The following is a 72,089-nucleotide window of genomic DNA, read 5'->3' as shown; positions in this document are numbered from 1 at the left end:
CCTGGCCTCTGGCCTGAAAATACACATCCCGCACCACAACTCCCAGCAACCCTTCCCCTGTAGTGGAATGGAGGCGGTGGTGCAGAATGCTGACCCAGGGCTGCGCTGCGGCCATAGAGCGGTACCCGCTACCACTGCCACCGCACCCCGCCGTAACTTCTACAAATGGCATAGTCGGCAGGATAAGCTTCAGTTTCCTGGCCCTACTCACAGGGCGAAGATAAAGCGGTGTGCAAGAAGATATGGCCAGCCCCCGGGATGTAAGAAGCCGCCAGTGCAACCCCCGGGGGTGGGGCTGAAAAAGAGATCCTGCCAGTCACTGTTCCGGGGAGTACTGCGGGCGGAGGCTGAATGCAAGTGGGCGTGGTGGCCGGAAGAGTCCCCAACCCTGAAGATGCGGCTGGGAAGAAGTCCCCTCCTGGGGCATAGGAAGCCAGCGCCATTGTGGAGACAAATGCCAAGGAGTATGGAGGGAGAATTGAAGAAGATGCACAGTGAGCTGAGGATGGACGCAAGCGGAGAGGAGTCGCAACCCTGTGGCTGGGCCTGGATACGATCTGTGCAGTGAGCCGCGGCCCATCCGGGAGGTCTGGAGGAACTGCTGAGGCGCCAGGCCGGTGCGATGAGCCCATCGTGGCCTGGTTCGGTGGTCCCTGTGAGACTTGCGACAGCCGAGCCGGCCGCTGAAGCCATGGAGGAGGATGCGCTGGAGCTGTGCAGGAGAAACACCCAGCCGGTGGTGGTACAACCCCTATGGAACCCCCGGTCGTGGCAGAAACCGAGATCCCTGGGATGAAGAAAGTGGAATCAGGCGGCTGGGCTAAGAAAGGGCTCCCTGGATCATCTCTGACCCCACTCCGCCAAACCCGTAAAGTGACCCCGGTTCCCAAAAGTCCCCCAAGAGTGGAAGAGAAAAGGAAGACCCCAAGCCACCATGTGTGACCTCAGGCATGTTAGTGCAACCACCACCCACTTCTCCTACCCCACAACAGGCTCTGTGGAGAGCGGAGGTGATCCGGGGCAAGAAGCTGCAGGAGCGCTGGGTCAGGGAGCAGCTGGCCTGACCAGAAGGGGTCTGTCGCGGACCAGATCACCTTCGGGGTGGTCCACTACCTGGAGACCGAAAAGGGGTATGGGCTCATCAGAGATAAAATCTACGTCATCCGGGGGTTGGTGCGGGATGGACCTGGACTGGTATATTTGGACCCAGTCAGATTTGTGAAAGAACATGGCCCCCAGGGATGGTTTGCCGTGGTGAGGGCCCATCCGGGCGATGAAGTAACCCCTGGGGTAGGACCCGGCCAGTTCCAGCGGCCGGTTGTCTCGCCCAGAACACTCCCGGACACCAATGTCTGGAGCAATAACGTGGAGAGTGTGGCTAGTGCTGCAGCCCCCCCCAGGCCAGTGGCAGTGAAGATGTCCAGGTGCCACAGTCAGTGAGGGTGGAGCTGCAAGACCACTCCACCACAATGTTCAACGTCAATGAGGGAAAGGAGCAGCTCCCTGAAGCCAACCACCGTTGTTGTGTAGGGCCACTGAGAACATCAGGGCACTACAGGGAACTGCACCCTCTCATAGGATGCAGGACCTACCCCCAGGTTCCTGGGAATCCAGTCCCATCAACACCTAACACACAACAAATCCTAGTTACCACTCCACACCAGGGGCCACTGTTAGTCGGGAACCCATAGGGATGGTCACCCGCAGGGTGGGGCCAGTCCAGGGAACTAGACAGCCTGGTGGGAGAGGACAATGAGTCGAGCCTGAGGAGTGAAAGTGGAAGGAAGGCTGTTAGCTGGGTCGTGTGAGCAGTGACCCATGGGCACAGGCGAACGGTTGCCAGGCTAGGGGCGAGCTGACATCTGAGGCAAGAGAGAAATAGCCAAGAGGGTGGCAGTAAGCTCTACTGGAACCAGGCACGCACGGGGCACAGGGCCCTAGGTCAGGAGAAGTTTTAAGCAGCCTGATAACCAACCTGCACACTTAGGGTACCTGCACGGACCCCACTGACCCACTAGATCCAGTGGTGACTGCAGCAACGTATTTCGGACCAGGACTCGGGGACTTCAGGTACTGGCTCTACCGGGTCTAAGCTGCCAGCCGAACGGACAGACTGCTGTATCACAGCCGGGGGACCCCCAAAGTTTCAAGCTTCCGATCCCACCATACACACAGAGTGCTAAAGGAAGAGCTGCTGGATCACCAGGGTGGCACTGACAGTCCCGGGGACTGAAACCAGCTGTCCCCCCCAGAGCTACTGTAAGTAGAGAACTTTGCTTTACCATTCCTGTGTCGTCTCCTCTTTCAGCGCTGTTCACCTCATCCAGCACCACGAGGGCCACGGTTATCTCTACCTGCGGAGGGATTTCCATCACAGCTACCTTATCCATCAACCCCAGTCCCTTCTGATCAGCAGTGGCAGCACCTATTCCCTTGCCGCAACACCGCAGGTGGCGTCACGAACATTAACCTCCCTTGTACACATCCCCTGCTATGCGGGTGCAAAGCTAAGGGGCCTGTATTATGTTAGGGCCAGAGAAGCGGCCGAAATCTGATATAGTTTTATAGTTTTCTCCCTCCAAGTTGCCTTGCTCCCCCCTGCTGGATTATTGGGACTGTCTGAGCATCGAAGTCCCAAGGACTGACTTCTTTATCCGGCGCCCATGGAATTGTGACTTTGCCCGCCGGGCGACCCTGGGCTAATGAGGGGACTGCTGAGGAAAAAGGAGGGAGAACTTGGAAGGTGGAAGGGTTAGTCGGGCCCGGGGTGCTGCTGGAGAAAGGAGTTCTGACAACTCTGAAAGCCCGCATAAGCTACTTTGCCCATTTCGGTTACGGCTGATTTTTCTGGGGTTTTTTTGCAGTCACCGTACTTGTTTGCAACGTTTTAAGGACTGTACCCGGGAGAAGTGGACTCGATGTGATCGGAGCCTCCTGCGTCTGTTTTATTGTATTTGCTCAGGTAAATGGACTCCTGAGTGTGAGCCCCTGAAAACTCGGGCTCTTAAAGGGCCACGGGTCAGAGGTGTTGCTGGGTGGGCCCTCGGGTCACGGCAGCAGCTGGACTGTTAGGAAATGAAAAAGTTTTAGAGAAAAAGTTTTTATGGAAAGTGCAAAGTTGAAAATCAGTTTTATTGCAGGTATTGTGAAGAGAGTGTAATTGTATCATTGTGGAGAATGGATTTCTGTTTTCGGTGTCTTGCAGGTTTGGAGCATGCTTGTTCGGGAGGCCAAGCTCCAAGGAGGGCGGAATGTAAGGGGGTGCAGGGCTCAGCCCATCCTAGACATGCAGATGAACTGTATATCCAGTGTGCTGTATTTTGTATTAATATGTGTGTTATGATAAACGGTCACAAGATGGCCACGGTGTGCTCAGCCCAACGTTTTTTTTGAGCAGCGGAATCCTTAGTATTTCACTGCGCATGCTCTCACTGGCTCCCTGCATCTGTAACCAAAGTAAATATCGGGTAACCAAGCAAAGTGCTTTGCCTAGTTACCCGATATTTACCCTGGCTACGTGTGCAAGGAGCCCAATAAATCCCCGCTTGGCTCTGCCCCCTCCCGCACTCCACTCCGCATGTATACACGCACACACTCGCCTGTCCTCAGCGCCATGGCCCCGCTGTGCTCCACCCACCCCGCACTCCGTCCCCCGCACACATTCTCGGCGGCCGAGCGATCGGCTGATGACCCGGCGGCCGGCTGCTGTGAGCGATCGGCTGATGACCCGGCGGCCGGCTGCTGTGAGCGATCGGCTGATGACCCGGCGGCCGGCTGCTGTGAGCGATCGGCTGATGACCTGGCTGCTGTGAGCGATCGGCTGATGACCCGGCGGCCGGCTGCTGTGAGCGATCGGCTGATGACCCGGCGGCCGGCTGCTGTGAGCGATCGGCTGATCGTTCACAATAGTCTGCCGCCGGTAAAACTGTGTTAAAAAAAAAACAGATTTCCGTTGTTTTGCAGCATCCGTTGTGCCACTAAATGTAACACATCCGTTGCATCCATCACACAACGCAATGCAACGGATGCTGTTCAACGCAAGTGCGAAACTAGCCTTAGTGGTATAAAAAAGGAAAATGCATGTGCTCCCGCTGCATTTTCTATTGGTAAGGCTACTTTCACACATCAGTTTTTTTCCATCAGGTACAATCCGGAAAAAAACGGGTAAAACAGATCCGGTACCGCATCCGTTTTATCCCCATAGATTTGCATTGTTACCGGATTGTACCTGATGGCTTTGCGTTGTATCCGTTTTTTTTTCCGGATGCGGCAAAATTAGTTAAAGCGGCGGCCGGAGGCAACGTAGCTTGCAACATTTTTTGTCCGGCAAAAAAAACGCATCGCGCCGCATCCGGCCGCTGCGGCGCATTTTTCAATGCATGCCTATGGATGCCGGATGCGGCGCAATGCGAAAAAAAACGCATCCGGCCGCCGCATGCGTTTTTTTCCACTGCGCATGCTCAGTAGCGTGCCGCAACCGGAAAAAAAACCGGACGGGCCGTATGTAAAAACTTATGCAAAGGATGCGGTGTTTTCGCCGCATCCGTTGCATAGGTTTCACAGCCGGATTGAGCCGCACTGCTCAAACCGGATGTGTGAAAGTAGCCTAACTCAAGCAGCTACTGTCTGCAAACCCCACTGCTTCGTGTTACCTTCACTGGAAATGGAAAATCCAGGGAAGAAACCCCACCCCCCCCCCCCCCCTTTTTTTTTTTTTTTTTTTTTTTTTAATTTTGCCAAAAAACGGGCTTTGCCATATTTTTGTATGCTAGCCAGGCGCAGCAGGCAGGTACGGGCTGCCTCCAACCCCCAGCTGCCTATCTTTACCCGGATAGGAACCAAAAAATATAGGGTAGTTCTTTTTTTAATTATTTCATGAAATAATTAAAAAAAAAACAAAAAAAAAACCTGAAGTGGGCTTCGCCCAATTTTTGTGTCCAGCCAGGTACAACTATGCAGCGGGAGATTGGAATCCGCAGTGCAGGGTGGCCCAAGCTTTTGGGGCCCCCGCTGCGAATTGCAGTCTGCAGCCACACCAGAAAATGGCGCATTCATAAAAGCACCATTTTCTGGCGCTGTATCCAACTCTTCAGCGGCTCTGGTGCCAGGTAGCACTCTGGGTAATACGGGGTTAATACCAGCTTTGTTTTACTAGCTGGTATTAAGCCAGAGATTCTTAATGTCAGGCAAGTTTGACCCGGCCATTAAGAATCTCCAATAAAGGGTTAAAAAAAGACCTCACACAGAGAAAAAATACTTTATCAGAGATAAATACACACACACTTAGGAACTCCATCTTTATTCCTACCTCTCACCCCTCCACGATCCTAGTCGTCTTTCTTCTTTCTTCTGTCTTCTTCAACCTGGCGCTGGCAGGTGTCTTGGAGCTGCACGGAGTCCTCTGATCAGCTGTTCTCCTCTTCTGTTGTGACCGCGCAAGAGCAGATAATGCGAGATTTCTGTACTGACCATGCCAGACTGCTTTCTGGGCATGCTCAGTACAGACAAGAGGATCCTGTGGCTATCAGGATACGGCGACTTCCGGTGCAGACTGCAGAAGGATCCGGCGCCCATTGAAAGACATTGCAGGTACCGCCGCAATACACCGGATCCATTGACATGCAGTATTTTGCTGGAGGACAAAAACGCTGCAAGTAGCGTTTTTGAAAAAAGGTAAAATACCGTAAAGCAACGGATCCAGTGTATGCCGCATGCAACCGCATATCGCCACGATTCCATTGCAAATGCAATGAACTGACAATGCATTTGTAAAGGATCCGGTCATAATGTGGTTTGCGTTTTTTTGCAGATCGGCAAAAAAATGCTGGTGTGAAAGTAGCCTTAGTGGGCTGGAGCACTGGGTACAAAAAGGGGAAGCTTACAGGAAAGTGTAGAGGAGTCCCAGAGAGCAGCGTAGAGGTACCACACCTATGGGATGTGTGAGGAGAAGCCCCCAGGAGAAGTAATTCAGACCCGCTGGGTCATGTCCCGACACTGGACACGTGGGGCCCTGGTGAGAGGTGGGCTGACCGAACCACGTCCCAAAAGGGTGAAGTCTGGATGGTGGCTACCTCCTGGCGCATACCCAAAGAACCCCCTCACCAGGTTGAAGGTCAGTGGGCTCCGCAGAGGGAGTAGGTCCTGACAACTGGGACAGAAGTGCTGTCACCAGGGACCCCCCCCCCCCCCCCCCCCGCCGTCAAGACTTAATCCCTGTGGGTGGGACACGGACCCCTGAGGGACTATATGAATCTTCCCAATGGATGAAGATGAATGAGGGGATGAGGGGCTTGGAGGCTCAAGTACCATGGAAATTGGTGGCCGGTAAATTATGTGACTCCAGTTGCTATGGACAACCCCGATGGGGTACCGGAGTGGATGGTTGACGTAAGAATACCAGATGTAATTGTGACCCCTGTAACATTTAAGAAGCATGGAAAGTGTCCCAGAAGAAACGAAAACTGGTCCTGGCATGAAAATACACGTCCCACACCACAACTTCCAGCAACCCTTCTTCTGTAGTGGGATGGAGGCGGTGGTGCAGAATGCTGACCCAGGGCTGTGCTGCGGCCATATTGTGTACCCGCTATGGCTACTATGACTACCACCGCACCCCGCCATCCCTTCTACAAAGGGACTGTGTTTTATATGCCACCCCCGCGACAGCCGACGGTCTGCTCGGATCCGCAGTGGCTCGAGGGGTCTCCGGACCCGAGGCGGGGTCGCGCGGCTGCTCGAAATGGAAAAGAGGGGAAAAGATTTTTTACAAAAGGGGGGTGAAAAGGGTTGGATAGTGTTCGTGACGCCACCCACGGGTCGTGGTAAGGCGGGATACCACCGCTGCTGCGTTTGGGGAGAGATGGGATGGCAGCTTGTGATGTTAACCCCTCCGTGGGCAGGGGGAATGTGTCCCGGGGCTCGGTGATGGCTGATTGGGGACCCGTCGGAAGAAGAGGGGCACAACGTAATCACACAGTCCAGAGATGCTGATGTGGCGCCCCTGACCTGGTCAGGCACCACTGAGTACTGCACCCATGCTGGGGGCAGTACAATACAGGTAATCCAGAAGGCTGACCTAGGTGTGACTACACAGGCGCATAGTTATCAGGTCTCACACATGTACCTTTTTGGAGGACTCCTGAGAGCTTCCAGGAGGGGGTGTGGCCTCCATGTCCACTCAAGGGGTGTGGTAGAGAGCCTGGTTGCTAGGTGGCGTAGGCAGGCACGAGTTGGGAAAGGAACAGAGGAGTGAGCTGAGGTAGTTAGTGTGGAGCTCAGAGAGAGCAGAAGTGCAGAACCCACGAGTGAGCCGGTTTAGTGCGCAGCTCGGGGAGAGCAGAAGCAGATCCTGGAGCTGTTGCAGTCTAACAGCGTCCGCGCAGTGACTACTGACGGGGGAGATCGGTCACCTGGTAGTGCCGCCCGAAATCCACCCAAGGCTAGAGAGAGCAACGGGGTGGCAAAGTAAGGGGACTGCCAGGGAGTAACCAGGCCCAAACTGGTAACAGGTCCCAGTGTAGATAGATCCACCTTTCTTCTGGCAAACTTGCCTGAGGGGGCACTTCAAACCCTCAAGACAACACCACAGAGTCAGCAGCCACGTAGCAGAGTGAGGGCCCATAGCTCACAGGAGGCAAGCAGCCGGAGTGACCTGGTCCAGGCTACAAGCAAACGGGCCGAAACGAGGGGAGCAGTAACTTCCCTGGGTGACCCCCGTAGGGACTGCAAGTCGGGGTTGCCACAAACCACCAAAGGGCTAAGGAGGGCGAGTCAGTAGCCATCCTCACTAGTCAGCCTGAAGGACGCCTGGTTCCAGCCTGGTTCATCCCAGCTATGCCCGGGTTACTCACCACTGCCACCAACAGTGAGTAAAACCCCTGAAAGACATTCTGCTTGTGTTGAGTTATTCTGCGCCTTGTGGTTCCACATACCTACACAGGGTCCTGGGGCTTGCCTCACTCTCAAGAGGCTATTACAACTGACTGCACCCACCATCAGCCCCAGGCATCCCTTAATCTGCAGTGGCGGTCTCCACTGACCGCAATTCTGAAAGTGGCGTCACGATAATCCCAAAACGAAGGTTCCCTACCTGTGACCAGACCGTCCCATCACGTGAAGTCCCTAAAGGGAATGCACCGCTACACCGCACCTGTGGGGCTTCACACTGACACAGACACCGGGTAAACCAAAATCCTGAATGCCCTGTAACCTTTGGTTGAACATGCTAGGTCTGTGCCCTTTTGGCGTTGCTCGTTGGTCTGAAGCCTTGTCCCTTGGCACAGTGTTTACTCTGTGTGTACCCCTTTTGCCTGAAACTACTCAGGTCCCGCTCATCTGCGTGGCTAGCAGGGTGAGCTTGCTCTCAGGGTTCACGCTTGGGATTTTCTGGACGGTTTTGGGAAGTCCTATCCCCCTCGTTGCGCTAGTACCCCGATTTTGGTGTGGGTGGAGAACGGTTCGTGAAGATTCCGTCCTCGTCGTGTGAATTACTGGGCTGCATAAAGTTCCTTTCCAGCCTAGGGTCTGCGTACCCTGCTGTGCCCTGGCCCCTGCCCGGTTGTAGCACAAGGCCGCCGGTCTGCCCTCCATTGCAGTACCATGCTCCCTGTCACTACCCCCTGCGACCGGGGTTCCAGCTCCTTCCAGGCCAGGCCAACATCTGGCACCTGGGACGGGTACAGGAGCCCAGCTCCGCAGCGTGACCTTTGCCTGTCACGGCTCACTGACTACTCTGACTGCTCCTGACACTTCTGGCCCTCGTTCTAAGATCCCTCCATCTGGTCGGCCCTATTCCCCTCAGGTCGCCCAATGGGTTTCTGGTGGGTGTGGTGCAGAGTGTTCCTCAGGATTTGTGTATACCTGTTTTTAGCAACACCAAAGCGACAGGACCCGTAACCAAGGAAGAGCGAGTACCATGCAGAAGGGCAGATTGCACGGCACCCTTGTGACGACCTGATAGGCCAGGGCGTCACAGTTATATAGGCAGGGTTTATTGTGTTCACAGTCCTTGGTGCTGCCATGTACAACCAAAAGTCCTTTCAGGGCCAATTTAAATATATTATGTTCCTTAATAATACCACGGTTACCAGTTTACATAATTTAAAATGCTCAAAGTATGCAGTAAGGGACATGGAAGTGGATGTGCCAGTGATGGTAGTCCATGCAGAAGCTGTGGGCCAGGGCAAATTGTGCCTTCTGTGGGAACACACGAAACACATGCATCATCTAGACTTGGCGTCCTGTCCCAATTTTCAGGGGGTCTGGGAACCCACTATTGAAGCCAGAACAGTGTGAGCAGGTTGTGGCTGGATAGCCATTAATGCTTCCAGTCTGTTTCCCAGCACCACCATGTCTTCCACACAGTCCAGTCTAACTAGTCAAGAGTCAGGACCACATAATCCTCACTGTGATCCTCCGTCCTCCCACCATGATGAGTCAACAAGTGACCCCCACACTTGGATACTCCGAGGAGCTCTTTACCTTCCATTTATGATTTCTTCTAGCCTCTCACTGTGCATGTTTCAAGAGAGACATGAGGTGATTTGTGTGTGGTGATGCCCAAATATTTGAGCAGACACGGTTAGAAGCCGATGGTGGGGAACAGCAATTACTGTCTCAAGAGGTGAATGATGAGACACAGTTGCCAAAAAGTCATATTAAGTCTACAAGTCAGGAGAAGTTCCAGACGGCATAAGTGGAAGATGAGTTGGTGGATGATGAAGTTAATGACCTAACATGACAAGGTGGCATGCAGAGAGAGTACAGCACCGCAGAGAGCAGTGTAACAGGCAGGAAGAGGCAGTGAGGTGGCCAGAGGAAGAAGGCAAGCATCTGTTCTCGAGAGCACCCACACATGGTCAGATCCCAGGCCAAGGGTTAGGTGTTCCCCAGTTTGGCACTTTTTTTTACAGAAACTGCAGAAGACAAGAAAGTGGTGATTTGCAACTTGTGCCGTACCAAGTTAGTAGGGGCCAGACCATTATCAGCCTGACCACCACCAGCATGCTCAGGCAGGTGGGTCGAACGCCTGTGTTCACAATCAGTGTGTGTGTGGGTGATACTGTACCGCCCCCATGGAAGCAGCCGAGCTGCTCGGATCCGGGTTCGCTGTGGCTCGAGGGTCTCCGGACCCATGGGTCATGCGGCCACTCGAGTGAAAGGGGGAATTTACAGGGGAGTTATAGTTGATGACGCCACCCTTGGTGTGTGGTAATTGGGAGTACCATCGCTTCCGGTGGGAGTACCTGGGAGTAATGGTGCGGGGGCAGCAAGGTGTTGTAACCCTCCACGGGTAGGGGGTGCTAGGGACTCGGTGAGGGGGTGTCGTGGGAATGCAGGGGTCACTCTTGTACTCAGTTCATAGGCAGACACTGACAACCAGGTAAACCAAGTCTCTGGGTTCCGCTGCCGCTGAGGGGAGCTCGTCCGGGTCCCGTCCCCAAGTAGTGCTGCCTGGTGATCCGTGACCTGCCTCCTGGCACTTAGTTTTGACTTCAACTTGATGGCCCGGTAGAATGGAACTAGCCGGGCCCCGCTCCCTACTATGGCTAAGTATGGGAGCTTGCTCTCAGGGCTAAGACTTAGGAATTTCTGGACCGGTTTGGTTGGAAAGTCCTATCCCCCTCGTTGTGCTAATGCCCCGATTCTGGAGCAGGTGGGAACGGCTCGTAAAGGCTCTGTTCTCTGTCAGGTTGCCTGAAGCTACTCCCCGACCTAGGGTCCATGTACCCCGTCGTTCCTTCGGACCCGGACCGGTGATAGGGCTAGGCTGCTGGCCGTTTTCCTTGACAGGTCCGAGCACCTCTCCACAATCCCCTGCAACCAGGGGTCCGACTCTTCTAGGCCCAGACCACACCGTCTGTAACCTAGGCAGCTACTTCAGTTGTCACCACTCCCGACTTCCTCTGAGCTCCCCTCAGCTTGAGGGCTACTTCCAACTCTCTCTCCACTCACAGACAGACTATCTACTCTCCTCACCTCCCCTCCCTGACCCCCCAGATGGACGACTCTATTCCACTCAAGCAGTCCACTGGTGTCAGGTGGGTGTGGTGCAGAGTGTTTCTAGGATTTGATTTGCCGTTAGAGGCAACACCACTTAAATAGGGACCCAGAACCAAGAGGGAGGCAGAATACTGCACGGAAGAGCAGATTGTGCAGTACCCTGTGACGACCTGATACTCCAGGGGCGTCACGTTCCCCCTTGGTTAAACTTAGCTCGTCCCCGAGCTACAGGACATCCAGAGATGTATTTGCAAAACTTTAAGAAAAAAGGAAACCTTTTATTTACAAGATTTTCATCCCACATTAGGGAGGCACATTCCTTAAACGTTACTAAACAGTTAGAGTTCATCATTTGAACTATGGAACGCTACCGGATTCGTTAGTAGCGGAGGCTCAACCTACTCTGTTGCAGCCTCTTCCTGTGACAGTCCAGTCCCAACATCCTGGATCCCATCAACCCGCCTCGTAGACGGGGACTGGAGGTTCCGCTGCCGGTGTTAGGGGTAGCGGCTCGGTGTCCGCCGAGGGTGAGGGTGATGGTGGCTGGATGCTTGCAACGGGCGGGGGCAGACCTGATCCCGTGGTCGGGTAGGCCGGATCAACCAGGACTGGGTAACTGCTTACCCGCTCCTCGCATGGGAGTTATATCTCACGGGCTTGCACCGCCACTGCCAGGCTCCTCATCTCTTCCCTCCAATGGTCCAGGATATAGAGGCATTGCGTCTGCATCCTCCTGCAGAGTTGCTCTGTTTCCTGTTCTATCCAGGCCGCGGTCCCAGGAGCAGCACGCTCTGGTGACCAGTCTCGTGCTGCCGCCATCTTGATTCAGTCCTGGCATCCCTGCTCCACTTCCGCTGCTGCTACATGCCATCACACCCCCTTAGTTTTCGCCGGCCACTCACGCTGGGGAACCGTGGGAACTTCCGGTTCTGGCCACACTCTCAGGATGAAGGGCGGTGCTCCAGCTTTGCGCACTTTTTGTCTGGAAAATGGCGTTTTGGCACCAAAGATGGCGGGAACGCGATTTTTAACACCACAGCTTGGATTTTCAAGGCACACGTCACCCAGGTTAGTGGGTCCAGTCTGTATCCTGTTCGTGACGCCAGAAATTTTAGAGGTGTACCGCCCCAGCAGCGGTCGAACCGTTCGGATCCGGGTGTTGCTACTTGTGGATCGAGGGTCTCCGGACCCGGGGGCTCAGGGTCACTCTAAAATGTAATGGATTATTTACAGGGGATTAAATGGTTTGTGACGCCACACTGGGAGTACTGCCAGTGGGAGTACCTGGGGTGATTGAATGGGGCAGCCAGATGACATTACCCTCCACGGGTAGGGGAAGGCCCTGGGACTCTCGATGATGGGGGGGGGATTGCAGGGGAGCGCAGGTTCGCATGGAGCAGGGGGTGAAAAGGTACTCGCTCAGAAGGAAAGCAGATGCTGACAACAGGGTAAACCAAGTCTCTGGGTGCCGCTGCCCTCTTGGGGGAGCTAGGCTGGGTCTCCGTTACCTGCAGTACTGCCTGATGGTCCGGAGCATGCCTCCGTGCACAAATTTTAGTAGTGTCCAAGTGTCCCTTAAGCCTGAAGCTGTCCGGGCCTGGCTCCCCACTTTTTGTGTGAAGGAGCTGTGCTCTCAGGAGCTCACGCTTGGGATTTCAGTGGGCTGGTTTGGTTGCAAAGCCCTATCCCCCTCGTTGCGCTAGTGCCCCCGATCTCTCTCTGAGCTTCATGGGGACAGTCCATAAAGGCCCTATCCTCCGCAGGTTAATTGCCGGGTCGCTTGAAGCCTCTGCTGAACTTAGAGTCCAGTACCCAGGCGTGCTTTCGGTCCCAGACCGGCTATTGTACTTTCTGCTGACCATCCTCTGAGACTAAGCCAGGCACCCAGTCCCAATATCCCGCGATCAGGTCTCCTACTCCTCCGGGTCTAGACCACAGTCTGCAACCCAATCTTCTCCTCCCCGGGAGCCACACGCTCCCTCCTAGCTCCTCACTGCTCGAGGGCTACCACTGGAGGTGTGTCGCCCCCCACGTCAGCAGCCGGGCTGCTCGGATCCGCGGTGGCTTGAGGGGCATCCGGACCCGGGGGTCGTGCGGCCACTCAAATGAAGGGGGTATTTACAGGGGATGGTGTATTTAAAGTTCGTGACGCCACCCTTGGTGTATGGTAAAGTGAAGTACCACCGCTGCAGCTGGGAGTACCTGGGAGCGATAGAGGGTGCAGCTTGGTGTTTAACCCCTCTACTGGTAGGGAAAATGCCCCAGAGCTCGGTGATGGTAAGTGAGTGCCGTTAAATGTAAGGGGGGTTGGAAGGCAGGGAGAAGGGAACTCACAATTGGTAGTCTTACTGCTGGCTGAGGCTGTTGCTGTTTTGGAAGGCCAGTAAACACAGACTGTAATTCAATCAAAAGTCCTGCAGTACCGCTGCTGCTGAGGAGGGAAGCACGTCCAGGTGACCGTTCCCAATGATATTGCTTGGTGTGTTCTAGTCTAGTCCGACCTTCCGGGAGCTTCTAACCCCTCAGCCCCTCACGCTCTGAGGGCTGCTGCCTCACTGTCCTGGGAGCTCCAACTCCCCAGCCTGCTCTCTCCCTGAGAGCTACTACTATCCTTGCTCCTCTGCTGATGACTGCCCAGTCACCTCCCCTCCCAGTCTCCCTGACTCTAAGGTGGGCGGAAGTTTCTCCACAGGACTTACCCGCTGGTGTGTGTGACTTGGATTTGCATGCTGGTGTTAGCAATACCATTGGGTGGCACCTGGAACCAAGGAGGAGATGGGTACTGCACGGAAAGGAAAATTGTGCAATACCCTGTGACGATCTTATAGTCCAGGGACGTCACATTCCCCCTTGGTTAAACGTAGCTTGTCCCCGAGCTACACAAGCTACAAAGTGACTTGTCACCTCCCTCCTCCCTGCCTGACCCCTAGGTTGGCGGCCCTATTCCAGCTTAGCAGCCCACTGTTGTGCCTGACAGGGTGTGGTGCGAGGTGTGACTGGGATGTTTGGATGTTGATGGAGGCAGTACTGCAAGTTGGGAACCCGGAACCAAGAGGGGTTGAGTCCTGCACTAAGAATAAAGAGCAGTCCAGGGGCGTCACAGAAGCAGGTTCTGGACTGGCACGTACGGGACCTGTCATATGCTGTTTGACAAGTTGGACTTTTTCTTTGCCTGTGTGAAGCAAGTTTGTTTTTTCTGTTTACTACCAGTGTGAATACAACAGTGAGTTTTGGACTGAGAATCTGTGTGTGCCTCTGTACTGCGTCCCTGCCATTCCTACCAGATCTGATTCCCTATGGTCTCTTCCAGGTTGTGTAGGAGTGCCTCCTTTTTAATTTTTGGCAGCCCTTGCACTTGGTGCATAGGCTTTATGACTGTAGGGCTAGCAGCTGAAAAAACGGATAGTTTTTAGGTAATCTAAAAATGAAAAAAGGGCGGTGTTGTGGGCGCTGCACTAATCCAAGGTTGGAACCACCTCCTCCAGGAGAGTGACTACATAAGAACGGGAACCTCAAGAACCATTAGTCTGCGTATTCCTCCAAACAAATGCTTGCAGCTGCTCCTGTGTCCTCGCTGTTATCCGCACTATCTACCGGCAAGCAGATATTAAGTGCACCCTGGCGTCATGGACTTTGCTTTTCTCTTTGTCACTGTCATGGCAGGGCAGTAATTATTACTCTCCTGCTGTAAAACTCCAGTAGTTTACATATCTTCCAAGTTTCTTCTTAGTATTATGTATTGTCTGTGGTCCTTTTTTTTTTCGACCTTGTCTTTTTTGTACGTCTGTTAGGGCTCGCTCACATGAGCGTATACATCGGACAAGTGCTGCCTGATGTTTTATCAGATAGCAATCGCTCCAATGTTATACTATGGGGCAGCGCTGACCAGTGACTTATTTTCTCATGCCGTTTTGGCACAAGAAAAAAGTTCAGGCCTCCATTAGCTGATTACGCGCGCCCATACGAGTCTATGGGTGCGCACAAAACATTGGACTGCAGTCTGATGTCATCAGTACACTGATATATACGAAGAGACGGGCAATGGAGGAGATGGAGAAACTAAGTTCTCCATCTTCTCTTCAGCTGTGATCCGATTCTCACATGTGAAAGCCTAGATGACACACGGCTCACGCTCGCGGCAGATGACGCTCGGCTCACATGATGCTCGGCTTGCGCTCGTGGCAGATGACTCTCGTGGCAGATGACTCTCGCAGCAGATGACGCTCGCACTCGCAGCAGATGACACTCTGCTCACGCTTTGTGCTGATACTTGGCTCACCCTCTCAGCAGATGACGCTCAGCTCGCATCAATGACGCTCGGCTGGCGCTTGGAGCTGATACTTGGCTCACCCTCGCAGCAGATGACGCTCAGCTCGCGCTCGCATCAGATGACGCTCGGCTGGCGCTTGGAGCTGATACTTGGCTCACCCTCGCAGCAGATGACACTCTGCTCACGCTTGGAGATGATACTTGGCTCACCCTCGCAGCAGATGACGCTTGGCTGACACTCGCAGCAGATGACACTCTGCTCACGCTTGGAGCTGATACTTGGCTCACCCTCGCAGCAGATGACGCTTGGCTGACACTCGCAGCAGATGACACTCTGCTCACGCTTGGAGCTGATACTTGGCTCACCTTCGCAGCAGATGACGCTTGGCTGACACTCGCAGCAGATGACACTCTGCTCACGCTTGGAGGTGATACTTGGCTCACTCTCGCAGCAGATGACACTCTGCTCACGCTTGGAGGTGATACTTGGCTCACTCTCGCAGCAGATGACACTCTGCTCACACTTGGAGGTGATACTTGGCTCACTCTCGCAGCAGTTGACACTCTGCTCACGCTTGGAGGTGATACTTGGCTCACTCTCGCAGCAGATGACACTCTGCTCACACTTGGAGGTGATACTTGGCTCACTCTCGCAGCAGATGACACTCTGCTCACGCTTGGAGGTGATACTTGGCTCACTCTCGCAGCAGATGACACTCTGCTCACGCTTGGAGGTGATACTTGGCTCACTCTCGCAGCAGATGACACTCTGCTCACGCTTGGAGGTGATACTTGGCTCACTCTCGCAGCAGATGACACTCTGCTCACACTTGGAGGTGATACTTGGCTCACCCTCGCAGCAGAGTTTCAGCCGAGTGTAATTAACGCAATCTGCTTGATTCTCTCACATGACAGAACATAATACAGCCACATGAGCTAAAACAATACAAAATAAAAAAGCTAATCGTATCCACCTCTAGACATTAGTTATGTTGTGCCTTTCTCTCTTCAGATAAGGTAACCTGTGTGGACAATCTCCGATCGGACCTCATTAGAAGGATTGCAGATGTGGATCCAGCTCTACGTGATCTCCGGGACCAAGATCTGCTGACCGAGGAACAGTACAATAATGTGATGGAGAAGACAACATCTCGGGAGAAGATGGAGGCACTGTGTGACATTATCAGTCACTGGGAGGACACTGGGAAGTGTATGGCTTATACTGCTCTCAGAAAATACAATGAGAAAATTATTAAAAACTTAGAAAGTTTTGACCGGATGAGGAAAAATGCTCCAGCAGAGCACATCCAAGGTAAGGCGCTGTCCATATCTGATATACCAGGGAAGCTGATGTTTCTACTGATTAATTATATTTTCACAATATCCCTCCTCCGCAAGGAAGAGAACCGGCTCTTTAGTGCCCCCAATTGGAGGCAGCCATGGTGTAAGTCAATGAGGACCCTGTATAAAACCCTTTTCATATGACATCAATGTTCAGCCAAACCAAAGTGTCTTCCGAACTGCAGATATGGGTATGGGTACCAAGCCTTGAGAAAGCATTAAAGCGAAACGCGCATCGGGGCTGTGTGGAGGACATCACGTAATGCTGCAAATAAACATTTCAGAGGTCCTTGCCCTTAATATGTATTCGTAATAGGTCTTTTTGGATATCTATGTTTCTAAGGAACATTAAAATACATGTTCTATCTGTGTTTTTCATGCAAATTACTTCTATCCACTTTTGAAATAAAATGGATGCCGGAATGAGTCAATAGTAGTTTAGAAGTAATGGGTGAAATCATAGGGCTCTCTGATCTCTACCGTTTAATTGCATACATGTAATGACCATCATTTGTGCCAGTATACAAAGATGGGGATTAAGGTTCTTTTTTTTTTTTTTTTTTATTATATCACTTGTTCAGGTAAGATGAATACATGTGCAGCCGTAGCCAAACGTGACTTGTGTGATAGCATAGGGCACCGGCCACAAGTCACCAGTTATGGTTGCAAAGACAGCAAGTCAGCAGGCTCGGTTTGGCCCACAGAGGACAGGGCGATTCCCTGGTGTCCGTCTGTAGAGGGTCGCTGTGTTTAGCTCATACGCTGCTCCTTGATGTTCTATCCTTTCCATTTAGGGTTTACTCTTTCCCCTTTTAGGACCCAGCAGAGATCTTTTCTTTTCAATTGCTAATGATTAATCATATTATGTCATTAATATCATTATTAAGGATCCGTTCCATGTTAGGCCTGAAACGCGTAGACCCTTGTCTACACGCTGAGCTTTTTATCCACTGTATGTTTTTTTTTTTTTGTTTTTTTTTTTGTTTTTTTTTAAGGATTTTTCACAATAAAATTTCAAAGTTTTTCCAAGATGGTTGCTGGCTTTTTCCACTTCTCTTAAGCATCGCTGTTACACCAGGATCCGGTTTGATGTGCCTGGCACCGTCCACCATTTGGGATTCCTATAGGTCTATGTGGGCTGTGATAACATATTCTTTTTGGTACAGGTTATACATTGGTATCATTGGTAGTGATGCTAAATATTTAACCCTTCTAACATCAAAACTTCTCACTGACAAGAAGTGAAGAAGTCAGGGGTCAAATGCCAAGGAGGTACATCAAAGGCAGAGGGGCAAAAGAGAAAAATACGCCACAGTCTGAGGTCAGAAGTCCAAATGGTTACGTATCGAGACAAAGGGGATAGGCAAACGAGTAGTCAAAGGCAAGGTCAGCGGTTGGGCAGCAAGAGCTCAGAAGAACAGAATGCAAAAGCACAAGGCATGTGTGCCGCCCCTGTAGAAGCAGCTGAGCTGCTCGGATCCGGGTTCACTGTGGCTCGAGGGTTTCCGGACCCAGGGGTCGTGCGGCCACGCAAATGAAAGTGGATATTTACAGGGGAATTGATATAGTTTGTGACGCACCCGTGGTGTACGGTAATTTGGGAGTACCGCCGCTGCTGTTGGGAGTACCCAGGGTGATGAAGTGGGGCAGCAAGGTGTTGTAGCCCTACACGGGTAGGGGGAATGCCCCGGGACTCAGTGAGGGGATAAGCAAGGCCGTGGGGTGCAGGGGTCACTCTCGTACTCTCTCAATTCGTAAGCAGACACTGACAACCGGGTAAACCAAGTCTCCGGGTACCGCTGCCGCTGAGGGGAGCTCGTCCGGGTCCCGTCTCCAATGGTGCTGCCTGGTGATCCGTGACCTACCTCCTGGCACTTAGTTTGACCTCAACTTGGTGGCCCGGTTGTATGGAACTAGCCGGGCCCCGCTCCCCACTATGGCTAAGTATGGGAGCTTGCTCTCAGGGCTCACGCTTGGGATTTTCTGGACCGTTTTGGATTTGGAAAGTCCTGTCCCCCTCGTTGCGCTAATGCCCCAATTCTGGAGCGGGTGAGATTAGATCATAAAGGCTCCGTTTTCCTCAGGTAAATTATCGGGTTGCCTGAAACTACTCCCCAACCTAGGGTCCTTGTACCCTGTCGTGCCTTTGGCCCCGGACCGGTGACAGTGCTAGGCTGCTGGCTGTCCTCCTCGACAGGTCCAGGCACCTTGCCACAATCCCCTGCGACCGGGGGTCCGACTTCCCTAGGCCCAGACCGTCTGCAACATAGACAGCTTCTCTAGGAGCCACCGCTCCCGAGCTCCTCACAGCTCGAGCTCCTTCACAATCCTCTCTCCCTCTCAGACTCAACTCCTCACAGACTACACTCCTCACCACCCCTCTCTGACCCCCCAGGTGAGCGACTCTATTCCACTCAAGCCGTCCATTGGTGTGCCCAGTGGGTGAGGTGGAGGGTGTCTAGGATTTGATTTGCTGTTGGAGGCAACACCATTTAGATAGGGACCCAGAACCAAGAGAGAGAGAGAGAGGTGGAATACTGCACGGAAGGGCAGCTTGTGCAGTACCCTGTGACGACCTGATACTCCAGGGGCGTCGCACATGGATACCACCGGGCACAAGGCATGCACACCACCGATCCCAGGTATGACTGTCAGTGGTCTGACCATTTCCAGACAGCTAACTAGGCAGGAAATCATCCATAAAGGGTTTCACATGGTGGAAGCCCAGCAGGCCCGGCCTGTGTAGCTGGTGGGCAATCTTGAGTCGTGTAAGGATAGTCAGCACTACCGCAGTCTCTGATGGGTGCAGCTGGGTTATCCCCTCACAATACGGAGAACCCAGCACGCCCCTGACAACTATTGGGTGAGAGGTGGATTCGAGACCCTCCACAGTTCAGTTACTCCATCTGCTCCATTACAGTGAGAGGTTCCATCAGGGGATATGTCTGAATGCTGGAAACTCTGATGCACATGCTCACCATAGAGCACAGGATAAATGTCTAGCAGGATTTCAATTTTTGAGAGGCTGAATGATCTGATGAACAACAGTTTAGGGGAAAAAAATGTTTGTGTTTTTTATGCCATTTACTATAAGATATAAGCAATGAGTAGTGATGAGTGAGCAGTGCAATCCTCGTAATGATGAGTGATCACTGCTATCCTTGAGTTCTTGTTATTGAGTTGCGCAGGTCAGACACTCGGATGGGCTCAACTCAAGTAACGAGTGTGACGACCTGGACTCTGTCAATGCTTAGCATAGGTTAACTTTCTTAACATTCAGCCAGACATGAAGACAGTTTGTTTATAGATAGGGGATAAGCCCTCATTGTTTTTACAAGACTCTTGTTGACTCATGTAATTGTTTTGGCCACTGAAGGCCAGACACCCAGATAACTCAATTATGCGAACTTCCCATTGTATTACTAAGTGAATTGCTAGATGTGATGTCACTTACCTGTCTCACCCTTGTCTCTGGATATTTGAATATAGCTTGAAATTCATCCAATAAGAGAAGCAATCTTGTACAACAAATCCGATAAGGGCACAGTATATACTAAAGGTCCAGTCACACTAAGCAACTTACCAGCGATCCCAACAACGATAGGGATCGCTGGTAAGTTGCTAGGAGGTTGCTGGTGAGCTGTCACACTGCGACGCTCCAGCGATCCCACCAGCAACCTGACCTGGCAGGGATCGCTGGAGCGTGGCTACACGAGTTGCTGGTGAGCTCACCAGCAACCAGTGACCAGCCCCCAGTCTCCTAGTTACAGCACACATCAGGTTAATTAACCCGATGTATGCTGCAGCTAAATGTGCACAGAGCAGGGAGCAGCGCACACTGAGCGCTGGCTCCTTGCTCTCCTAGTTACAGCACACATCGGGTTAATTGCCTGATGTGTGCTGCAGCTACATGTGCACAGAGCAGGAGCCGGCAGCACAGGCAGTGAGAGCGGCGGAGGCTGGTATCAAAGGTAAATATCGGGTAACCAAGGACAGGGCTTCTTGGTTACCCGATGTTTACATTAGTTACCAGCCTCAGCAGAAGCTGGCTCCCTGCTCACTGCACATTAGTTGTTGCTGTCTCGCTGTCACACACAGCGATCTGTGCTTCACAGCGGGACAGCAACAACTAAAAAATGGCCCAGGACATTCAGCAACAACCAACGACCTCACAGCAGGGGCCAGGTTGTTGCTGGATGTCACACACAGCAACATCGCTAGCAACGTCACAAAAGTTGTTCGTTACCAGCGATGTTGCTAGCGATGTTGCTTAGTGTGACGGGGCCTTAAGGGAAGGCTGTGGCTATAAAAGGTGCCTTCTTTGAGTCACCAGGTTGTTGATGGATGTGCATGATCCAGTCTAAGCTCTTAGGAGCTGGTAGGGGATCAGAACCATGATGCCTTGTGGACTCGGTCTAGGGACTTTGGCTCCGACTAGAGGATCACTTGGCTACAGGGCTTCAATCTAGGGACTCCGAATCCGATTGGAGACTATACCACAGTCTAGGGATTTCGACTCCGGCTGCCAGGATTATATCACATCATCACACCAGAGACTACTTAAGAAAGAAACCCAGGTTGGGACAATTTGGTCACCTGGCTACAGACTTTGCAGACCTCAGCCAGCTTCCTAAATCTGGCGTTATTCCAGTCTCAGTGGGTGCCCGTTGAAAGCGGGGTGCTGCTGGATTGGAGTAAGTAGCCCTGGGAGCTCTGAGGCAAGGACATTATAAATCCCTGGTGAGCCAGCGGAAGGGTGAGACTCTGTTGCCGGTTACATTTGTGTGTTTTGCTGGTTATGTGTTATGTGCCGTTAATATTTTGGGGATCCAATAAAGTCTTACTATTGTGGTTCCCTCACCTTGTGTTGTCTGAGTAGTGTTACGCCCACGGTTAAGGAGGTCGGCGTACAGTTGGGATGAGCCTTGAGCCACGCTGTCTTTCTAAAGGCGGCCGGGCCTGCGGACAAGAGCACCCACTGAGCCCCGTGTCTCCACAGGAGGGCACCCACTGACCCCCGTGTCTCCACAGGAGGGCACCCACTGAGCCCCGTGTCTCCACAGGAGGGCACCCACTGAGCCCCGTGTCTCCACAGGAGAGCACCCACTGACCCCCGTGTCTCCACAGGAGAGCACCCACTGACCCCCGTGTCTCCACAGGAGGGCACCCACTGACCCCCGTGTCTCCACAGGAGGGCACCCACTGACCCCCCCCCCCCCCCTCCCCCCATGTCTCCACAACGAGTAGAATGGAAGGCAATGATCGGGCAGATCTGCTCTCAAACTACATGCAGCCGGCTATAAACAGAACATTTTTGAGGGTGGGGTATTTTTTTAATTATTTTTTTTTTGGGGGGGGGGCGCAACACTACATCCAAAAATGTTTTTACCCCCAGTGAGAGCCATTCAGAGACTTCAAATAGCCCTCACTGGGGTGCGGCTCCCATTATTCAGTAAAGCGAGCCTGTGCTGTGTGTTTGATGCTTAACAGTCGACACATCTGAGCACCCCGATACTCCAATTTAGTACCGAGCAATGGCAAGCATACTCATGAGCCCTGAGCATGGTAGTGCCCGCTCCTCACTAGTTACGAGTACTGAGCACCCGAGCATGGTAGTGCCCACTCATCACTAGTTACGAGTACTGAGCACCTGAGCATGGTAGTGCCCACTCATCACTAGTTACCAGTACTGAGCACCCGAGCATGGTAGTGCCCACTCATCACTAGTTACGAGTACTGAGCACCTGAGCATGGTAGTGCCCACTCATCACTAGTTACCAGTACTGAGCACCCGAGCATGGTAGTGCCCGCTCCTCACTAGTTACGAGTACTGAGCACCTGAGCATGGTAGTGCCCACTCATCACTAGTTACGAGTACTGAGTACCTGAGCATGGTAGTGCCCGCTCATCACTAGTTACCAGTACTGAGCACCCGAGCATGGTAGTGCCCACTCATCACTAGTTACGAGTACTGAGTACCTGAGCATGGTAGTGCCCGCTCATCACTAGTTACGAGTACTGAGCACCCGAGCATGGTAGTGCCCGCTCATCACTAGTTACCAGTACTGAGCATGGTAGTGCCCACTCATCACTAGTTACGAGTACTGAGCACCCGAGCATGGTAGTGCCCGCTCATCACTAGTTACCAGTACTGAGCACCCGAGCATGGTAGTGCCCGCTCATCACTAGTTACCAGTACTGAGCACCTGAGCATGGTAGTGCCCGCTCATCACTAGTTACGAGTACTGAGCACCTGAGCATGGTAGTGCCCGCTCATCACTAGTTACGAGTACTGAGTACCTGAGCATGGTAGTGCCCGCTCCTCACTAGTTACCAGTACTGAGCATGGTAGTGCCCACTCATCACTAGTTACGAGTACTGAGCACCCGAGCATGGTAGTGCCCGCTCATCACTAGTTACCAGTACTGAGCACCCGAGCATGGTAGTGCCCGCTCATCACTAGTTACCAGTACTGAGCACCCGAGCATGGTAGTGTCCGCTCATCACTAGTTACCAGTACTGAGCACCCGAGCATGGTAGTGCTCACTCATCACTAGTTACCAGTACTGAGCACCTGAGCATGGTAGTGCCCACTCATCACTAGTTACCAGTACTGAACACCCGAGCATGGTAGTGCCCGCTCATCACTAGTTACCAGTACAGAGCACCCGAGCATGGTAGTGCCCGCTCATCACTAGTTACCAGTACTGAGCACCTGAGTATGGTAGTGCCCGCTCATCACTAGTTACCAGTACTGAGCACCCGAGCATGGTAGTGCCCGCTCATCACTAGTTACCAGTACTGAGCACCCGAGCATGGTAGTGCCCGCTCATCACTAGTTACCAGTACTGAGCACCTGAGCATGGTAGTGCCCGCTCATCACTAGTTACCAGTACTGAGCACCTGAGCATGGTAGTGCCCGCTCATCACTAGTTACCAGTACGGAGCACCTGAGCATGGTAGTGCCCGCTCATCACTAGTTACCAGTACTGAGCATGGTAGTGCCCACTCATCACTAGTTACCAGTACTGAGCACCTGAGCATGGTAGTGCCCGCTCATCACTAGTTACGAGTACTGAGCACCTGAGCATGGTAGTGCCCGCTCATCACTAGTTACGAGTACTGAGCACCTGAGCATGGTAGTGCCCGCTCATCACTAGTTACGAGTACTGAGCACCTGAACATGGTAGTGCTCGCTCATCACTAATACTTACATAGTTGTGTGGGTTGGAATTTAGAGGTGAAATATATTTCAATAATAAAAACAAAATCCTATAACGAAAAAGTCAGGAAGTAAATGGATGAAACATTCCCAGCCATACTGTATAATGAATGTGTTTCTTTTCTACAGACATTATAAACTTTATCGGCCATCATCGATTAGTGCTCATTAGAAGCATAAATTATGTGGATCTGGTTCTACGCGACCTCCGGGACCTAGATCTGCTGACGGAGGAACAAATCAATGATGTGATGGAAAAGACGACACTTCGGGGAAAAATGAGAAAACTGTGCGGTATTATCAAACACTGGGAGGATATTGAGAAGTATACGGCGTATACAGTGCTTAGGAAATACAATGGGAAAATCATCCGGGACCTGGAAATAGACTGGAGGAGAAACTATTCCTCCGGGATGTCAAGGGGTAAGTCCGGGTCATCGCCGACGTTCCAGGTCTTCTTCTATTTAGATAAGAAAGTCCCAATTTTGGAGACCCCTGTTGTAAATGTAATGGTTTTCCTTGTTCTCCGTTGTATGTGCACATTGTAGATTCAGACTGAAGGCAGCAATAGCATAAAGGACAATGTATGAAAACAAAGAAGGCACACGTGTGAAAATAACCAGGAGGTTGTTAACACTTATTTCTTAAAATACCCCTTTTTTTTTTTTTTCTCCTTTTACAATTTTGAACATGTCCGTAGATAAAGCAATCCGATAGGGGGAAAGTCCCATAGTTCGACACCACAGCTTTAGTCCTGTCGCTCAGTACTGCCGGGAAAGTTCCGAAATCTAGATCCAGTCCGCAGGGACTTTTCATTCAAGTCCAAACTGTCAGGCTACCACCAGGGGGAGCTGGAGCCCTGCAGGAAAATACACTACACAGAGCTGAATCAGCATGGAGGTGGACACAGTGTGTGCTGGAGCACTGCCCTGCAGAGTCAGCCAGAATACAGAGGCCATGGTCAGGGGATGGTCAGGCAGGCCAGGTCATACACAGTACGGTGAGAAGGAAGACTGGAGGAATGAGCAAAAGCGGGGTCAAAGTCAAGCCGAGGTCAGTACCAGAGGAAGCAACCGAGTGGGGAGGTAGGAGAAGGGGGAACAACTGGGGCTATTGTGGGAAGGAAAGAGGTGGGACGGAACACAGACATAGCACAGGGGGAAGGACGGGTCAGGAAACACAGGGACCAGCAATCACGGGCAAAGCAGTGCTAAGCTTATAGCCGGCGCTGGTTCACCAAAGATGACAGAATTTAAAGCATCCCAGCTCCGGAAGTGAGGCCTGAGAGAAGGCTTCGCCTCCTAGCCATGTGGACGGGGAGGTGGAACCATGATACAAACATTCTACGGTGTCAGAGGAAGACTCAAACATATGGACTCCTTCCATGGCAGCATCCCTGAGCCGGGCCAGATATATCATGGAGTCATCAGTCTTTCACTGTGTGGTCTACCTCATCCCATCATGAGGACAGATGTAATAACTAGATTTTATGCTGCTTGACCCGAACATGTGTCTTCTTGATTGCAGTCCTCGGTAGAGGTTTTGGTGAAGCAATTTAACCATAAAAGCCTACTGTGACATCTGTATGGGTGATTGCCCTTCCTGTCTCTTCTGCCTTCAGATGTCACCTTGCTTTCATTGTGGATGTCACAGTGTGACAACCCTAGTTGTGTCCTCTAGGACTTTTACCCCCATCCAGGCTGGGAGATGCAAAGTTAGTGTTTACTCCCTGCTGTGTGACCTGGATGGGGATGCAAGCTACTCAAGCTCCTGAAATCCTGCTGTACACTGCCGGTTATAATCCGACTTTCTTCTGTTATCTTTTGACTTTCTACATTCCTTTAAGAGCAGCGTCAAGATGCAGCGCATAGAGACGGAAGACTGTGGTGACGCAACAAAATGTATTAATACAAACACAGGGGGTGAGAAATACTGGGGAAGAGTTAAGTTTTAGTTCTCAACAACACAGCGATAAAGCTTAGTTCTACCAAACTTCAGGATAAGGAACGCTCCTACTAACTTGTGGCCCATGTTAACTACTAGGGAAAAGGATATGGACCAGTCGGGGTCTACATCCGTAAGCCTAAGCTACTACGCCTCAATAGGTTACAGTCCCTGAATTGTACCGTACGTTAAGCTTAAACCGCTATCAACACAGTCCCCCACATTAAGTACCGCATGGCCGGACAGCAGGCAACAGCCCGGCGTATTCGGGTCAGCCACCGCTGGCTGTCTTGCCTGGCGACGTCTAAGGCTTGACCACGTAGTCTGGACTGAGGCTCTTGGGGGTCTTGACTGGCGTGGTGGGGGTCTTTTTAGATCTAGACTTGTGTAGCGGGGGTCTTGGGGATATTGACCAGCATAGCGGGGATCGCAGGGGTCTTTATGGACGGGGCAGGGTCTTGCTGGATGGAGCGAGGGTCTTCCTGGATGATGCGGGGTCTTGGAAGTCATTCTGGATGTTGCAGGGGTCTTGGGGGTGCAGGACTTGCTGACTACCCGTTCCAGTAACCTCCAGAGTGGTCTCCCTGCTGCTCAAATCTTCTGCCCTTCGGTCTGCATGTCCGCGCGCTGCCTCCTCTTCGCACCAGAACTCCCTTCCCGGTCGGCTCCTGGGCTCTTCTCTATTTCTTTCACTCCCTCTTCCTGATCTCGTCCCTCTCTGAAATGCTTCCCACCGGAAACAAACTGTTATTTTTGTTTCCTGGTCTGTTGTTCTTCCTTTGGCCAGCAGAGGGCAGTGACCCATCGCTAATCTTTTCAAGTTGCTCCAATACAGTGCAATTTCCTACATTCCCACTGGACACTCCTGATTTTGAGTCCGGCTTTTTCATTCACTATTCAACTTTATGATTCTGTCCCTACACGGATCTCCTGGTTTTGATCGAACTAGGAGACCATTCACGGGCATTTTCCTCTCATGGAACCAACTCAGTGGCCCTGTTGTACGACCAGATCCCTGTACAAGATTTCATGGGTGAAGGCCAGGGTTTCTTTAGTATCTCCCAGACGGTATGGCTTGTGCCAAGTCTTTCTAAGATAGTCTAGTCGGGTTTTTTTTTTTTTTTTCTTTAAGCTTGCGACCTTTGACAGACGTAACACTTGCGTCTCGCAGTCTAGGTGGTACAGTTGATTTTGGATTTGTCTACTAATGTCTTTGCTTGTCTGTGCATAATTTATCATGGCTGTTATCTGAGGTGCGGTCAAGAAGCAGTTTGAGAATGCTAACTCTCATAAACTTATCCTCTGCAGCAGAGGAAAATAGGGTTCCTTTCCTGGGCACTTATCATTAGAGCCAGTTTCATAACAGCAATTCATGGTTTTCATACTACACCTGAAGTTACCTTCAAGGTTCTAGTAATTTTCCATATTGACCAACATTTATTCTTTAAAGCGGGCAGGTGTGCTGAGGAGACGCCAGCTTCATAGTCTGTTCCTCTAAAACACGAGAGAGTTGGAAGGTATGATAGTATGTAAAGGGGTGTCAGCTGGGTTTCCCACCAAGAAATGTCCTCAGTGTTGATGAGCAAGTACTAAAGTGCTCGGTTCCCGAATTAACCGGGTCTGACGCTTGGACCCTCTCGATTTCAAGTAATGCGTAGAAAGGAAGTCTATGGGGAACTCAAGCATTTTTCCGGCAGACCCCACTAGGAGGGCAGAAAAACTGCTGAAATTAATGAAAACAGTGCTCAAATGGAATGGGTATAGCATGGGGAAGAGGATACATCTCTGATTACCAGGTCACTGCTGGGAAGTAAAAAGTAAAGATTTAAAAAAAAAAAAAAAAAAAAAAAAAAGCTTGAGGGTCCCCCCCATTTTTAAAAACCACCCAAGGTAAACCAGACCTGTCTTCTTTACCTTGGCTGGTTATCAAAAATAGAAGGGACTCCACACCATTTTTTTTTTTTAAATTTATTTATAAATAGATAATTAAAAAAAACACAAACAGCTTACGCTTCCCCCTATTTTTGATAATACCAACCCCCTGTTTGCTTTACATTGGCTTATCAGGCTGCGAAGGTCCATGGTTATTTGGCCCTCCCCAGCCTAAAAATAGCAGCTTGCAGCTGTCCTAGAATTGCCAAATGATATTAGACACACCAATTCTGGCACTTTATGTGGCTCATTCCGATTGCCCTGGTGCGGTGACAATCGGTAATAGGTTAATGGGGTTGATGCCAGCTGTGTAGTCTCAGCTGGCATCAAGCCCTGGGGTTAGTAATGGAGAAGCGTCAGACACCCCCATTGCTAACCCAGTATATATGTAAAGTTAAAAAAAACACATACAGGGAAAAAATAGTTTACTTGAATAAAGACACCCTTACACTTTCCTTTGTCACCAATTTATTAAAATCTTTCCACGACTCTTCTACTTAATCCAGGATCCACGGTGGTACTCTGGTGACTATGAATGCAGTATAGTGCAGTTATTCATAGATACCGGGTCATGATAACTCTCATCATAGCTGCAGGGTCTCGCTGAGGACTCCAGCATGGCGCTCCAGCACCCGTGATACTTGATCAAGTACCAAACAGTGGCGAGCGAGCACGCTCACTCATGACTAGTCCTCAGAACACAGGAGCAATCCCTGATGGTAGAAACACCCAGGACATGTAAACCTTGGGCTTTAGTTATCCAGACTGTCTGTCTAAAGTTAAAACTTTGTTGCCCATAGCAACTGAACCAACATTTAGTTTTCCATTTTAAATGAGTCTGGTAAAATGGAAGCCGTATGGTGTATGGTTGCTATGGGCAACAGAGTTGTTTTTCCGTGTGTGATAAATGAGGCCCATTTTGACTTTCTTTTATAATTTTCTCCTCACATTCAGACAAGGTGAACTTTATAGAGCATCAGAGATCAAATCTTATAAGGAGAATAACTGAGGTAGATCCGATCCTACAGGACCTGAGGGGCCGAGATCTCCTGACTGAGGAGCAGATCAATGATGTGACAGGAAAGATGACCTCCGAGGAGAAGATGGAGGAACTGTGTGATATTATCAGTCACTGGGAGGACACTGGGAAGTTTACGGCATATACAGTGCTCAGGAAATATCATAAAGATATCATCGAAGATTTACACATGCAGAACTGGTATACGGGAAGTTCAACCAGAGGAGTCTCCAGTGGTAGGTCACCATCACGGTCTGTTTCCATTAAGATGTAAGAAAGACGCTTAAGAGTCCAGACATCATCACAAGTACACATATAATTGTAACGCTTGTCCCTACCTAACGGGTCACCTGTACGAAAGGGTAGTCAGGAGAGCCGGGGTCTGGTAACAGGTCACATGTAATCATAAGTAGTAAACAGAGACGTAGTCAGGGCACAAGCCGAGGGTCCCAATACCAGAAGAGCACGTAGTAGTCAAAGGGAGCAAGCAAAGATATACTTGGATCACGGTCCGGGATCCAAGCGAGGAAAGCACGACTGGAATAGGGAGCGGGCAGAGGGCGGTCCAATAATCGTCCGGGGTAAGAATACCAAGATCAGGATTCAAGCAGACACACAAACTATGGCAACACAGCAGAGCCAGAGAATACATCTGGCAGAGATCTGGGGGAGCATGCTCCGTAACGAAGCCTGAGCAATTACCTGGAAGATGGAACCGCTGAGTAACCAGCACCTCCAGGAACCAACCTGGACTCCAGTATAGTGACCAAGCTGCTAGTTCATTATCAAGGATGCAGAGCATCTCCAAGGGCAAGATGCTCTGCACAAAGGAATAGACACACTGCCAGATCTGGAAGTGCCGCACTCCAGGTCTGTGAGATGCTGTGCACAGACAATTGTGACCATAATAATGATATATAGATATAGCGCCATCATATACTGCAGTGCTTTATACGGTAGTACAAATACAATCAGACGCTCGTGGAGTTCACAGACCTGTATCTCCTGGCAGAAAACCGTGGTTTTTGACCAAGAGATGCAGATTCGGTTCTGAAATTTATTCACCATATTCCTGTACCAAATCTGCCTCTCCTGGCAAGCAATTTGCATCAAAATCGCATCATAGCGCATGTGGGTTTTTTTATGCGTTATTTTACTAGGAGGTGTAGATTGGGTGCAGGAATATGGTGTAGAAATTTAAGCACCAAATCTGCATTAGAAAAAGAAGCCAGCACAATTTCTAAACTGTACTTAATAAATGGAGATGTTTGGCAAAAAATTTGCAATCTTTTGAGCTACCCCGCCACGGCAGATCTCATGGGGCAGTCCTACACTATATATATTTTATTTTATTTAATGGGTGCCATACGGCCTCACACATTTAAAAGCAGAACTATTTAAAACAGCACTTACCTGATGCTTTTCTATCATGCACCCATGACCAAGTCATAGCTGTGGGCGGGACAGACCCAGGCAAGTGCTTCTTGGATAAAATAGCCTGTGGACAGGGCTGATGGCTGTGTGTGAACAGTCACCAATTGCCAAAGGCTAGGTTCACATTTCCGTTGTTTTGCATCAGTCACATGCGTCGCTTGACACATGTGACTGATGCGTTGTACAACGGATGACTATGAACAGAAATTCATTGTCTGACTCCGTTGTGTGTGGGGGGGGTGGAGTTCGGGGTGGGTGGAGCCGAGCGGGGCCATGGCGCTGAGGACGTCAGTGCCGCGGGGACTGCAGGACAGGTGAGTGTGTACACATGCTGAGTGTGGGAGGGGGCGGAGCCGAGTGGGAAGTGTCGGCCTCCTTGCACACGTATCCAGGGTAAATATCGGGTAAAAGCAAAGCACTTTTTGCTTGGTTACCCAATATTTATCTTGGGTACCAGCGTACACCGCTTAGCACTAGCTCCCTGCGCACGTAACCAGTGTAAATATCGGATGACTAACCAAAGCGCATTGCTTAGTAACCCGATGTGTATCCTGGTTACGTGTGCAGGGAGCCAGAGTGCATGCGCAGCGAAATCCTACGGATACATTTTTTTACGTTACATTCTGCGTTGCTCCCGCCTGGCGGTCAATCAAGAAACTACTGACCGCGATGCAGCGGATGCAGCGCAGCATCATCAGTCGAAATCCGTCACTAATAGTAGCCTATGGGGAAAAACTGGATTCCTGCAAAATATTTTGCAGGATACCGTAATTCCTCTAGGCGACGGATTGTGACTGATGCAAAACAACGGAAGTGTGAACCTAGCCAAAGTCAGACAGTTAGAACGACCAAAATAGGGTGCACGGCCTAGTGGAGGCTAACCACCTGCCAAAAAAATTAGAAAAAGATAGAAAAGCAAACCCCCCCCACACAAACAGTATAGTTATTCAGAGTTTTTTGAGAACTGAGGGCCTGGGATCAGTGCACAAGTCCAATAATAGTTCAAGACACTACTGCCACCGATGGGTTAACCAGGATGTCACAAGCAGAGGGTTAATTAACAAGTCTGAGGGTATGCAAGGACCTCAAAAGTCTTAGAAAGATGGTACAAACTGAACACATGAGTCTCAATACTAAGACACGGTTGTGCTGGCTATTGGGCACGGTAGTCAATCTCGACCATACCAGGACAATGCCCTCCATTTTAGGGCTCCTCTAGAACAGCCAATAATAGAGGAAATAAGATGCTTAGCTTGAAGTCTCGTGAGCAAGATTAGAGCATTAATGTAATTGAGCATGCCCAATTAACAGCTGAAAGGGTGAGGAACTCTGCAGGGTCCTAAAGGGAAGGGAATGAAAACCAAGCAGAGGAGATGCATAGGATACCATCTCCAGATAAATACAAGCTGATTGCTTGCACTGAAGACTTGCTAAGGGGCGCACAGAGTAAGGGGGAATGAGGGTATTTAAAGACACTAAGGGAAGTGCTGATAATTAACAGCTGAAAAGATGAGGAAATCTGCAGGGTCCTAAATAGAAAGGGATGAACCCCATGCAGGAAATAAAGGAAAAGCCAGAGAGCAGCTTGTATAGCCAAACGCTGTGACTTTCTACAGCCAGATACTACAGGGCTGTCTGTAAAGTATGACACACATGTGACACTTAAGAAGCCTAGGGAAACTGAAACACTTTGGGCAACTTATAAAACCTGACGTGGAGCACAGCAGAGGGCACAGGCCAGAGGGGAAGTGAGCGTAGCCAGGACTTCCAGCTTTGACATCCTAAACACAACCAGCTCCACACCCCTAATCACCTAGGGTACAGTGTGACTCCCAAAGCAAGCTAAAACTGTTTTGGTGCAGATAAAAATCTAATGTCTGGGATTTAGGTTAGTGAGAAAGTCACGAAGAGGGAAACCTGGAATAATGTAATGATTGGTGGTCTTCTCTTGTTATTCACCCCTCACTCTGCAGACCAGGTAAACTTCATCAACCATCATCGATCAGCACTAATCGGAAGGATAACCGATATATTTCCAGTCCTAGCTGAACTCAGGTTCCAAGAAATACTCAGTGAGGAACATTACATTGATGTGAATGAAAAGACGACGTCTCACGAGAAGATGGAAGCCCTGTGTGATATCATCAGTCACTGGGAGGATAATTACAAGGGTATGGCTTATACATTTCTCATAAAATACAATGAGGAAATCATGGAAGACATAGAAGCCAAAGCCTGGGCGAGGAGGAATGCCCCCACATTGCTCTTCAGAGGTAAGTCTGGAGACCACCGTACCCGACATTCCAAACCTTACACCGTTTAGATAGGTGTGCCGCCCCTGCAGTAGTCAAACTGCTCGGATCCGGAGCTGCTGTGGCTCGAGGGTCTCCAGACCCGGGGGCTTGCAGCCACTTCAAATGTAAGGGGATATTTACAGGAGATGAATGTTCGTGACGCCACCTGGGGGTTGCGGTAAAGGGGAGTACCGCCGCTGCCGAAGGGAGTACCGGGGCAGATGGTGTGGGGCAGCCAGGTGGCAGTCCCTCCGCAGGTAGGGAAGGCCCTGGATAGTGGGGATTTGGTGTACGGGTAGCGTGCTTGGTTTTGGGAAGCAGGGTTCAGGGGTCAGGTTACTCACTGCGGTAGTCATGTTGATGGATTAAGCACACTCACACAGATGGTAAACCAAAGTCTCTGGGCACCGCAGTCTCTACGGGGGGAGCCCGTCCAGGTCCTGCTCCCACCAGTGTCACTTGGTAAGTCCGGAGCCCTGCTTCCATGCACAAATTGTTTTACAGTTGTGGCCCCTTGGCTTGAAGATTTCGGGGCCCCGCTACCCGTGTGTATAGCAGCTGTGCTCTTGGTGGCTGGCACTTGGGATTTTAGCACTAGAAAATGGATTTTTCTTAAGAAAAATCCGCACCCTCTGAAAGATTACCGCACCTGCGGCAAAAAAAAACCGCCGCAAACCTTACCCAAAATCCACATGCGGTTTTACTGCGGTTTGCTGTTGTATGTCCCTGCGTTATTTTGATAGCACAGAGATACTCGCCTGTCCCCGCTCCTGCTGTCCGTGGTGCTGAAGTCTCCCTCAATGCTGTGTCGTGTCCGTCTGTCTCCGGCGCTCTGCTACTTACATAACTGCATATGCATGAGCCGGTCTGGAAGTGTGCCGCGCCCGTGCCAGCAGCCGAGCTGCTTGGATCCGGGTTCTCAGTGGCTCGAGGGTCTCCGGACCCCGGGATCATGCGGCCACTCAAATGAAGGGGGTATTTACAAGGGATTTTATAGAGTTTGTGACGCCACCAGTGCTATGTGCTAATTAGGAGTACCACCGCTGCAGTTGGGAGTACCCGGGAATGATGGAATGGGGCAACCAGGTGTCAGAACCCTCCATGGGTAGGGGGGAATACCCTGGGACTCAGTGAGGGGTGCCGTGGGATGCAGGGGTCACTTCGGTACTCACTCAGTCTATTAAGCAGACACCGACAAGTGGTAAATCAAGTCTCTGGGTACCTAGCTTCGGTTACGAGTTAAGGCCGGTAAGGCTAGGTTCACACTTCCGTTGTTTTGCATCAGTCACAATCCGTCGCCTTGAGGAATTACAGTATTCTGCTAGATATTTTGCAGGAATCCAGTTTTTCCCCATAGACTCCTATTAGTGACGGATTGCGACTGATGATGCTGCGTTGCATCCGCTGTGTCGCGGTCAGTCGTTTTTTTTTAACTGTACTTTATGAAAAAGGGGGTGTAGTATAACAAAATCATATAACCCTTTTAAAACGCAAATTTTATTAGTTTCTGATTAAAATATCCACAAACCTTGTGCAAACATAACAGGAAAAATAAAGGGAGGAAAGGTTCTCACCCTATCCGATAAACCTCCCTCCTGTCCACTACCTGTCCCTGGTATATTATCACCCCAGGGTACACCAGAATTATCTGAGGTTAGTCTGAGCCTGGTGGTCATGTGCGATTGTCCCAATCACTCTGTCCACTAAGTTTGAATGTGCCCTACCCATAACCTTCTATTCTATCATTCATGACTGTTTTTGAGGGTCTACTAGGGATTCCATAGGGACAGCCTCCGCTGAGTGGGGGCGCAATTTTCGTAGATATCAGGGTGCCAACCCCCGCGGTAGGTAGTGGACAGGAGGGAGGTTTATCGGATAGGGTGAGAACCTTTCCTCCCTTTTATTTTTCCTGTTATTTTTCCTGTTTATGTTTGCCCAAGGTTTGTGGATATTTTAATCAGAAACCAATAAAATTTGCGTTTTTTTTTTAAAGGGTTTTATGATTTCGTTTTTTTTAACTGACTGCCGGGCGGGAGCAACGCAGCCTGTAACGTTTTTTTTGAGCAGCACAATCCGTAGGATTTTGCTGCGCATTCTCTCTGGCTCCCTGCACCCGTAACCAGGATACACATCGGGTAACCAAGCAATGCGCTTTGTGTAGTTACCCGATTATTTACACTGGTTACCTGTGCAGGGAGCCAGCGCTAAGCGGTGTATGCTGGTGTCCAAGATAAATATCGGGTAACCAAGCAAAAAGTGGTTTGCTTTTAGTTACCCGATATTTACCCTGGATACGTGTGCAAGGAGGCCGACACTTCCCCACTCGGCTCTGCCCCTCCCGCACTCTGCATGTGTACACACACATACTCACACTCTCACACACACTTGTCCCCAGCCCTGCAGTCCCCGCGGCACTAATGTCCTCAGCGCCGCTCTGCCCCCGCCCCCTTGTGCTCTGCCTCCCCCCCCTTGTGCTCTGCCTCCCCCCCTTGTGCTCTGCCTCCCCCCCTTGTGCTCTGCCTCCCCCCCTTGCGCTCTTCCCCCCCCCCCCCTTGCTCTCTGGCCCCCCCCCTTGCGCTTTGTCAACCTAGCCTCAACCGCACGAATCCCAAACTATCACACATGCAAGATTATAATTGCGGAACACACAAACTATACGATTGATACGCTACACTACAACCTAACTAACCTCTGCTGACAGGGCCGCGTGGATACAGCGCTCTAACTGATGAGGCCTACTTTATGCACTACAGAGTGCGCCCCCAGTGCTGACACACGGTACCGCTGAATAGAAATCAGTCCAGCTCCTAGGGTTTCACTATGGTGGAGGAGCCGGGCAGCATAGTTTAGAATAGATTGTGAGACTGTTAGAAGGGAGGCCACAGAGCAGGAGGTTGCAGTAATCCAAATAAATATCATCACACACACGTACACTGCACATACACATGTATATACACCCACTGCACATACACGTGTATATACACCCACTGCACATACACGTGTATATACACCCACTGCACATACACGTGTATATACACGCACTGCACATACACGTGTATATACACGCACTGCACATACACGTGTATATACACCCACTGCACATACACGTGTATATACACCCACTTCAGTTCTTCTAAACTCCAGAAGTTAAAGGACCTTTGGTGACCTCATGGTCACATGACTAAGATGTCTCCAAAGGTTCTTAAGCCGTTTTAACCACGGAATAGAAAAGTTGGGGGCTTCCAATGATTTGTCTTTTTATCCTAATTCTTCTTTCACACTGCAGACAAGGTAACCTTTATAGACCATCACCAATTAAGTCTCATTAGAAGGATTACAGATGTAGATTCCGTTGTACGCGATCTCCGGGATCTGCTGATAGAGGAACAGTACAATGATTTGATTGAAAAGACGACCTCCGAGGAAAAGATGAGAGAACTGTGCGATATTATCCGTCACTGGGAGGACATTGAGAAGTATACGGCATATACAGTGCTCAGAAAATACCATGAAGAAGTCATCAGAGACCTGGAAATTAAGGACTGGAAGAGAAGAAATGATCCCTTAGGACTCTTAAAGGGTAAGTCTGGATCCCTATACGATATTCTTATTTTCTTCCATCTAGATATAGAATATAGATAAATCGAAGCTCAAAAAATTATGCATTGTTACAGCTACAAATAAACAAGTCGCATTTGTTATCCTAACCAACATCATACTAGACGGTTAATCTGATGCACTGTTGTTTTTAGTTACGACAGGACGAGCTTATTTAGGGATTTGTTTTCTAGATAATTAACATTGGTGATAAGTGGGTCTTTTGAAATTCCGAATTTGCTGTCTTTGCCAAATTTCTAAAAACTGATTTGATTCACAGCGAATAAATTTGCACAGTCTATAATAATCCTAGCCACAACACTAGGAATCCACAATTTTGACTTGGCTGCCTGAAAGGCCGTCGAGTTGTTCCTCGTAGCTCCTTAGAAACTAGAGAAAATTGCTTCATTTAAAAACCTCTAATTGCCTGGAAAATGGTATGCAGACGTGTTTTCCAGCATGGGTAAATAAAGTCTATCTCCTATAACCTGCACCTGGCCCACTTTGTTCCTGTATGGAATAATGTTTCTAGCTGCACTGTCTCTAGTGGCACTTCCCCGGGCGGCAATAACCCTAGCCGCAACACTAGGAAACAATTTGGACCTGGCTGCCTGAAAGGCTGTTGAGTTGTTTCTCGTACCTCCTTAGGAGCCAGAGGGAGATTGCTGAGCACTGTAACCCAGGATAGGGAAAGCATGCAGACATAGATAATGATTGTAAAATGATTGAAATTAATACATCAAGTTATCAAATATTTCATAGTAAGACATATACGTTCATAGTTCTGTTTATGTTGGAGGGCATAGGTTATTAATAAAGTTTATAAGGGATAAATATGCCCATATTGAATATACTTGAGTGCTGAGCATGGAGGGATATATTTGAATGCTTTCCGAAGTTTCCAGAAGGTTACGTAATATGGAACTATATTCAACTGTGTTACACTAGAATGCCCTATATGGTCTGAACAGCTGGTATATAATGCACGATGGAGGGGGCTACTGGTCGCTCCCCACATTGCCTGCTGTGAGAAGACTCGAGGCTGCAAAGATGAAGACACGCTAAGAGAAGACACCCCCTGCCTTGCCACTCAGGACCCAAAGAAAGATGGGTAAAGACTTCCCATTGATCAGTATGGACTAAATGAACTCTTATTTTTGCGTAAGCTATCAAAGTATATTATTTTTTCCTTTCTGTAACTGAACCCTGGCATCCATTTTTAAATAGATAAAATACATTTATTTTTTACATTTTTGAGGTCTTTTCATTCATGCGCCTTTACGTATTTGAAGAAAAATATATTTAAGAGTATATTTTTTTAACAATGACCCAAGGTGAGGAAACATTAATCATGCACAAGTGGGAAGAATAGCCTCTTACAACCTAATTATGATCAGGAGAAAGGAGTAGGTTAAAGTTAGATAGCAAAGAGCAAACATCAAGCTGATCTCTGATAGGCAAAATCTATAGCAGTGGGGCTGGAACGCCTTATTAAGATCCCCATAGTAATATATCCAGCAGAGAAGTCCAATATAAGAAAGGTATAAATATCCACACCCAAAATGTGATAGGACAGACTAATGTTCCTAGCTGCACAGTCTCTAGTGGCACCTGCACAGACTGCAATAACGCTAACCGCATTAGAAGACCATAATTTGGATCTGGCTGCCTGGAAGGCCGTTGAGTTGTTCCTCGTACCTCCTTAGGAACCAGATTGAGATTGCTGAGCACTATAACTCAGGATATGCAATGTGTGCAGAGATGGATAAGGACCCAAGGTGAGGAAACATTAAACACATGCACAAGTGGAAAAAAGGTGGCGTTGCTACTTCAAGTAAGAATAGCCTCCTACACCCTAACTATGATCAGGAGAAAGGAGTAGGTTAGATAAGTAAGCAAGCAAAGAGCAAACACCAAGCTGGTCTCTGTCTGATAAGCAAAATATTTAGCAATGGAGCTGGATCAACATAAGAATGTAGTCCGCAGAGAAGACCAACGTAAAGGTATAAATAGTCACACCCAAATTGTGATAGGACAGAGGAGTAATATTCCTAGCTGCACAGTCTATAGTGGCACCTGCCTGGGCTGGAATAACCCTAGCCAGGACACTAGGAAACCACAATTCAGACCCGGATGCTTGAAAGGCCGTCAAGTTGTTTCTTCTACCACCTTAGAAACCTGATGAGCACTATAACTCAGGATAGGCAAAATCTTTTGCAGTAGAGCTGGAACTCCTTAGCAGGATCCACATAGGAATATAGCCAGCAGAGAATACCAACATAAGGAAAGTATAAATAGCCACAACCAAAATGTGATAGGACAGAGTAAATGAACAAATGAAACCAAAACACTAGAAGCAAAGGTAAAGAAAGTTAACCTGGGTGAGATATTGCAGCAGCAGTCCAGCTCCTGAGCTAACTTATGGAGTTTGCCTAATCACAGCCACATAAAAGACTGAAGAAATCCTTCAGTGGAGGGGAGACAGCGAGGAGGAACATGCTGTGGTGTGAGCTGGACGTGGACAACGCTGCAAACTAAAGACCAGTGACTGGAGGCTCAAGCCCCTGGTAGCGTGAGTCATGGGTAACATTGGTTAGTAAGCACCCAGATGGGCAAGGGTTTATTGTTGCTTTTTTGTTTTCGTCCATGTGTTATTAATACATAACCTTTAATATAAATAGTCTAAAATAGACAATACACATAAAGTGATCCTTCACCTATTAAAACCGGGATTGTTCAGGCCACCCGATAGTTATAGAAACCTATCAGGCCTCTAACAACCTCAATGTTTAATTCCCCTTTTTTGTACCTGTACTGGAGATATACAGTATATTTATGTGGCACAGAGGTGTATACCGCAAAAAGTATCAAAATCCACCAAACATACAACTAGTCAGTGGATTAAGAGATTATTCCCGAAAATATGCAAATTAATCTGTCATGGCACATCTATACTCCATAGTTCCGATGTGTATGCACCCATAGATATAATATACAGATATCTACTCATTATTCACAATCCAACCAGTATATGCAGCATATCCCACCCGTGTGTGCACAGAGGATGTATCAAGGAACACACAATTCAGAAGATAAAAGTTCTTACATAAAGGGTTCAGGATTATGCACTATTGTATCCACCACAGTATATTTGCACACATAGTTCCAATATATGTGTCGCGCCCTGGACTAGCCAGGTCGTCACAGGTACTGCAACAACACACCCCACACCCCGAGATAGGCACACCAGTCACACACACATCCTTGTTGCCTCCCTCTAGGGGCTGATGTCCACACCAGGTGGGGTGGAGCCAGGCAGTTGGCCCCACCCACTGAGGAGTTCACAGTCCTGGAGGCGGGAAAGGAAGTCAGAGTAGTTAGGGAGAGTGACGTAGTAGTTGAGGAGAGCAAACTGACTGTGTCCGGGCCACATACCGGGTATGTGGCCCGGGCACCGAGAGCAAGGTTGGCAGACGGTGGTGGCCGTCTGCAGGAGAGGCCGATTGACGCGGAACCGTAGGACCGGGTACGGGCGGTGGCCTGCCGGTACCGAATCGGGGAGCGAAGAGAAGCCAGCACAAACCGGCAGGGCCTACGGACCCCGACCAGGCTTGGAGTCGCCGTTAAACCGGTCAAATCCGTTAGCGACCGGAACCTTCGGGGTTTTTTAGCAGCAAAGACCCGACTGAAGGCAACCGTCCAAACCGAGAAAGGGAAATACAGCTACCGCCAAGGCTAGAATTCCCAGGGCCAGAGCCTGCGGGCAAAAGGGGGCTCCTCTGGCACATATCCAAGCTGGGGAGCGGGTTACCGGTGGCAAGCCATCGGGACCGAACATACACAACAGGTGCAGGGAAAGGCAGCCACCACCAACCTACCGGGAGTGACCACAGCAGCCGGCTGCGGGACCCGTCCATCCAGCCGTTTGTTTTACCGGAGACTCTGAATCCATTCTTGGCTGAGTGAGTACCACCGTGCCACCTGGCACCGCGCTGCCCCCGTCACCCTGCACCTCGCCAACCCTGCCTCCCCGACACCTCACCGGGCCCCGGGACCACCAAACCCCCTACCCACGGAGGGGAGAGAAACATCTCGGCTGCTCCCTGTCATCGCTCCCGGGATCCCCGTCCAGAGCAGCGGTGGTGTCCCAACCTCACCACAAACCGTGGGTGGCGTCACAGACCAACTCCCCAAACTAACTACCCCTTTCACTCACGGGCGAGGAGCGCCGCTCGAGTCCCCGGATCCGGCCCACCGCTCGAGCAACCGAGCCGCAGCAGCGCCGGACCCGAGCGTGGTGAGCACAGCGCCCTCCCCGCCCGCGACATATGCATGCACCTATGGTAACCCGTATGTGCAATGCCGTATTATATTAATCAAAGCATATCTGTGCACAATCGTTTCAATATGTGTACGCACCCGTGGATAACTTGTGTGTGTGCGCGGCGTTTGTATCAATACACACACATTTTATAGATATAAATTCTACTACAGGAGGGTTTTAAAGATGCAAACAAAACTAATCCTACTGATTCTGCACACAATAGTTCCAATATGTGCCAGCACCCATGGAAAGCCATACAATCATCCATCAGTGCTCTAAAGTAAGGAGCATATATGTGACGCCCTGACAAAATCAGGTTGTCACAGGAGACTGCACCCCTCTTCCAGATGCAGGATCCCCTCCTCCTTGGCCTAACAACACAACCCCACACACAGGGTAAAACACCAGCCCCAAAGCCTAGTCACCTCCCCCCCCATCCCAGGACAATAGGGACACACCAGTAGGCGGTGCCAGGCAGATGGTGACGCCCACCTAGGGGTCCTGAAGTGTCAAGGAAAGGGAACAAGTCGGTTAAGCTTGGACAGAGGAAGTGAGAGGAGTTAAGTGGGGTCAGGGGTTGTAGCTCCCGGACTACCTGAGCTGACTAGGTGGCAGACGGCAGAGCAGGGCCACAGGCGACAGAGATCCGGTCGTGGGAGACCTTAAGTGGACCGAGGCAGGGTTGTAGCCCGCTAGTGCCGATAGCGGGAATCCGGTCCGGAGGCCGTGCACAGTCTGGGTGCCTGGACCCTAGGGCGAGGACAGCTTCAAGCCCCTTGTCAATTAACCAGCAGGGGACAAGATTCGAAGTCTTGTCCCACTAGCAGCCCAGATAGAGCGAAATGGAAGCCCAACGCGGGGGATAGGGCGTCTGCAAGTGCCTGCAAAAATCCCAAGGGTCAGATCTCGCGGGCCACAGCTCCCACAGGAAAGACACCGGGAGTGGACTTTTCCCGTTTCATGCGGACTAGTCAACACACGAGACAGCAACACAGAAGTGCAGGAGGAAGGGCACCTGTATTGTCTACCGGTGTGCGGGACCCTAGCACACCCCTCCGGAGGCTACCGGTGTCCGGCCGTTTTACTATCTGGACTGTGTGATTTTATTCAAAAACAGTGAGTACACCGTTATCATCTGGTCCAGCACTCTACTCCATCTACACCTGGACCCGGGGACAACACCTCCCCTACCCGTAGAGGGGATACCATCCTGCTGGCCCGCTCAATCAGCCCCGGGCACCCCATACCAAGGCAGCGGCGGTGTCACCAGTAATCATCGCAACCCACGGGTGGCGTCACTGACAAACTCTCCCCTGTAAATTAACCTCCTTTTAACTTGCGGGCGACGGACGGGTGCTGAGGCCCGGGTCCAGCTTCCCCTTGAGCCACCGCCACGACCCCAGATCCGAGCGTTTTGAGCAGCCCAGAATCCCTGCCGTGGCCCGTCCCCAGCCCGCAACACACATATAGGATAGAAAGGGGTCCTCTATACCACTAATGGCATTGATGCACCCATGTATACCCTGTCAATAAATACCTATACCACTTCAAAAGTGGAACGATCACCATATTCCTTGTTTTTTGGGAGCAGTCAATCTCTCCTATGTGCTGTGGTTGGGCGGTGGTGGAGGTCCAGTCGCTCTCCCTGTATGGGACTATGGTGACCCTTTTCTTACCCCACAATGCTCGCCATTACAAGGGCAGTCCACAATTGGCCCTGTTGCGACTAACCCTTCAGGCGCCTCCCTACGCGTTAGTTGCTCCTCAGGGGATATCATAGCACCTTTTGTGTCTAAACATGACCCATTACAGAGCCTATTTATTTCAAATCTGGTATCCATGATATGCTATGATATCCCCTGAGGAGCAACTAAGGCGAAACGCGTAGGGAATTAAAAAGGGGAATTAAACAAGTTCTCCTTTGCATTGAGATGGTTTCAGGGCTGATATGTTTCTAGAACTATCGGGTGGCCTGAACAATCCCGGTTTTAATAGGCGAAGGATCACTTTGTCTATTGTCCATTTTAGACTATTTATATTAACCCCTTCAGCCCCCGGGCACTTTCCGTTTTTGCGTTTTTTGTTTTTTGCTCCCCTTCTTCCGAGAGGCGTAACTTTTTTATTCTGTCAATCTTGCCATATGAGGGCTTGTTCTTTGCGGGACGAGTTGTACTTTTAAATGAAACCATAAGTTTTACCATATAGTGTACTGGAAAACGGCAAAAAAATTCCAAGGGCGGAAAAATTGCAAAAAAAGTGTTATCGTACAATTAGTTTTTGGGATATTTAATTCACTGTGTTCACTATATGGTAAAACTGAGGTATCTATGTGATGCCTCAGGTCAGTGCGAGTTTGTAGACACCAAACATGTATAGGTTTACTTGTATCTAAGGGGTTAAAAATTCACAAGCTTGTCCAAAAAACGTGGCGCACGTTTTGCGCCATTTTCCAAAACCCGTAGCGTTCTCATTTTTCAGGATCTGAGGCTCAGTGATGGCTTATTTTTTGCGTCTCGACCTGACATTTTTTAACTGTACCATTTTTGCGCAGATGCTACGTTTTGATCGCCTGTTATTGCATTTTGTGCAAAATTTGCGGCGACAAAAAAACGTAGTTTTGGCGTTTGGAATTTTTTTGCCACTACGCCGTTTACTGATCAGATTCATTGATTTTATATTTTGATAGATCGGGCGTTTCTGAATGTGGCGATACCAAATGTGTGTATTTTGTATTTTTTTAACCCTTTAATTTTCAATGAGTTGAAAGGGGGATTTGAACTTTTAGGTTTTTTTTTTTTTAATTTTTTAAAACTTTTTTTTTTACTTTTATTTTTATTTTACTTGTTCCCCTAGGGGGCTATAGCGATCAGCAATCCGATCGCTCTGCACATCTCAAATACAGAGCTGAGAACTGCATATTTGCGGCTTTACTTTCAATGCCGGCTGTATTCCGGCATTGAGAGGAAGTGAGTCATGTTAGCTACAGGCGTCATCACATGACCCTGTGCTACCATGGCAACCACCGAAAGTCACGTGATCATGTCACGTGACTTCTGGTGGGGACGGGGTAAGTGACTGTCATGGCGGCGCCCATATACATATCGCTGCTTGATTTTGGCAGCAAAATGTAAGGGGTTAATGGCCGCGGGTGGAAGCTATTCCACCCGCGGCTAGCAGGCACACATGTCAGCTGTTGATAACAGCTGATATGTGCGCGGATCGCGGCCGCCTGCCGGCGGCAGGGGGCGGGGCTTACCGGCACACGATCCATGACATACCCAGTACGTAATGGGTCGTTAAGGGGTTAAAGGTTATGTTTTAATAACACATGGTGCTTTGATGAATTGGATTTCCATGTGAGATCTTAGGTTTGGATACCTACTGGTGATCATTAATTGCTTATTCTATAATATAGAACTGCATATTGCAGTATCCGACATTAAAGGCTACCTAAATTGTATAAACGGTCTAAAAATGGAGCGTCTGCTCCAACCCGTCTCATCACCAAGACCAGAAGCAGAGTCGCCGGACTTTATGAATTGCCCCAATGGACTGTTCAGCAAATGTATACAATATATTGGGTGTGTTAGAATTACCTGTGTAATATTTGTGAATCCAGGACCTCGTAATCCGGCCTTTGTTACTGATGATAAATGACATATAGCATCTATATTCTCCATGGTTTTCTCCCCGTACTCTGCAGGCATCATAAACTTTACCGACGGCCACCGATCAGTTCTCGCTAGAAGGATAAGTAATGTGCATCCGGTTCTACGTGATCTCCGAGACCAAAATCTACTAAATGAGGAACAATTTGGGGAAATAATGAGAAGACCGACCTCCCAGGAGAAGATGGAGGACCTGTGTGATATTATCAGTCACTGGGACAACACTGGGAAGTATACGCATACCTCCCAACCGTCCCGGATACAGCGGGACTTTCACGCTTTATGTTGTTTGTCCCGTTGCCACGGGCGGGACGGCCGGCTCCCGGGCTCCGCCCACCCACTCTCTCTGCCTCCCTGCTTTTCCCTCCTACCATCCCAGTAGACGTGGCATAACAGAGAGGAGCGCTGCCTGTGCTGCTGCTGGTACAGTAAAATCTCCCCAGCGCTGATTTCCCTCCCTCCCCCCCCCCCTCACCCCCGGCCGGAGCCTGTCTGTGCGGTCGGCCGGCGGCCTGTCTGTGCGGTCGGCCGGCGGCCTGTCTGTGCGGGCGGCCGGCGGCCTGTCTGTGCGGGCGGCCGGCCGCCTGTCTGTGAGGGCGCCCCCCTGCCGCCTGTCTGTGCGGGCGCCCCCCTGCCGCCTGTCTGTGCGGGCGCCCCCCGCCGCCTGTCTGTGCGGGCGGCCCGCCGCCTCATTGTGCGGGCAGCCGGCCGCCTCTCTGTGCGGGCGGCTGGCCGCCTCTCTGTGCGGGCGGCCTGCCGCCTGTCTGTGAAGGCGGCCGGCCGCCTGTCTGTGAAGGCGACCGGCCGCCTCACTGTGCGGGCGACCGGCCGCCTCACTGTGGCTGCCTGCGTGTCCGTGCTGGAGGCCCGCCGGCTGCCTGCGTGTCCGTGCTGGAGGCCCGCCGGCTGCCTGCGTGTCCGTGCTGGAGGCCCGCCGGCTGCCTGCGTGTCCGTGCTGGAGGCCCGCCGGCTGCCTGCGTGTCCGTGCTGGAGGCCCGCCGGCTGCCTGCGTGTCCGTGCTGGAGGCCCGCCGGCTGCCTGCGTGTCCGTGCTGGAGGCCCGCCGGCTGCCTGCGTGTCCGTGCTGGAGGCCCGCCGGCTGCCTGCGTGTCCGTGCTGGAGGCCCGCCGGCTGCCTGCGTGTCCGTGCTGGAGGCCCGCCGGCTGCCTGCGTGTTTGTGCTGAATGGGTGTGGATGGGGAGTGGATATGGGCGTGACTGTGAAATGGGTGTGGTTAGGGGGCGTGGCCTAAAAATTTGCCGCGGCGCGCTACGCGCGCCGCAAACTTTGTCCCTCTTTTCCTTCTTTAAAAGTTGGGAGGTATGTATACGGCGTATACAGTGCTCGGAAAACACAATGAGAAGATCATTGAAGACTTGGAAATAGAGGACTGGATGAGAAGAATGATCTCCTCAGGAGGCTTCAGTGGTAAGTGTGGATGACAATCTGATATTCCATATCTAACGTATAGTGCATAGAGAAAATGCAGACTTATGGATATAGACAGGACAACCCCTTTAACATTTTTTTTTTAGTGCAGGTAGTTAATGGAACATTTTTCGTCTGACCTGATATCGGTGCCACAATGACTATGGGATAGTCTGTAACCTGTGCTCCTAAGCTGTCCCTTAAGCTAGGGGGCCCTATGCTATCCCTAATCTCAGGGACAGTCCTAATGGTGGAGAGGCCTGAGTGTTATGAATGTCATCCGAGGGGGTGATGGTTTGGAGCTCCCTCTGGTGGTCAGGACTGGGGGTGAAGCTGACTGTGACTCAACAGGTGTGGGAGTTAATTGGAAGTTTGGGAAGCCCAATTGCAGATCAGCCTGGGCTATATAGAAGAGCAGTGTCTGATGGCTGGGGCCAGTGATGGATGTTTTTCCTCAGTCTCTGAATTGGCTTGGAGTTTGTCCTTCCATTTATCCTGTGCCTGTACCATTCCAGATAAGCTGCAAGTTCTTTGCTTTATTGCCTGACCCACACCTAAGGGTGTTAGTGTTTCTTTTCATTTTGCTTAGTCTGTTTTCTTGCAGGAGAGGAATTGTCTTTCTGTTTTGATGAGCATGGGGGTTCCCCCTCTGCAGGCCCCACTGCAAGAAAAGGGAGATTCTTCCTGTTCTACATGATTATTTGCACTTTTGTATTTCTTGTGGGTTTTTTTGGTATTTTGTTTCTCCCATTATTTACAAAAGTACCTGATATAGTGGGGAAGAGACCGTGTGGTCTCAGGGTTTTGTATATCAGGAGATTTGGTAATTTTCTGCAGGGTTTTGTACTGACCGCAATCAGTTTTCTTTCCCTTCCTGTTGTATCTAGGAGTTCAGGCCTCGCCTTTGCTAATCTATATTTCTTATCTGTGTATTGTGTTTTATTACATCACCATTGGCTCTATATGTTGGGGGCTTGCTATTCCTTTGGGGACTGCTCTGAGGCAGAATAGGTTTCCTCATTTCTATCTGTGAGGTGTAGTAAGTTTATCCAGCTGTGACGAGGTGTCTAGGTGTGTTTAGGAATGCTCCTCGACTACTTCTAGTATAGTCTGACAGTGGACTGCTGTCAGCTCAGGTTCCAAATACTCTTGTGTTTTTTTGTTTGTTTTTTTTGTGTTTTTCTGCTAATGGGTATTTTTGTGATTGTCCACGGTCACCAGATCATAACACCTGAGTCTCCTTCCTGGCCCTGCTCCTGAACAGTCCTGATCTGATTCCACCTCCCTTTCTCCCCAGGTAGGAGATGGGACAGGAGTGTGTAGAAACCCACAGAAAAAGATAAACCGTGGAAAACCAAAATTCTGTCGTACCGCACGCACACACAAAGGTAAAGACTATAAGAGATTCAGGAGAAAAAACAAGAGCAGGAAGGAAGCATAAAACCAAAGTGGTAAACTCCACAACCGCTCCAAGCAATAAGCCCAACTTTCACCAGAAAGTCTGGGACACCACACCTCACAGACCAAATATAGAATAAACTATAGTTGGCATGGGTAGAAGGATTACACCACCGTAAATAGGAGGGGAGCAGATGTGATGGGTCTCTCCACAACATGTGATTTAAAGGAGCAAGCAGACCAGCAGAGCTTAACTCTTGCTAGCCTGCCAATGAATGAGCACACAGCAGGTCGACACCCGAGTCTGCCTGTGTTGATTCCAGACACCAGAGAAACCATCGGTTGGAGTGTCAGAATATGTAATCTGTACAGAGCCTTATGCCGCCATGACTGTCGGTGAAGTTTGTGGAAAACTCCACGTGACAATCGGTTCTACCCTATCTAGAGCGATTTTTAATTGTGAAGGTCGATGCCTCTGAGGTTGGAGATGGAGTGGCACTATCACAAGGTTCTCCATCTCACTTAACTTGGTCCATGCGCCTTCTTTACTTTTCATGAAAAATGTTATCTGCCAAGAAGAATTATGATTTGTGTATTTGTAAATTGTTGGTAATTAAGTGGCTGTTTGAGGAATGGTGGCAATGCATCCTAGGTGCCAAACGTAAAGTCACTGTTATCACGGGCCACAAAAATCGAATTTAGTTAGAAACCGGTAAAAGACTAAAGCCAAGGCAAGCTCGATGGGCTTTGTTCTTTTCTAAATTTGATTTTATGGTGATGTTCAGACCTGGAACTAAAAACCTAAAAGCCAATGCACTCAAAGCCTCACTCCATTTCAGATTGAGAACTTTGAACCAGTTCTTACTCTCATTGAAGATATATTTGTGTTACCTGCGGTTTCCCGAGACCTACAGAATCCCAAGAGTAATCCCCAGGCACAACGTCCTTCCCAGGCACAACGTCCTTCCCAGGCACAACGTCCTTCCCAGGCACAACGTCCTTCCCAGGCACAACGTCCTTCCCAGGCACAACGTCCTTCCCAGGCACAACGTCCTTCCCAGGCACAACGTCCTTCCCAGGCACAACGTCCTTCCCAGGCACAACGTCCTTCCCAGGCACAACGTCCTCCCCAGGCACAACGTCCTCCCCAGGCACAACGTCCTCCCCAGGCACAACGTCCTCCCCAGGCACAACGTCCTCCCCAGGCACAACGTCCTCCCCAGGCACAACGTCCTCCCCAGGCACAACGTCCTCCCCAGGCACAACGTCCTCCCCAGGCACAACGTCCTCCCCAGGCACAACGTCCTCCCCAGGCACAACGTCCTCCCCAGGCACAACGTCCTCCCCAGGCACAACGTCCTCCCCAGGCACAACGTCCTCCCCAGGCACAACGTCCTCCCCAGGCACAACGTCTCCCCCCAGTTTTGCCTAAAATGTTAAAGGAGTCTCCTGATTCTGTGCTTGCAGGTCACCTGGTATTAGCAATACTATCTGACCGGTAACCAGGAATCTTTAATGGCCAACAATAGTAGGGACTGTAGGGAATATGTGCTCGCTAGTCAAACTTGTGTCCGATCTAAGGGTACCGTCTCACTAAACGACGTACCAGCAATTCAGACCACGATATGACCTGGTCAGGATCACTGGTGTGTCGCTACATGGTCGCTGGTGAGCTGTCAATCAGGCAGATCTCACCAGCGACCAGTGACTAGCCCCCAGCCAGCAGCGACTCGTGGAAACGATGCTGCGTTTGGTAACCAAGGTAAATATCGGGTAACTAAACAAAATGCTTTGCTTGGTTACCCGATATTTTACCCTGGTTACCAGCACACACCGCTTAGCGCTGGCTCCCTGCACTCGTAGCCAGGGTACACATCGGGTTACTAAGCAAAGCACTTTGCTTAGTTACCCGATGTGTACTCTGGCTGCGTGTGCAGGGAGCCTGCACTGGCAGCTTGAGAGCGGCATACGCTAGTAACCAAGGTAAATATCAGGTAACCAAGCAAATCACTTTGCTTGGTTACCCGATATGTACCTTGGTTACCAGCGTCCGCAGCTGTCAGAAGCCGGCTCCCTGCACATTCAGATCGTTGCTCTCTCGCTGTCAAACACAGCGATGTGTGCTTCACAGCGGGAGAGCAACAAGCAAAAAATTAACCAGCACGGTGTGTAACGATCAGCGATTTCACAGCAAGGGCCAGATCGCTGCTCAGTGTCACACACAGCGAGATCACTGATGAGGTCACTGCTGCGTCACAAAACCTGTGACTCAGCAACGATCGCTAACGATCTCGCTATGTGAGAAGTACCCCTAAGAGCCTTGAACGTCTTTCGCCGGTTTTCTTCAGCCCATTGTCACACAGAGTTTTGCACAAAATTCACTGACTGTCATGGCGACGTTGAGCTCTGTTCAGAATGCAGATTCTCTGGTGTCTGGGATCAACACAGGTAGGCTAGCAAGAGTTAATCTCTGCTGGTCTGCTTGCTCCTTTGATCACATGTTGTGAGAAGGCCTATCGCATCTGCTTCCCTCCTATTTATGCTGGTTGACACCTTCCACTCATGCCAGCTATAGTTTATTCTATGTTGGTCTGTGAGGTGTGATGTCCCAGACACTGGTGAAAGTTGTGCTTTTTGCTTGGTGCGGTTGTGGAAGTTTACCCTAATTGTTTTGTACTTCCTTTCTGCTCTTGTATTCCTCCTGAATCTCTTAATGTCTTATCCTGTGTGTGTGCTGTGTGACAGAGTTTTGGATTTCCCATGTCTGTCTTTATCTGGGGGTTTCATCACACTCCTGTTCCGCTCCTCCCTGGGGGGAGGGAAATAAGATCAGGACTGGTCAGGAGTAGGGCCAGGAAGGAGACTCGGGCATCTCTACCTTCAGGAGTATCTCAGAGATTAGGGATAGCATAGGGCCCTCTAGATTGAGGGACAGCTTAGGAGCCTCTGTTCCCCGCTGTCCCAGAGTCCTCATGATACCCATACCCATTTCTAAGAGTCTATGAGCTTCATTACTGACCCCCCCCCACCCTCAGCAGAGAAGACGGTTATCTGAGTGGTGGTTGACCGGGTCCGTAACCATTTTGTCACACTATCTTGGTTGCCTTATTCACAAACCTTAAGCTGTTCATTAAGTAAGTTGTTCACTTTCTGCATTTACATGGTGTTCCAAAAAATATAGTTTCTGACTGGAGGACCCAGCACATTTCCAAATTTTGGAGGGCATTTTAGAAAAAGTGATAGTGAGTTGCCTTTTTTTTTCTGCCTACCATCCAGAGACCAATGGTCACACAGAACGTACTAATGAAACACTCAAGCAATAGTTTTGATGTTATGCCTCAGATAATCAGTCTATTTGTGTGGAACATCTCCCATTCTCGCTCCCTCTAGTTCACCCTTCCTCCAACAATTCTACATTTCTTCGGCGCTCCATTGGGAGACCCAGACGATTGGGTGTATAGCTACTGCCTCCGGAGGCCACACAAAGCACTACACTAAAAAGTGTAAGGCCCCTCCCCTTCTGGCTATACACCCCCCGTGGGATCACGGGCTGCTCAGTTTTTTATGCTTTGTGCGAAGGAGGTCAGACATCCACGCATAGCTCCACTGTTTAGTCAGCAGTAGCTGCTGACTATGTCGGATGGAAGAAAAGAGGGCCCATACTAGGGCCCCCAGCATGCTCCCTTCTCACCCCACTTTTGTCGGCGGTGTTTGTTAAGGTTGAGGTACCCATTGCGGGTACGGAGGCTGGAGCCCACATGCTGTTTTCCTTCCCCATCCCCCTGAAGGGCTCTGGTGAAGTGGGATCTTACCGGCCTCCAGGCTCTGAGGCCGGGCTCCATCCACAGACCCGGAGATCCTGCTGGATACGGAGCTGGGTACCGTCAGGGACAAGGCCCTGCAACATTCAGGTACTCTGTGTCCCCGTACAGACAGGCACAGACACACTCCAGCGTTGCTGGGTGTTCTAGTGCGCCGGGGACAGTAGCGCTGCGCGCTTGGGTTATACTCACTGCAGCTTAGCTGAGTGAGTTTGTGTGGGGAACTACCGCGCCGGCCGCCATGGAGACTGCGGCGCGGCTGAGACTTGTGGTGCGCCGGGGACTTCGCGCCGACCGTGCTTTTACAACGGCAGCGCTTATAAATCTAGTCCCCGGCTTCTGCGGCCTAGTTACGCTTCGTTCCCGCCCCCAGCCCTGTCAGTCAGGGAAGGGGAGAGATGCTGTACAATAGTCAGCGCCGAGGGCTGGAGTCTTATTTACATACTCCAGCCCTCTCACTGGGCACAGTGGGACGCCAGTTTCCCGCTCTTTGTCTGCAGCACGCCCACGGCCCGCCCCTCTTCACAGGACGCCGGCAGCCATTCCTGCACGCAGTCTGAGCTGGAGAACGGACATAGCCCTGGGAGACCCAGACAAGGGATTCTGGCGACCACACACCCGCTGTTAAGCGGGCGGTAAGCAGCACCTAGGTGCTGACCCCACTAGTGCCACAGTGTTGTTTTGTGTACTTTTGTCTGTACCTATATATTGCACTGTACGGTCGCTTCTTGGCTTATACCCCTATATTGCTCTGAGGAGACAACAGCATGTCATCCGCAAAAAGCAAGGGTGCCAAGGCACGGGCTTCATATGCTGCCTGTACCGCATGTGGGGCTGATCTACCGGCAGGTTCCACTGACCCCCATTGTGTGCAATGTTCGGTCCCTGTGCCACTTCGTCAGCCGGAGTCTATGCTAGTAGTGGCCCAGGCAGAGACGCCTGTGAACCCTGCCCCGGTGACGGGGACAGAGTTTGCAGTTTTTGCTGATAAGATGTCTGTGACTATGACAAAAATTCTAGAAACTTTGCAGTCTAGGCCGGTCACTCAGACCATGGGTACTGCTGATTCAATGTTCCCCGGTCCCCCTCAGTTGGAACTAATCCGTGCTCCAAGGGGGTCCCAGGCATCACAGGCTGAAGGCTCTGACTCGGACGACAGTCCCAGGCAGCCTAAGCGAGCTCGCTGGGAGAGACCCTCGGCGTCATCACGCTGGTCAGGGTCTCAGCGAGAGGATTCTCTGTATGATGAGACAGAGCTAGGTGATCAGGAGTCTAATCCTGAGACTGCTCTCAACCTGGATACCCCTGATGGTGACGCCATGGTGAATGATCTTATAGCGGCCATCAATAGACTGCTGGATATTTCTCCTCCAGCGGAGGATGCAGCAGCACAGCAGGAGAAATTCCATTTCAGGTATCCCAAACGTAAATTGAGTACTTTCCTGGACCACGCTGACTTCAGAGAAGCAGTCCAGAAACACCATGCTTATCCAGATAAGCGTTTCTCCAAACGTCTTAAGGATACACGTTATCCCTTTCCCCCTGACGTGGTCAAACGCTGGACCCAGTGTCCAAAGGTGGACCCCCCAATCTCCAGGCTTGCGGCTAGATCCATAGTTGCAGTGGAGGATGGGGCTTCACTTAAAGATGCCAATGACAGACAGATGGACCTTTGGTTGAAATCTGTCTATGAAGCTATCGGCGCGTCGTTTGCTCCAGCATTCGCAGCCGTGTGGGCACTCCAAGCTATTTCAGCTGGTCTGGCGCAGGTGGACTCTGTCATACGTCCATCAGTGCCGCAAGTGGCGTCCTTGACCTCGCAAATGTCTGCGTTTGCGACTTACGCTATCAATGCGGTCTTGGACTCTACCAGCCGTACGTCAATGGCGTCCGCCAACTCTGTGGTTTTACGCAGAGCCTTATGGTTAAAGGAATGGAAAGCAGATTCTGCTTCCAAAAAATGCTTAACTAGTTTGCCATTATCTCAAGACAGACTGTTTGGTGAGCAATTGGCGGAAATCATTAAACAGTCCAAGGGTAAGGACTCTTCCTTACCCCAGCCCAGATCAAGCAAACCTCAACAGTGGAGGGGACAGTCGAGGTTTCGGTCCTTTCGAGGTTCGGGCAGGGCCCAATTCTCCTCGTCCAAAAGGACTCAGAAGGAGCAGAGGAGCTCAGATTCCTGGCGGACTCACTCACGCCCAAAGAAAGCAGCCGGAGGAACCACTTCCAAGCCGGCTGCCTCATAACTTTCGGCCTCCTCTCTCCGCATCCTCGGTCGGTGGCAGGCTCTCCCGCTTTTGCGGCATTTGGCTGCCACAGGTCAAAGACCGGTGGGTAACAGACATTTTGTCTCACGGGTACCGGATAGAGTTCAGTTCTCGTCCTCCGCCTCGGTTCTTCAGAACTTCCCCACATCCCGACCGAGCCGATGCTCTTCTGCAGGCGGTGTGCTCTCTAAGGGCAGAAGGAGTGGTGATCCCTGTTCCTCTTCAGGAACGAGGTCAAGGTTTTTACTCCAATCTGTTTGTGGTGCCAAAAAAGGACGGCTCTTTCCGTCCTGTTCTGGACCTAACACTGCTCAACAAGCACGTGAAAACCAGGCGGTTCCGGATGGAATCTCTCCGCTCCGTCATTGCCTCGATGTCTCAAGGAGATTTCCTAGCATCAATAGACATCAAAGATGCTTATCTCCACGTGCCGATTGCTCCAGAGCACCAGCTTTTTCTACGCTTCGTTATAGGAGACGAACACCTTCAGTTCGTAGCCCTGCCATTTGGTCTGGCGACAGCCCCACGGGTTTTCACCAAGGTCATGGCAGCAGTGGTAGCAGTCTTGCACTCTCAGGGACACTCGGTGATCCCTTACTTGGACGATCTACTTGTCAAGGCACCCTCTCAAGAGGCATGCCAACACAGCCTGAACGTTGCGCTGGAGACTCTCCAGACTTTCGGGTGGATCATCAACTTTTCAAGTCAAATCTGTCACCGACCCAATCACTAACATATCTTGGCATGGAGTTTCATACTCTCTCAGCGATAGTGAAGCTTCCGATGGACAAGCAGCGTTCACTACAGACAGGGGTGCACTCTCTCCTTCAAGGCCAGTCGCACCCCTTAAGACGCCTCATGCACTTCCTGGGGAAGATGGTGGCAGCAATGGAGGCAGTCCCGTTTGCGCAGTTTCATCTGCGCCCACTTCAATGGGACATTCTCCGCCAATGGGACGGGAAGTCGACGTCCTTAGACAGGAAAGTCTCCCTTTCCCAGACGGCCAAGGACTCTCTTCAATGGTGGCTTCTTCCCACCTCATTATCACAAGGAAGGTCCTTCCTTCCCCCATCCTGGGCGGTGGTCACGACAGACGCGAGTCTGTCAGGGTGGGGAGCAGTTTTTCTCCACCACAGGGCTCAGGGTACGTGGACTCAGCAGGAGTCCACCCTTCAGATCAATGTTCTGGAAATCAGGGCAGTGTATCTTGCCCTACAAGCCTTACAGCAGTGGCTGGAAGGAAAGCAGATCCGAATTCAGTCGGACAACTCCACAGCGGTGGCATACATCAACCACCAAGGGGGGACACGCAGTCGGCAAGCCTTCCAGGAAGTCCGGCGGATTCTGATGTGGGTGGAAGCCACGGCCTCCACCATATCCGCAGTTCACATCCCCGGCGTAGAAAACTGGGAAGCGGACTTCCTCAGTCGCCAGGGTATGGACGCAGGGGAATGGTCCCTTCACCCGGACGTGTTTCAGGAAATCTGTCGCCGCTGGGGAAGGCCGGATGTCGACCTAATGGCGTCCCGGCACAACAACAAGGTCCCAATTTTCATGGCACGGTCTCGCGATCACAGAGCTCTGGCGGCAGACGCCTTAGTGCAAGATTGGTCGCAGTTCCAGCTGCCCTATGTGTTTCCCCCTCTGGCACTCTTGCCCAGAGTGCTACGCAAGATCAGGTCCGATTGCCGCCGCGTCCTGCTCGTCGCCCCAGACTGGCCGAGAAGGTCGTGGTATCCGGATCTGTGGCATCTCACGGTCGGCCAACCGTGGGCGCTACCAGACCGGCCAGACTTACTGTCACAAGGGCCGTTTTTCCATCTGAATTCTACGGCCCTGAACCTGACTGTGTGGCCATTGAGTCCTGGATACTAGCATCTTCAGGATTATCTCAAGGGGTCGTGGCCACCATGAGACAGGCTAGGAAGCCCACGTCTGCTAAGATCTACCACAGAACGTGGAATATTTTCTTATCCTGGTGCTCGGCACAGGGAGTGTCCCCCTGGCCATTTGCATTGCCTACTTTTCTTTCCTTCCTGCAATCTGGTTTGGAAAAAGGCTTATCACTCGGCTCCCTTAAAGGGCAAGTCTCAGCGCTATCGGTATTTTTTCAAAAGCGTCTAGCACGACTTCCTCAGGTACGCACGTTCCTGCAGGGGGTTTGTCACATCGTCCCTCCGTACAAACGGCCGTTAGATCCATGGGATCTGAACAGGGTACTAGTTGCTCTCCAGAAGCCGCCCTTCGAGCCTCTGAGGGATGTTTCACTTTCTCGACTCTCACAGAAAGTGGCCTTTCTGGTAGCGGTCACGTCTCTTCGGAGGGTATCCGAGCTGGCAGCGCTGTCATCCAAAGCTCCCTTCCTGGTTTTTCACCAGGACAAGGTAGTGCTGCGCCCCATTCAGGAGTTTCTCCCTAAGGTGGTATCCTCTTTTCATCTCAATCAGGATATCTCCTTACCTTCCTTTTGTCCTCATCCAGTTCATCGGTTTGAAAAGGATTTGCATTTGTTGGATCTCGTGAGAGCACTCAGAATCTACATTTCCCGCACGGCGCCCCTGCGCCGCTCGGATGCACTCTTTGTCCTTGTCGCTGGTAAGCGCAAAGGATCGCAGGCTTCCAAATCCACCCTGGCTCGATGGATCAAGGAACCAATTCTTGAAGCCTACCGTTCTGCTGGGCTGCCGGTTCCATCAGGGCTGAAGGCCCATTCTACCCGAGCCGTGGGTGCGTCCTGGGCATTACGACACCAGGCTACGGCTCAACAGGTGTGCCAGGCAGCTACCTGGTCGAGTCTGCACACTTTCACCAAACATTATCAGGTGCATACCTACGCTTCGGCGGACGCCAGCCTAGGTAGAAGAGTCCTGCAGGCGGCGGTTGCCTCCTCGTAGGGGAGGGCTGTTTTGCAGCTCTAACTTGAGGTATTAATTTACCCACCCAGGGACTGCTTTTGGACGTCCCAATCGTCTGGGTCTCCCAATGGAGCGCCGAAGAAGAAGGGAATTTTGTTACTTACCGTAAATTCCTTTTCTTCTAGCTCCAATTGGGAGACCCAGCACCCGCCCTGTTTCCTTCGGGATTTTTGGTTTTTTCGGGTACACATGTTGTTCATGTTGAACGGTTTCAGTTCTCCGATGTTACTTCGGATTGAATTTGTTTAAACCAGTTATTGGCTTTCCTCCTTCTTGCTTTAGCACTAAAACTGAGCAGCCCGTGATCCCACGGGGGGTGTATAGCCAGAAGGGGAGGGGCCTTACACTTTTTAGTGTAGTGCTTTGTGTGGCCTCCGGAGGCAGTAGCTATACACCCAATCGTCTGGGTCTCCCAATTGGAGCTAGAAGAAAAGGAATTTACGGTAAGTAACAAAATTCCCTTCTTTTTTGTCACTAAATTATCTATAACCCAAAATGTTGTGTAGTGAGGAAATCATCTGATATAAAGCTGTTATAGTATCTGCCATTACTACCTCTTGTGGTCGGCATTCCACAGTCTGACTGCTCTAACTGTAAAGAACCCTTTCCTATTTAGCTGCCGGAATCTCTTTTCTCAGGCAGTGAATGCCCCCCCAGGTCCTTAGTATTGTCTTTGGAAGAAATAAGTCCTGTGCCAGTCCTTTATATTGACCACTTGTGTATTTATTCATATAAATGAGATCTTCTCTGAGACTTCTATTTCCTATGCTAAACAACCCCAATTTTTCCAACCTCTCTCCAAGCCGCCTTTGAACTGACTCTAACTTCTGAATGTCCTTTTTAAAATGTGGAGCCCAAAACTGGATCCCATATTCCAGATGTGGCCTTACAAGTGATTTATAGAGGGGTAACAATACGTTGGGATCACGGTATCTAATCTCTTTTTATACACCCTAGAATCTTGTTTGCTTTAGCAGCTGCTGCCTGACATTGAGTGCTGCTGCTCAGCTTATTTGTAATGAGAATCCCTAAGTCCTTCTCCTGTTCTGTAGTCCCGAGTTTACTTCCATTTAATGTATACGCAGCTATAGGATTACTCCGTCCTCGGTCCATTACTTTACATTTGTTTGCCCATTCTGACATCTTATCCAGATCGTTTTGTAATATTGTACTATTGTGACCCCCCCCCCCCCATCAACCCCCACGGAGCAGAAGATAGGAGCTTCGGTCCGTACCTTGTATACCCGTCGCCGGGCCAGTGGTTTGCGGAAGTCGCGGCATGGCCTGGATCCGTGGTCCTGTGGTGCACAGTAAAAGGGAGGCAAACAAGGATTGTTCCTGTAGAAGCTGTCACCGGCTATGGTGGTGACTGGGGTCCCAGCCTCCTTCGCTGCGGACCCTTCCTCCCACCTTTCCTCCTTCAGGAGTGGAACGGATTATGTAGACTACGCCACCTGTGGTGTGCGGCCAGGGATAAGGCCACCGCTGCAGGGTACCTCACCAGGGGAGATGTTTGGGTGCAGCCAGGATGATATCACTCCCCACAGGTGGAGTGGCCCCCGGGAGGGAGAACAAGGAACTGGGAATCGGCGGATCACAAGGCGACGACAAACAGTCAGTCATGAGGTTGCGGGTTTCAGATTTGTTTACTCAGTTTTTCATGTCGCACCCAGGATGCGGGTCTTTACTGCAATGACTCCGATCGTTCCCAGGCAGGGCAGAGGTCAAAGTATGGTAGGGCAGCCTGTGGGCTTTCTCCTTTTTGTGCTTTCATGTGGTGGTCCCCTCCTGGTCTCTGGAGCTCTTGGGACCCGCTACTCTGCCACCCGAAGCTGCGGTGGTTCCAAGGGGGCAACAAAATCCTCCCCTCTGTAACCCTCTTCTCCTCCATGCCACACGACTACCGGTCCCAGGCTCTCAACTCCTTCCCGGCTAGCCACCTCTCCCATTCTAAGTCTCTGCTGGCTAATGGACCTGGAGCCTCCTAACTGGTGCTATCCGCTCACTCAGCTTAGGGGTCCTCAGCCATCCACTCGCACGATCCCAGGTAAGGAAAGGGTGTATGAACCGGTCTGGAACTGGTACTTCCTCTGCTCTGCCTCCCTGAGAGAGAGAGCGCTCTCAGGAAGCTGGTCACTGTGTGTCCACTCTCTGGTCTCCCAGCGTTCTGAGGTAAACTGAAAGTAAACTGTCCCTTTTGTAACTCCCTCCTGCATGTGCCCCCCACCTAAGAAATGTTCCCTCTGCCTGTGTGAGGCTGTGTGAAGCAGGAAATGAAACTTTAACCTCTGCCTGCCCAGGGTGGACGGACATTATAAAATACATAAAAATACATACAATACAATACTCTGTAGCACCCAGTCTCAGGGGCGCTACACTATCAAGGTCAGTTTTTAATATCCTACATAATATAGTGTAATCAGCAAAGACTGACACTTTTTACTATCAATCCCATCCACAAGGTGTAAGATGGCTGCCGGACATGTAGTAGATGGGAGGTATGTATTGCAGAGGTGGTTTTCCTCTGTGATGTAAGCCCAGGTATAAACTCTAGTACACTTAGTGCTAAGAGTCTTAGGGTGAATCAGGGTCAGGTTTTAGGATCAGCCAGAGAGATGGGTGGGTCTGGCTTCTTACATACCCCACCCATGGGTGTGGTACATAGACGGCTTTTTGTACACGGTCTGTGTGCTGGTTGCTACACCTCTAGTGGGATTCCTGTAGAAAGGGACCGTGTGTTATCCTGAGTGGGTGATTCTGCAGCCAAAAGGATTTGTTATATTCTGTTTGGTTTACTTTATACCGGAGTAAAGCTTGCTTTGTTTTCTTGGAGAGCGGTTTACACGGAGTGAAATAAACCAGTCAGACTACTAAATCAAAATTTGTTCCCGTCATTACCTCAATCAGCAGCCGAGTGATTAGCATCATTACAAAGGTCATTATTGAAGAGATTAAAAAAATTCGGTCCTAGAACATATCCCTGCGGTCCTCACTGCTCCCAGTACAGACTGCGGTCCCCACTGCTGACTATAGCGCAATTAGAGAATGTACCATTCATAACTACTTTGTGTCCTATCTTTTATCCAATTCCTAACCCATCTTATAGTTTTGCCTGGTCGCGGCTTCAGTTTAAGGTTATGTGGCACATGATCAAATGCCTTTGCAAAGTCCAGATAAATCACATAATTACAATAACCAATATGCAGATTTGCACTTACCGCCTCATAGAAACCCAACATATTTGTTAAACAGCCCTTTATTTTATGACTCTATACTGGTTTTCAGTTATTATATTGTTATTATAGCAAATGAGACCGAGCGGTCTGTCAGTTACTGAGCTCAATTCCCTCAATAGCCATTGATGAATACCAGAGGATTGGTCAATGTTTCTTTTGCTCAAGCGCAGGCATACTTCTTCTTGTGTTTAAAGTAATTTTATCAGGTGGCGAAATGTGATTTGACTTGTTGAATGATCCCTGGAACAGTCATTTAATTGGTGAACATGGAGGAAAAGTGCCTGTTTAATATCTCAGCCTTTCCTTTGTCCTCTAAAATTATCTTGTTATAATTATCATCTTTTAAGGAGCCAATACTATTCATTTTTTTTTTTATTTCTCACTTTGATGTATTTATAAAAAATGTTGGGATTTATTTTACTGTTGCTGGTGATTTGTGTTTCAGTAGCTAACTTAACTAGCTTGATTGATACTTTTTTCCTTTCCTATTGAGATCTTTTTACTTCTGAAATGCTATTTTATTAATCAATATCCAGAATCTATTAAAACTTTTTTGTTTCCTGTAACCTTGGCTTGCATCCTTGTTTTGGTTCCTTTTAATCTCCTTGATGTATTATCCAGAGGGCAAAAAAATGTGTTGCTAATTGAAACTTTATGTGATCTGAAGTCGGATAGAAGTTAAGGAAGGTACAGAGTATTGAGACCTCAGCTGCTAATAAAAAAATGTTCTTGGTGTTGGAGACTAGGTGTAGTTGTCCATGAAAAATATGAGCTAAAGGTTCCTTCTGCCAAGAATCATGGATTCTCTTTTAGAGACAATGCCTTTGCAGTATCTGGTGCATTGGAGAGGGTTATGGGCCAGAAGAGAGATCCTGGGTTCCCGCGAGTAATATCATTGCCAAAAAACATGATTAGTAACTTTTACCTTCTGTCCATGAATAAACCTGGTCCTAAGGGTCTGGAGGCCCCTCATAAAATGGGTGGCTAGTGTCACATCCCTTCCGAGACCTGCTCCTATGTCTGCCGCTGTATTCGACACTTGCAACATGACTTAGGATAAAAAGCCAAACCAGAAACACTATGTGCAAGCACGTGTTGTAGAGTGTTTGCACCGCCTCAGTTCAAAGTAGGTCAGCCAAGTGAGAAGCAAGGCAAGAGTTTAAGGGGAAACCTTTTTCTTGTATAGAGTGCCAAGTTAGTGTAAGGAGACTTGTAAGCCACATAATACTCATCCAGGAACTGGTGTACAGTGCCAGGCTGGCATTAGGAGACTTATAAGCCACAGAATACTAACCTAGGAAACTGTGTAGAGTGCTAGACTGGTGTAAGGAGACTTATAAGCCACATAATACTCATTTAGGAAATTTTGTAGAGTGCCAAGCTGGTGAAAGGAGACTTGTGCCAAGCTGGTGTAAGGAGACTTATAAGCCACATAATGCTCATCCAGGAACTGGTGTACAGTTTCAAGCTGGTGTAAGGAAACTTATAAGTCACACAATACTCATCTAGGAAATTGTGTAGCGTGCCAAGCTGGTGTAAGGAGACTTGTAAGCCACACAATACTCATGTAGGATATTATGTAGAGTGCCAAGCCAGCAAGATAGCAGAGAGTTATCCCTGCTTCCCCGGACTTCACAGCCCATAAGATAATTTCATGTGTAAGATGCAACAAAATTTGTATGGCATATCAGTAACTTCAAAGAACATTGGGAAACCATCTTTCCTGCATGGGCTAATATTCCTGCAAATTGACTGTAGCAACAAGTGAACAAGTCCTGCACCGCCTGCCCTCAGATTACCTCCAAGTTCAGTGGCTCACGTGCTGATGACTGCCATGTAGCGCTGGTTTGCAGGCGCAGCGTGCTGGTCGGTATTGAGCAGCTAGGAGATCCAACAACAGGAAGATGAAAAATCGACCGCAAACAGCTGCTATGCCAAACAATTTCTTTTTTATTCAAGCGTTCTTTTCATAGGTGCAGATAAAAATGCGGGAGGTGACTAGGATGCGAGTCCCTCCAAAGGACGACGGCCGTTTCGTCTGTAAGCCAGACTTCTACGGGTCCACGTCGGGGAATGGCCGCACGCACCTTATAAAGGGGAGTGCATCCAGGCCACATCACCGCACATTAAAAACAGAGGAATGCACACATGATAGTGATTAACATAAGTGCAGACAACACATCCCATTTAAAACATGGTCATACAATCAATGTGACACACATTTCAAAAACAAACATGAAAACAGGGGAAAAAAAAAGGGAAAAAAAAAACCCTTCCCTTTTTTTTTTTTTTTTTTCCCTTTTTTTTTTCCCCTGTTTTCATGTTTGTTTTTGAAATGTGTGTCACATTGATTGTATGACCATGTTTTAAATGGGATGTGTTGTCTGCACTTATGTTAATCACTATCATGTGTGCATTCCTCTGTTTTTAATGTGCGGTGATGTGGCCTGGATGCACTCCCCTTTATAAGGTGCGTGCGGCCATTCCCCGACGTGGACCCGTAGAAGTCTGGCTTACAGACGAAACGGCCGTCGTCCTTTGGAGGGACTCGCATCCTAGTCACCTCCCGCATTTTTATCTGCACCTATGAAAAGAACGCTTGAATAAAAAAGAAATTGTTTGGCATAGCAGCTGTTTGCGGTCGATTTTTCATCTTCCTGTTGTTGGAATTCCTGCAAATTGATCCCCCAGATATTGATTATGTTGTGTCTTTCTCTGTTACTTCAGATAAGGTAACCTGTGTGGACAATCACCGATCGGACCTCATTAGCTGGATAATAGATGTGGATCCAGTTCTATGTGATCTCTGGGAACGAGAACTATTAACAGAGGAGCAGTACAATAATGTGATGGAAAAGACGACCTCTCGCGAGAAGATGGAAGACCTCTGTGATATTATCAGTCACTGGGAGGACACTGGGAAGTATACGGCGTATACAGTGCTCAGAAAATACAATGAGAAAATCATTAAAGACTTGGAGAATTTTTCCTTACCCTATCAAACTTTTCCAACAGAGGACTTTCCAGGTAAGGCTGTGTCCATATCTGATATGCTAGATCCATACAGATATATCAGGGAAGCTGATACTTCTACCGATCGTTAGTTATTTTTACACAATATCCCTCCTCCGCAAGGAAGAGAACTGGCTCTTTCTCCCAAACCAAAGAGTTTTCCAAAAGACACTCACTTGCAGATATGGGTATGGGCACTACCCCTTGAGAAAGCATTATAGCGAAACGTGCATTGGGGCTTTTTTAAATTTTATTACACACCATTTCCTTATTGGTGGTTTTTACAGTTAGTCTATTTTTGCTCTTTGTGATTCTTCTGAACTGTTTCAAAGGTTCTTGGCCATCATCAGAAATGGGGCATACATAGACTGAACGTAAATATTTAATATTAGTTTTTTATAGTTTTCTTTTTATCTTAAGATCATTTATTTCTAGCCTTTTTAGGCCTTATGCCATTTTAAAGCTCGTTATAATTACGGAATTTAGATATTTAAAGAACCTCATTTGTGATACCTCATCAGAAGTAGACTGGATATTGTTTGTCCACATTGCCTGGAAATGAGGCCATCTAGTGAGGAATTTTACCTCTATACATGCTCATATTGGTCGCTGGAAGTTTAACATGGAAGCTCATGGCAAAGAATTCTCTGAGGATCTGAAAAAAGAATTGTTGCTCTACATAAAGATGGCCGAGGCTATAAGAAGATTGCCAAGACCCTGAAACTGAGCTGCAGCATGGTGGCCAAGACCATAGAGCGGATATAAAGACAGGATCCACTCAGAACAGGCCTCGCCATGGTCAGCCACTGAGTGCTCAGCGTCATATCCAGACCACATTTTTTCAGAATAGACATATGAGTGCTGCCAGCATTGCTGCAGAGGTTGCAGGGGTGGGGGGGGGGGGGGTCCGCCTGTCAGTGATCAGACCAAACACCACACACTGCAGAGGTTACCCATGTCCATTAAGCAGTTAATTCTCTGTCTAACTCTGCCCACTAGTGGAACTTTTAGAAAGGACATCTTCGGAGCCATGATCTACCACTGTAGGGAAATCGAGCCCCCATGGTCAGGTTCAACTTCAGTTTAATGGTGCCTTCGATGTTTGTTTTCTCAAGTGGGGCAATACCTCAATATGTGTCCCCTATTTAAACAGGTCCAACATTCAACTCTACGCTCGTCTGGTGGGTGACTCAGCCGGTACTGATGGTCTCTGAGTTGGGGATACCCCCACTTTAGCCTTTCTTAGTACCAGGTTACAGAGTTTTAAGTTAGTTTCAGGGTTTTTTTGTATGCTATGTAGTTCCCCACTCAATTCTTGCATTTCCTGATGTAATTCATAAGCCCAGTCTGGCTAAGCTTTGGGCAACTTTGAAGCGGTTATTTCATGGCTTTGGACCATATCCGCCACAGTCGGGGAATCACATTCTCAGACTTTAACTTCTGCTCCAACCTCAAGGAAGCTCATATTGGGATTATAACATAATTATTTCTTCATGGCCTATCTAAGGTAGGTATCTCTTAGGCCAGCAACTAGCTGATTCTTTAGTACCTGGTCCACGGATCCTAATTCTCTTTATTCACTTTATTCAGTCTTCTTAAGGCCCAGTCACACACAACGACTTACCAGCGATCCCGACAACGATATGACCTGATAAGGATCGCTGGTAAGTCACTGGGAGGTCCCTGGTGAGATGTCTCACAGTCAGACCTTACCAATGACGTAGTAATGATGAGCGACCTGTATAACGATCTCTGCGGTCGTTGGGACCCTGTCACACAGCAGCTAGTGTGACGATTCAGACCTCGAATAGGGGCGTAGTGTTTGAAGATGTAAGACACGTAGGCGTGCATATGCGTCGCCTTTTCCGCGCCCCTCAGCTCTGGTTGGTGGCAATCCGAAAGGAAAGGCTGCCTAATCACAACGCAGTAGCGGCCACCAATCGGAACTGAAGGTGTCGAAAAGGCGACGCACAATGCACGCCAACGTGTCTGAATTCGCAGTAGTCAACGAGGTTGTTAGGTCGTTGGTAAGCGTCAAACACAGCTATGCATCCTGCCCAGCAGGACATTGCCTTTGAAGAAAATGGTCCAGACCATTCGGCAACGACCAGAGATCTCACAGCAGGGGCCTGATCGCTGGTAGGTGTCACACATAACGAGATATCTGGCGGGATCGTTGCTACGTCGCAGAAACCGTGACTCAGCAACGATCTCGTTAGCGATCTCGTTGTGTGTGACGGGGCCTTTAGTGATGTGAGCTTTTACCTCCCACAGAGAGTTCACGTATTAAGCCACCATCTCGTCTTCTCTCTGAACCAGATAAAATAATAAGCGAATACGTAAATTGCCCAAGTTGGTCATATCGGAGCTCATGTCCTCTAGGATCTTGACCACCTGATCTATCATATCGCAGTCTCATGGTTGTCTGAACGTGGCTGTCTCTCTGGCCTTCCTTTCCAAAGTAAACATATATTATATTATTTTCACTTTATGACTTCTATCACTAAATAACTGGTATTGTCAACGTTCTCTTCATCCTAATCTCTCTACCACGGAAGGGTCAGTGTCACCCTCTGTCACGGTCACCACCTACCCTGAAGTTGTCATCATCTTCCCCTCCGTCTTAACACCACCCAACAAATGGAGGTGACTTCATGTTATGACACAAGCATGCAATGCCGGAATCGGGAAATAGGACTATGTAACACCTAGCAATAAGCGAAAACTGTTTTTTTACTGCACATCATGTACCAGTCTACTACACCATACATCCCACAACTAGTCTAGAGAAAGTTATATAGAAAGGAGAAGATTGAAGCAATGGTAACTTAACGTAATTGTTTTTCTTTCTTAATTCTCCTCTCGCTCTGCAGAGAAGCTAAACTTTACAGAATATTATCAATCAGCATTAATTAGAAGGATAACAGCTGTAGATCCGATTCTACGTCACCTCGAGGCCCAATATCTACTGACTGAGGAGGAGATCAATGATGTGATGGAAAAGACGACCTCTGAGGAGAAGATGAGAGAACTTTGTGGTATTATCAGTCACTGGGAGGACACTGGGAAGTATATGGCTTATGCAGTTCTCAGAGACCACAATGAAGAAATCATCAGAGACTTGGAAATGAAGGACTGGATGATGAGAAATGATCCCTCAGGAAGCTCCAGGGGTAAGACTAGATCACCGGCTGACATACCAGCTGTGCTACATGTCCAGAACATTATTAATAATCATTATTTACATACAGTGCCAAGATATTGTTATGGCTTAGCATTGGGATTCGATCCTCTGACCTTCTGTTTCGTGGTCGTAACCACTGGGCTATTGCCTTTTCTTCCCTGTCCAAATGCTGATGGTTTCTATGGTCTTTGTTCCCCGTTCTTGGTTCGCTCCTCACCAGGTGTCCCTCATTTTGTCACTTCTGGGTTGGGTTATATATGTTCACCTCTCAACTCCCTTCCTTGCTGGCTATATCTCTATATGGATTAATCTCTGGGAGCTCAAGCCCTTCTGCTTGAAGGGTTTATCTTTTGAGTAAACTCTACTTGAGTTCCTGCTGTGTGTTGTTTTTGTTTTCCTTTCCAGCTCCTCATCTCTGTACCTTATTTCAGATATAGTCCAGCAACGGGATTAATGACTCAGGAGACGAGTCTCAATCCTCCATCTGTCTTTTACAGGGTAAAGAGTTTCTCCAAGTCTCTCTGGGGTGCTGGCCGTAGCATCGGCATCCCACCAAGGATGAATCTTACTGCCCTCTTGTCCTTCTCAGGCTCAATCCTTTATGTTCAGGGTAAGCAGATAGGTCAGATGGTTTTCAAGCCCCCCTGCCACCAGATCTAGGGATGGAGGCACTACAATAGGTGATTTTCAGAATTTGGAGAGCAGGTGAGTCATGAGTGGACAGTCAGGAAATGTCAGCAGGGGTTCATCAAGAACCATAGACCAATCCAGGCTACAGATGGTAACAGGCATTGACCTGCTGTGTGCTGATTCATAGGCAGGCTATAGCGGGAGTTAATCTTTGCTAGTCTGTGTGTTAGGCTTTTTTTGATCACATGTGGTGTGGAAGCCAATCACATCTGCTCCCTTCCTGTTTATGTTGGATGAAATCTTCTACTCATGTCAGCTATAGTTTATTCTGTGTTGGTCTATGAGCTTTGGCGTCCCAGACTTTGTGGTGAAAGTGTTGCTTTTTGCTTGAGTGGTTGTGGAGTTTAACCCTGTTGTCTTGTTGCTTCCTTCCTATTTTTGCTTTCCTAGTCTCTTATTGTCTTATACGTCTGTGCATGCATGTTGAGTGACCGAGTTTTCATAGAATCATAGAATGGTAGAGTTGGAAGGGACCTCTAAGGCCATTGGGCCCAACACCCTGCGAGTGCGGCTTTTCCTAAATCATCCCAGCTATATGTTTATCCAGTTTCTGCTTGAAGATTTCCATTGATGAAGAGCTCTTTACCTCCCGTGGTAGCCTGTTCCACTCTGACTGCCCTCGCTGTCTGTCTATTTCCTGGGTTTCACCTTACACCTGGCGGGCTCTCCCTCGGGAGGGGGTATCAGATCAGGATTGATAAGGAGCAGGGCTAGAAGGGAGACTCTGGCATCTCCACACAGATCACAGAGATTAGGGACTTCTCAGGCCCCCCTAGCTTGAGGATCAGCATAGGAGCCCCGGTTCCCCGCTATCACAGACTCATCATGACATTAGTCTACGAAATAATATATCCCAAAACTAGTCTAGTGAAAATGGTTGTATCTGTCTCTTAAATCTCTTCTCACTCTGCAGACATGGCAAACTTTATAGAGTTTTATCAATCAACATTGATTAGAAGGATTACTGATGTAGATCAAGTTTTACGTGATCTCCGGGGCCATGCTCTACTGTCTGAGGAACAATACAATGATGTGATGGAAAAGATGACCTCCGAGGAGAAGATGGAAGAACTGTGTGGTATTATCAGTCACTGGGAGGATCCTGAGAAGTATACGGCATATACAGTGCTCAGAAGATATAATAAAGAGTTCATCATAGGATTGGAATTAGTGGACAGGATGAGGAGAAATGGTCCCACAAGAGGCTTCTTGGGTAAGTCAGGATCATTATCTGACAGTCTATCATTTTCCATTTAGTTGTAAGAAAGAAGCTGATGATGCCATATATTGTCGCAGCTACAAGCCCACAATGGCCACTGAAATACCTAGAAATTCAAATATACTGAATATCAACTAATGAGAATCAGACTTTGCTTTTGCAGTGTGGTTCACCAGAAAAAAATAATGAAAATCTCCTGAGGTCCTCACTAAAAAAACGATTCGTGGAACTCTGTGAGACCTCTGCTCCCGGCAACAGGTACTTTGGCCGACTCCTCGTGAGCAGGTGGCTCCTTGCGTCTCAGGTATGGAGGAGTCTTCTCCAGACTGCAGGTCTCAGCTCCTCAGTAGGTTTTAGATCAGACCTCATAGGAGCCACTTCAGAAGAGTCCGATGCATTGCTCTTAGCCATTCTTGGATATTTTTAGATGTGTTCGGGTCATAATCTTGTTGGAGGACCAACATCCTGCAACTCAGACCAAGGTTTCTGACACTGGGCAGCACAATGACTTGATAATTTAAAGATTTCATTGTACCCTGAACAGATTCAAAACACCCTGTGCCAGATTCAGAAAAGCAGCCCCAAAACATCACCGAGCCTCCTCCATGTGTCACAGTAGGTACAATGTTTTTTTACTTGTGTGATCAGAGCTGATGTGACACCGAAAAGCTCAGTTTTGTCCCTGGAGCTTTAAGTCTTGTCAGTATGGATTTTGGCAAATTCAAGTCTCGCATTCAACAGCAGTTTCCTCCTCGCTCGTCTTCCATGAATTCCACTTTGGCCAAGACAGCGACACACTGCGATCTGGCACTGATGTAACTGCACCTTGGTGTTCACCTGTAATCTCTTTGGAAGTTGTTCTGGGCTCTTTCTTACAATTCGTATTAACCATGTCATGGTTCATGCATGGCTCTGTTGCCGCTGAGCCGGTGCATGCATCCTCTCCCCGGGATTTTAGGACTCAGTGGAGGGGCTTGTTCCATCTTGCCTTGTTCTGGAGGTTGCGCCGCTACATCTTGATGCTGCTGCCTCCGGGACGCCGCTAGTAATAGTTCCTGCTCTGCAGCGTGCGCAAATGGTTCCTGTGAGTCTGACTCTCATCCGTTCCGCCTCCCAGCTACCTCTTCCTGACCTGTTTTCTCTCTGTATTGCTAGTCCTTCCTGTCCTTCTGACCTCAGTATGGTGGAGGGCACAAAGCAGGAATGTGTAGTAGTCGAAGTTCAGTCACAGTTCTCTATTAAACACTTCCAACTTTATTTCTGGGAAGTTTTTTTTACAAATTTGGTCCGCATCTTGCCGGCACCGATGTCCGTCTCAAGGGGGGTTCCTTCTCCTGTTCACACAATACAGTTTTGCAGCAATCTGTCCTATGGCACCCGGGCACCGTTTACAGTCTAAAGCCCTTTCTTTCCCTCCCTTTATGTCCGCACAGGGGTCCGCATCCGTGCAGGGGTCTTCCCTTCATCCCAGGCCATCCAGACATACCCCCACCACCAGGGTGTGCACTGACCTTTTCTGTGAGGGTTTCTTTCTGTTTCCGCCAGCAGGCACCGATGCCAAACCCCGACTGTCGAACTAAACCCCTCTCCATGGGGGACGTGGTTCCACAATCAGTGTGTCACAGCCATGGGGGTGACCCATAGGGTCAGGATGTGTTACTTGGGACATCTTATATCTACATCTTACTGGAGACTCTCCTGCTGTCTACTTCCTGTCTTAACCTTTTATACATGCTGCTCTCCTCTTCTTCGTTAACCATTTGCCTGCTCACCCAGGTGCCAGGACAGCCGTGTTACGACACTGCCACCTGGTGGCGGTTTTTACACAATACACCTGCACATTATATATTACACTTACATTTTACACATTATACATAGCCCGTCCATGTGACTGGCTACTTTTGAAGAGGTGGCCTTAACCCTGACCCCCCTACACCGGTTCTATCCTGTGTCTCCTTAGTCCTGTCTGTCTGACCCCCGATCTCGCCCCGTGTTTCCACCTCCGCTGTACGTACTTTGATTTCCTGGCTGCTGACCTTGGTTTCTATATCAGTTTTCAGCTTTGTTTTGTCCTTCTGCCTCTGACATTACCTCCTGGCCTCTGACCCCTTGTTTTTACCTGTGAACGGCTTGCTTACTCAACAATACTGGCGATTATCCTGGTATTCGACTTTAGCTAGCTGACTATTCTTTCATGTGCTCTTTGGCCCTCTTGTGGGTTTTTTGCTAACTGCACCTTGGAGCTGCCTCTCCAACTTGCTTCAGTGTTCTCTACAAGCGGAGTGTGACAATCCAACTCTTCAATTTGTCATCAATTTTCCTCTTGGTGCCATATTCAGGGAGGTCGGCTCCAGTACTATAGACCTTTTAAGCTTTTGAATGATATGTACAACTGTAGTAACATAAACATCGAGCTGTTAATGTTTTTATAATCTTTACTGTTTCTCTATAGCTTTTTTTAAAATGTCGTGAGACAACTTTCTCAGTTTTTTTTTTTTGTTGTTTTTTTTTTTTTTGCTTCATGTTCAGTATCTTAAACACCGTGATACCAAACAGCACAATGACTACTTTTTACCCCTTTAAATAGGCAACTGACTGTTTACAAGTCTGTAGACACCTGTGATGCTAATTATAGGACAATTGAGCTGTTAGATGTTTTTATAATCTTTACTGTTTCTCTATAACTTTCTTTATAATGTCCTGCGACAACTGTTTTTTTTGTGTTTGCTCCATGTTCAGTATCTTACACACCGTGATTCCAAACATCACAATGACTACTTTTTACCCTTTTAAATAGGCAACTGACTGTTTTTCAAGTCTGTAGACACTTGTGATGCTAATTATAGGACAATCCTTAGTTTCAGATAACCCTATGGTCAAATTATTTTCAGTTTTAGTATGTTTATTTTTTTTCTGTTTAACCACAATTCTAAAGCAATGTCTGTCTTTAGTTTAGTTAATTTCATTTAATTTGAAAATTACTTCTGTCAATTTCATATTTTATTTCAGTGACCATTGAGTTTTTCTTATGGAAAAAGATCAACAATTTTGTCCATGTTTCTTACATAATTAATAAACAATCATTGTGTTTATATAATTCCATCATATAGCTACACATTTTAAGGCCTCACTCGGCCTTAAACACATAGGTGTTCTATCTGTACTTTTACTGATAGAACATGTACCCATTACAGTCTATGGGACCGTTCACATTTCTTTTCTACCATTTTATTTTTTTCTACTTTTTACAGTACATTTAATAATAGTACCCTTTACACAATACACATGTAAAAGCACCACTTACACACACATCCCCAGTGTTTAAAAGCATAAAATAAAAATGTAGCATTCGTCAAGAAGATGTTATGGTAATTGGCGACACAGTTCTGTGGTGTCCGGCAATAGAAGGTCACAGCGTTTGGCTGCTCAAAATGCTCCCTGACTTTCCATTATTCCTGCTTTTAGTTTTCAGTTATTGGGTATCTCCTCTGCTGCGATTTCATCCTTTTCCCTTTAGGACCCTGTGGAGCTCCTCTCACTTCACCTGCTGATCATCTGTATTTCCCCTTGGATTTAAATACTCTCATTTTCCCTGGACCAGTGCTGTTGATATTCAGTTCCTTCACAAGCTCTGGATGCAAGCAGGCAGCTTGCACTCATCTGTAGGATCCTTGCTGCTCTTTGCTGAATTTCTTCCTGAGGCATCTGGAGATCAACTGTTTATTCGCTTTCCCTATGTGTGTGCTCCCTGTGTCTTCTTTAGTACTTAGTGAGGTTGGCAAAGAGCTCATCCCACCTGTTCCCTATCAAGGGCCCAGCTCTAGGGTCATCCTAGGATCAGGTAACCGGCTTGGCGCATAGGTAGGGAACCTATCTAGGGTAGTGAGAGACCCCAGGGACCAGCAGTAGATTTGGTCAGGGGTTACCATCTCTCCCTTCCCTAGATGCAGGCTTTACCTCCCCTTTCGCCATTTGCTTGGTACTTCCCCCGTACCTGACGTGACAGTTATTCAGCAGAGGAGGCATTCGCTATCCCTGCCTCCGACACAGGTGCAGACAGTAAGGAAGATCTCACGTTCCTCTGAGGAACCCCCAGCAAGGCACCCTAGAACCGAGGCAACGCCTTCGGCAATAGTCTTGCCCAGTAAGAGGATCAGGTACAGACGGAAACTACAACCTGTGCTAGGTACACCCCCAGGTTTAGGGTTTATGAACGGAGGGACACCCAGATTGACACCCCCCCCATAATGCCCCCGTGTTCTGGGGGTGAGTGGGAAAATTGTGTGGGAATTGGTGCACCCACTGTTGGATCACGGTTGTCATCTTTACGTAGAAACTGTTACACCAGGTCCATTTTCTCTTGTTACCCTTATGAAAAATTTGAGGCTCAAACAACTTTTTTAAGAAAATGAAATTTTTCATTTCCATATACCATGGTTATAAAGTTCTGAAGATGTTCACCACACACCTAGCTAACTTACTTGAGTGGTGTAGTTTACAAAATGAGGTCATTAGTGGGGGTTTCCGCTGGTTTGGTACCTCAAGGCCACTACAAATGCTACATGGCATCTGCAAACCATTCCATCAAAGTCTGGGCTCAAAAACGTAGCTCCTTTCTCTCAAAACTTGGCAGTTAACCAAAACAGTAGTTTCCCTCCACATATGGGGTATTGTGTGTACCCAGGAGAAATTGCACAACAAACTTTCGGATTCATTTTCTATTGTTACCTTTTGTGAAAATTTAAAAATTTGGGGCTAAAAGAACATTTTTATGGGAAAAATGTAATTTTTTATTTTCTCAGCTGAATTCTGTGAAGTACCTATGATTTTCAAGGTGCTCACCTCACATCTAGATACATTTTTTGAGGGGTCT

The 72,089-nt window shown here is 49.3% G+C and overlaps 1 protein-coding gene across 1 annotated transcript; it reads left to right on the top strand.

Moving 5' to 3' along the window:
- The first annotated feature begins 16,548 nt into the window (after positions 1 to 16,548).
- On the top strand, positions 16,549 to 67,343 carry LOC142302828 (uncharacterized). Its single transcript, XM_075343938.1, has 10 exons — positions 16,549 to 16,582; positions 23,963 to 24,256; positions 28,664 to 28,963; positions 32,135 to 32,434; positions 35,742 to 36,035; positions 45,385 to 45,471; positions 61,839 to 62,138; positions 64,997 to 65,296; positions 66,911 to 67,210; positions 67,255 to 67,343. Exons 1-10 carry the CDS (start codon positions 16,549 to 16,551, stop codon positions 67,341 to 67,343), a joined length of 2,298 nt encoding a protein of 765 aa, XP_075200053.1.
- The last annotated feature ends 4,746 nt before the right edge of the window (positions 67,344 to 72,089 follow it).

This window comes from Anomaloglossus baeobatrachus, chromosome 4 (genome assembly GCF_048569485.1).
Source record: "Anomaloglossus baeobatrachus isolate aAnoBae1 chromosome 4, aAnoBae1.hap1, whole genome shotgun sequence".
Taxonomy (NCBI): Eukaryota; Metazoa; Chordata; class Amphibia; order Anura; family Aromobatidae; genus Anomaloglossus; species Anomaloglossus baeobatrachus.
This window is presented reverse-complemented; position numbering and strand designations above follow the sequence as displayed.

Bases quoted from the DNA above. Each gene is read 5' to 3' on its own strand.
- LOC142302828 (XM_075343938.1), top strand. From the start codon at position 16,549: ATGAGGAAAAATGCTCCAGCAGAGCACATCCAAG. The intron at 62,139-64,996 runs GTAAGGCTGTGT...CTCGCTCTGCAG, and splicing joins TCCAACAGAGGACTTTCCAG to AGAAGCTAAACTTTACAGAA. The intron at 65,297-66,910 runs GTAAGACTAGAT...CTCACTCTGCAG, and splicing joins TCCCTCAGGAAGCTCCAGGG to ACATGGCAAACTTTATAGAG.